The 70,249-nt window shown below is 43.3% G+C and overlaps 6 protein-coding genes across 16 annotated transcripts in view; 4 read left to right on the top strand and 2 right to left on the bottom strand.

The window, feature by feature from the left end:
• The first annotated feature begins 1,027 nt into the window (after positions 1-1,027).
• Positions 1,028-6,175, top strand: LOC121986763 (protein enabled homolog). Its single transcript, XM_042540704.1, has 2 exons — positions 1,028-1,445; positions 5,187-6,175. The coding sequence occupies exons 1-2, from the start codon at positions 1,028-1,030 to the stop codon at positions 6,173-6,175; spliced, it is 1,407 nt and encodes a 468-aa protein (XP_042396638.1).
• Positions 6,176-19,719: 13,544 nt separating this feature from the next.
• Positions 19,720-21,637, bottom strand: LOC121987517 (zinc transporter 5-like). The gene is made up of 3 exons (XM_042541282.1): positions 20,983-21,637; positions 20,745-20,894; positions 19,720-20,097 (listed from the first exon to the last, which is right to left on the bottom strand). The coding sequence occupies exons 1-3, from the start codon at positions 21,619-21,621 to the stop codon at positions 19,792-19,794; spliced, it is 1,095 nt and encodes a 364-aa protein (XP_042397216.1). The 5' UTR covers positions 21,622-21,637; the 3' UTR covers positions 19,720-19,791.
• Positions 21,638-22,060: 423 nt separating this feature from the next.
• Positions 22,061-23,912, bottom strand: LOC121984622 (protein trichome birefringence-like 28). Its single transcript, XM_042537655.1, has 5 exons — positions 23,397-23,912; positions 23,142-23,313; positions 22,861-23,060; positions 22,606-22,761; positions 22,061-22,526 (listed from the first exon to the last, which is right to left on the bottom strand). The coding sequence occupies exons 1-5, from the start codon at positions 23,858-23,860 to the stop codon at positions 22,169-22,171; spliced, it is 1,350 nt and encodes a 449-aa protein (XP_042393589.1). The 5' UTR covers positions 23,861-23,912; the 3' UTR covers positions 22,061-22,168.
• A 17,860-nt stretch (positions 23,913-41,772) lies between these two features.
• Positions 41,773-44,823, top strand: LOC121984623 (ISWI chromatin-remodeling complex ATPase CHR11-like). 6 transcript variants are annotated; one of them, XR_006112957.1, is made up of 8 exons: positions 41,773-41,995; positions 42,069-43,009; positions 43,298-43,372; positions 43,454-43,527; positions 43,856-44,076; positions 44,164-44,240; positions 44,313-44,406; positions 44,503-44,823. XR_006112957.1 is itself a non-coding variant. In XM_042537658.1 (8 exons), the coding sequence occupies exons 4-7, from the start codon at positions 43,459-43,461 to the stop codon at positions 44,388-44,390; spliced, it is 456 nt and encodes a 151-aa protein (XP_042393592.1). In that variant the 5' UTR covers positions 41,776-42,233; positions 42,781-43,009; positions 43,298-43,372; positions 43,454-43,458; the 3' UTR covers positions 44,391-44,406; positions 44,503-44,823. The 6 variants fall into 6 exon arrangements, 4 of the variants coding, with proteins under 4 accessions (XP_042393592.1, XP_042393593.1, XP_042393590.1 ...); XM_042537658.1 differs by having other exon boundaries at positions 41,776-42,233; positions 42,781-43,009; positions 44,153-44,240; XM_042537659.1 differs by having other exon boundaries at positions 41,776-41,995; positions 42,781-43,009; positions 44,153-44,240.
• Positions 44,824-52,726: 7,903 nt separating this feature from the next.
• LOC121984625 (monothiol glutaredoxin-S12, chloroplastic-like) lies at positions 52,727-57,797 on the top strand. The gene is made up of 2 exons (XM_042537660.1): positions 52,727-53,230; positions 57,058-57,797. Exons 1-2 carry the CDS (start codon positions 52,799-52,801, stop codon positions 57,562-57,564), a joined length of 939 nt encoding a protein of 312 aa, XP_042393594.1. The 5' UTR covers positions 52,727-52,798; the 3' UTR covers positions 57,565-57,797.
• Positions 57,798-62,288: 4,491 nt separating this feature from the next.
• Positions 62,289-70,249, top strand: part of LOC121984626 (probable serine/threonine-protein kinase dyrk2) — a 14,079-nt gene continuing 6,118 nt past the window's right edge. For 4 of the 6 annotated variants that reach the window (XM_042537662.1, XM_042537666.1, XM_042537661.1 and 1 more), the window contains exons 1-2: positions 62,289-62,636; positions 62,893-63,522. In XM_042537662.1, the coding sequence (XP_042393596.1) occupies positions 62,372-62,636; positions 62,893-63,522 (895 nt within the window). In that variant the 5' untranslated portion in view covers positions 62,289-62,371. The remainder of the gene's footprint in view (positions 62,637-62,892; positions 63,523-70,249) is intronic. The other 2 variants (XM_042537664.1, XM_042537667.1) reach the window with 2 other exon arrangements.

Consider the following 70,249-nt stretch of genomic DNA (forward strand, 5'->3'; position numbering starts at 1 on the left):
ATCCTTGACTGACAATTGTGATTCTCCGACTCCTGCATGGCTTAGCTTATCCGATCTATTGTGGCCTGCCTCTGCCTCGCATCCTCCGATAAGACCCAGCCTCTAAGCGTCACCTACCAGTCGGGCTAACTCTGAACAGCTCTGTCGATCCTGGTCTGTACCCTGCGCTTTGTGTTTCCTGGCCCTCGATCGTAGGCCTGTAAATCGAGCTGTCTCTAAACAGCTCTGCAGATCCCGACCTGTGATTTGTACTTCCTGGCATTCGAATCGCAGGCCTGTAGATCGAGCTGTCTCTAAACAGCTCTGCCGATCCCGACCTGTGGTTTGTACTTCCTGGCCTTCGAATCGCAGGCCTGTAGATCGAGCTGTCTCTAAACAGCTCTGCCGCTCCCGACCTATGATCTGTACTTCGCCTGTTGTCTCCCTTCGTCTTTCTACTACTTTGCCCCTTCGATCGACAAGTCTGCCTAGCCTCTGACTATCCCATATGCTTGACTCTGACTGCCCCGTCAGCTTGACTATTGACTGTCAAGTCACCTTAACTATTGACTGCCAAGTCACCTTGACTATTGACTGCTATATGGCCTTGACCCTTCTCATCCTTTCCTTTTGGGCCCCTCCATTGCCAGCCGTATCACAAGCCTCCCCCACAAGTCTAGTCGAAGGAGGACGACAGTCTGACTAACTAGACTTCAGCACATCTCCAAGATCTCAGCATATCTTTAGGACCTCAGCATATCTCTGGGACCTCAGCATATCTCTGTGTTCTACCGTACCTCTACACCCTCTGCTTTCTGCCTCACGTACCAACCTTTGACCGTTGTGCCCCGTCGGTTGGGATACCATGCCTCCTTAATTACTTTACCAGTCGCTTGGGGCACAGTGCTTACATAATTGCTTTGACTTGAAGGCAAGCTCCCCTTTTTAAAGAACCTTCCAGCCGCTTCCTTGTCATTTTGTCCTTCTTCTTTCACGCTTTCCTACTTCCTTTTGATAACCTGCGTTCCACCAATTTCTTTCCCTCGTGATGCATTCCCCCATTTCTGATGAGGTTGATCAACCCCCCTCCCAAATGCGGATAGATCAACTCACCTCACAACTTGCCGAGAAAGAACGCGAACTGGAGCTCATGTCCAGGGATCGAGCTCGTCAGCTGGCTGCCTTGCAGGACATGGACTCCCTGTATCGTCTTGCAAAATCTCGCGTGCATGCGGAAAAGGTGATGAAGGAAGAATACCAGTCTGATCTGCAATACCAACTTAGCCGCCTAGAACATTTGCAACGAGAGCATGAGACGGAGCTATCTCTTCTCCGCACGTGCCTTAACGTCAAGCAAGACACAATCGCTCAGCAACAAGCAGTGATCGACTCCTTACACGCGGAGCTGGCTCGAGCTTTGAACGCCCCAGAGGCTCCTGAGTCCCTCGACATTTCTTCACGTGGCAGTGCTCATGCTCCCTGACCAATTCTTTCCCCGAGTTAAAGCTAGTCCGGGTTTTAGTTGTCTCAGTGGCTCCTGACCCATGAGACGTTCCTTCTTGTAGCCTCAGCTGTATCACCCACTTATCGAGCTGTGCTGCTATACTTGTACATTTGTCCTTTTCCTGCATAGTCTTTCTTGTTCAATTTTCATCTAGCAAGCATTCTTAGAAACTAGCCCGTATGTAAGAGACAAGAGTTGCGTCGTGCCTCATTTTTATGAAGTTTAGATAATCAAACCAGTATAATGCTTGAAAATTAAAACTGTAATGAACGGGCAAAACCTGATTTCGCCGTTAATATTGATGCTTTATGGGTGTGATGGATGACCTCCCGTATTTAGTACCTCGCATGTTTGCTGCATATTCGCAATTTGCATAAAGAAGCTAAAATAAAATCAGATGTAGTTGACCTGATTATTTGAAGACGCTCTGCTCAGCGTGAGGCATATCAGTCTGAAAGCTCGTTAGGCATGGGTGACGGATTCACTTTTGATTCTCGCATGGGAGCTGATTTTTGATCCCCGCATGAGAGTCGACCTGGAAGGTCGTTGGGCGTGAGAACAGAGCTCACTTTTGATTCTCGCATGGGAGCCGACCTAAAAGGTCGTTGGGCGTGAGAACAGAGCTCACTTATAACTCGCACTGAGGCGAGAGTCTGGGACAACCGACCTAAAAGGTCATTGGGCGTGAGCACAGGGCTCACTTTTGATTCTCGTATGGGAGCCGACCTGAAAGGTCGTTGGGCGTGAGAACAGAGCTCACTTATAACTTGCACTGGGGCGATAGTCTGGGACAACCGACCCAAAAGGTCGATGGCGTGAGCACAGGGCTCACTTTTGATTCTCACATGGGAGCCGACCTGAATGGTCGTTAAGCGTGAAAACAGAGCTCACTTATAACTCGCACTAAGGCGAGAGTCTGGGACAACCGACCTAAAAGGTCGTTGGGCGTGAGCACAGGACTCACTTTTGATTCTCGCATGGGAGCCGACCTGAAAGGTCGTTGGGCGTGAGCAGAGCTCACTTATAACTTGCGCCGGGGCGAGTGTGGGACAACCGACCTAAAGGTCGTTGGGCGTGAGCAGGGGCTCACTTTGATTCTCGCATGGGAGCCGGCCCGAAGGTCGTTGGGCGTGAGCACGGGGCTCACTTTTATTTTGGGAGCCGACCAGAAGGTCGTTGGGCGTGAGCAGAGCTCACTTATAACTCGCTTGGAGAGTGCAGGACAACCGACCTAAAAGGTGGTTGGGCGTGAGCAGGGCTCACTTTGATTCTCGCATGGGAGCCGACATGAAGGTCGTTGGGCGTGAGCAGAGCTCACTTATAACTCGACCTGAGAGGTCAGGGACCCGACCTAAAAGGTCATTGGGCGTGAGCACGGGGCTCACTTGATTCTCGCATGGGAGCCGACCGAAGGTTGGGCGTGAGAGCAGGCTCACTTATAACTGCACTGAGGGAGTGTGGGACAACCGACCTAAAAGGTGGTTGGGCGTGAGCAGGGCTCACTTTGATTCTCGTATGGGAGCCGACCGAAGGTCGTTGGGCGTGAGCACAGGGCTCACTTTGATTCTCATTGGACCGACCACGAAGGTCGTTGGGCGTGAGCAGGCTCACTTATAACTCGCACTAGGGCGAGTGCTGGAGACCGACCTGAAAGGTCGTTGGGCGTGAGCACAGGGCTCACTTTTGATTCTCGTATGGGAGCCGACCTGAAAGGTCGTTGGGCGTGAGAACAGAGCTCACTTATAACTCGCACTGAGGCGAGAGTCTGGGACAACCGACCCAAAAGGTCGTTGGGCGTGAGCACAGGGCTCACTTTTGATTCTCGCATGGGAGCCGACCTGAAAGGTCGTTGGGCGTGAGAACAGAGCTCACTTATAACTCGCACTGAGGCGAGAGTCTGGGATACTCCGGTCCGAGACCGGTGGCGGTGGCGCTGGTCTAAAACCAGTAATGATACTCCGGTCCGAGACCTGTGGCGATGGCGCTGGTCTAAAACTAGTAATGATACTCCGGTCCGAGACCGGTGGTGATGGTGCTGGTCCGAGACCAGTAATGATACTCCGGTCCGAGACCGGTGGCGATGGCGCTGGTCTAAAACCAGTTGGACCTCAAACGGCAAAGGCACAGATGAATTGCTCTTTTCCGCTTTCATTCATCTTGCCTATGCCGACCTAATTGCTTTTGTCAATCTGGTCGTTATTACTAACCTTGGGCTTACTCCTCCGCACCACTTTTCTCCCTGCAATCGCACTATGTATGGCATAGGATTAAGAATAAAGAAAGGGGCACATAAACCTTACTGGACCCTTGAGCCATAATGCTCTCGTAGTTTGTGATGATCCCGTAGCTCTCGCGACGCGCTTGGCTAGATGATCTGATCAGGAGATACTTACGCAGAACTGCTTACTCGGATGATCTGAGCAAGCAACACCCCCCTAGGACTGCTCGCTACTTCTCTGATCTGACCCTCACTCCTGCTGACCCGCCCTGTCTCATTCTCGGCCCTTTTGAATTGCCTGGATTTTGCGGCTTTGTGAAACTTCCCGCTTAGTCTTGGGCCTTTCATGAAAAGTGCATCTTTCTTAGGCCACGCCCCTTCATGATTGCCTTGCCATGTCAATCCTTAATGCACTTCTTCTCGGGATGACACCTGTCCGACGCCTTTATTGCTCACGCCTCCTGATGCCAGCTTCTGACCCTTTTCCGCACCCTTCGGCGCTTACTTCCTATCAGACGACGCTGGGGCGTATTACCCAAAAAGATACTTGGCTCGACTCTCGATGTTTCCTAGGAATGAATGGGCTTTATAAACCCTAAAGGCAGTTCGCCGTCTTCACTTTGACGCTTCGCTATCCTCTTCCTTTCGCTCGTGGCCACTTCTGGTAGTGCAACTTTTCGTCTTCCTGCTTGCGCCCGACCTGTGACCCCTCTTCTCTTCAACCTCCTCACTTGCTTACTCCTTGTAATCATGGATGGTAAGGAAATCTTCTGGTATTCATGCTACATCTCTGATTTAGACCATCATGACCTATCTTCACTTCAATCCAACTTGGGGCTAGACGCCGCATATGAGTTTTGTCTTCCTTTGCCAGATGAACATCCTTCTTCTCCCCCCGAAGGGTTTATCACTGTCTTTAGGGATCAAGTCTTAGGCGGTCTTCGCTTTCCCTTACATCCTTTCCTCTCCGAGTTGAGTCAATATTGCGGTGTTGGTATCTCTCAGTTTGCCCCCAATGTATTCCGAGCCGTCTGCGGAATCATTATCTTGTGCCGCATTTATCAAATTCCCTTGACCGCTCAACTATTCCATCATTTCTATTCCTTCAGGTGGGCTGAGCCGGGGGTGTTCAACGTACAGGCCAAGCCGGGCTATAAATTTTTTGATGACTTACCTTCTTCCAACAAAGGCTGGAAATCTCGCTTTTTCTTTCTTAAGCCCCCGCCCCCTTAGCTGGGCCTTCCCAATGGCGTTCCATCCTTCCTTCGGACTTCCCTTCACACGTTCATGAATCTGCCTGCTCCACAGCTTCGGACAAGCTGACCGGTGTTGTTGTTCACTTGTCCGTGCTGATGCTAGAAGGCATTCTGTACGCTTTTGGTCTTAGCCCTGTTTCAACAGAAATCGGAGCTCCTTTTGGTAAGTTTCTATTTTTCATATGCCGCTCTTCGCTAACTGAGGTGTTTTTTCCTCTTATTTTTGCAGTGGCTGCCATTCTCCGTTCTTTTGCCAGCCAAGAAAAACCCTCCGTGGTCGTTCTGCAAGCTCTGAATGAAGAGCTAACACAAGGCCTATCTTCTGATCCCGCTGCTTCCGTCGGTCTGCCGCCTTCGGAATCCCAAACTTCTGATGCGGTGGTCACCTCGACACTTATTGAACCACCTGCTCCCAGCCCTGCAGACTCATCCCTACTCCGAGTCTCTGATCGACCTGCAACTGGACCATCGCCAGCAGGACAAGTGCCCTCTCCTCTTCCTACTATAAAGTTGTGTCTTGCACGCAAGGGCAAGAGAGTAGCACCGGTCACCGCAACTTCTCCGCCACCCCCTCGCCGCCAGCGTGTAGTTGGCATCTCTTCTCCTTCCAGGTCCTCGGATACAAGCTTGGCCCAGGAGAAGGCCTCTGATATGGAAATTGCAGACCCGTCCTTGGACCTGACAGCTCCGGTGCCGGTCCAGAGCTTATTACCTGCCCCGCCTTCGCCCTCTGGCGAACAGCCCCAGGGCTCGATGACTCCCCCAGCCTCTTCTCTTCTTCTGCCTACAAGCTCAGCCTCACCGGCCCATGAACTGCCTTCCACGGAGCTAGCTTTCGAGGCTTCCTGGAGACTTCCCTCCGAGACCGATCCGGCTTATGCACCTGCTGCCGCCCTATCTTCTATCCTTGGTAGGGTTGACTTCTATGGGGACTTGGCTACCTCCTGGCAATTAGCAAATCGTCAGTTCTGGGAGAGCAGTTCCCCTTTGGAGGGGTTTGATCAAATCGCCCATTCCTTGGTAGCGGTAAGCTCCTTTTCTTCTCCTGGGCATTCATACATTTATGTAACCCCCTTTCTCTTCCGATGGCCGTTTGCAGACCTGTTCCGCGAGTTTGAGCGCCGTTCAACAAGCGGCCGAGCTTTAGCGAGAGAATGCGGTACTCAAGGCCCGTCTTCGGGAACTAGAGCCCCCTGTGGCTTCCTCGGCTCCTCCTGAGCCTTCACTGGGAAACTTGGATGCATATCTGCGTGCCGCTGGGGAATCCGAGGCCTCTGCCCGAGCTATGTCCCATGCCGCCTTCGATAAGCTACAAAAGTTGGAGGCGGCCTTAAAGGCGAGTGAATCCTCGTTGGCTTCTGAAGCGGAGCGCCATCGCGTGGCAGTTTCTGACCTGCAAAATAAAGAGGCAGAGCTGCTTTCCCGATCAGCTGAGTTGACACTGTTACGGCAGAGTCAGGAGCTCTTGCAAATGGGACTGGCTGATGCCCAGGCTCTGGCTCTTGCTCCCGCTGCCCGGGAGGCAGTCATGCAAACTCAATGGGAAACGTGTCAAGCCACCCTTCAATCTTTGCAAGCAGATCTCTTGAAGGCCCAGGAAGCAGCATCTCAGGGCCAGAGCGATTTATCCATGGCCCGCGCTGAGGCCGCCGAGAACAAGAACAGCTTGGAAGTGTACCAGGCCAGCAAACCAGAGCGGCTGAAAACCTACAGACTGCCCTATGTCCGCTCTTCCTTATTCCTCCGAAAGATGGGGAACTGGATGATCTTGCTGCTATGTTACGGGGCCGCTGGCGGGGTCAGACAGGCATTCGAGCAAGGCTTTCTGCGCTTGGCACCCCTGCCACTTTTCTGGATACAGCTCGCTTATCTAGGGAGTTGCCGCAAGAAACTTTTCCTTCTTTTGAAGTGGACGATGGACTCTTCCTTCTGGAGGCTCCCCCCTTGCGGCTGACCAGACTTCCGTTGATATTTCTGCCCAAGCCCTTCCTGCTACCGCTCCTGGAGCGTCTGCCGATCTTGCGTCCTCCTCCACCGTGCTGGCCGAACCCGTGCTCCTTCCGTTGGCACCCAATGACCCTGCACCCTCTTCTCCTGATGTCGTGTAACCGAAAACATGCCTTAATGTTAATATTTATGCACTGATGTTGAATCTTCTATAACTGTATTTGTCTGTGTGGTTATGCTGAACTTTTGATGACTATACTCAGCTTGCCCATGCTTATTTTGCTTTGCTACGTCGTTCTTCTTCTGATAATTGCTTTCATACCGAGCCCGGCGAGAGCTAGATTTTACTTTTTATTTCTGCTGCATGTCTATGAAGCCCGCTAATCTGATGGCCCTTCCGTACACCTTTGTCCTTACTAGGCGATCACCTATTCGGCGAAAAGCTGGCTGAACTGAGTGTGTCCTTTTCCCCTCTTTTTTCTTTTTCCTCTTTTTACGTACCTTATGAGACGCCTCGTATCTCGACCCCCTGCCTTTCCTATAATGCCCCCTGGTTATATTCTCGAGGATCATCATAAGGCGTTCCCTGCCTATCTCCGCCCCTGTATCAACCGTCCGTTGTCGACTTACGAAAATATCCTTCCTCCGCAATACCTATAAGTATCTTCTTACTCTCGTCCTTCTGTTACGATTCGCCATCACCACGGAGCACTCAAACGTCGCCGCTGCAGACTAACTTCTCCTTAGACTTTGCCGAGATCCTTCCTTTTCTCCAGGCTTCTTCTTTTCGTTTGTTCTTTCTCCTTCCAGAGGTAATCTCTTTTGCAATGACCTCTTCTTCTTGGTTCTCCCTGTTAGCGGAGCACTTCCCGGGTGCTTCGACTTTTGCCGAGTTGGATTGGGATGACCTAAAGTATACTTATGAAATCCCTACTAGCTTTCGCCCCATCATCCCTACTGGTGTGAACCTATACTTCGATTCTCCGCCTGGTTCTTATACTTTCTTCACTGAACAATTTGTATCTGGCCTTCATCTACCCCCTCATCCTTTTTTATCTGGAGTGTGCCGCTACTTCAAGGTCCCCCTAGGCCAATTGACTCCCAATTCCATAAAGATTTTGTGTGGCTTCGTAATACTCTGCGAAGTTTGTGAAGTTTCCTGGTCAGCTCCTCTTTTTCACTGCATCTTCACTCTTGCTCGGCACGCTGACGGTCTTTTTTATGTCCAAGCTCGTAGTCACACTGCTTTCTTCTCTCTTCTTCCTCCTCCCAGCGTTGACTGGAGGAAAAAGTTCTTTTTTCTCCGGTTTCCAGAGGAAGTAGATTGGCCTCTGCGATGGCAATCTGAGCTACCTCTGACTCCGGCGTTGGAAGACTTCCATATGAACCTTCCTTATACTGTGGCTGCGACCCGCATGGAGGATTGGCGCTTGAATCTGACGAGACTGTTGTCCGGCGACCTACTTTCTTATTTCAGGCTGAGCCCCCCTTCTCCTGAAACACCGCACTCCTTAGGTAAGTTCGCGCTGAGCTTCCCCTTTCGCTCATTTTCGCTGTTAGAATGACCATTCGTGTTGGTGCCTACAGCTGAGGTTTTGCATCGTGCATCAGAGGTTCTGCCTTTGCCCCTCAGTGATCTGTAAATACTGCGACGCGGTCAGTCAATCTTGGAGAGGAGGCTACTCCCTCATTTTGGATCCACCTCATTTGGGGCAGCGCCTCAGCCTACTTCCAACCCCGCCTCACACAACGCTTCTCCTTTACCTGTCGCCCCGAGCCGAGGTCGGGGTCGCGCTCAAGCCGGCCGTCTGGCTAGACGCGTCTTCCGAGGAGCCCCCCGGGCCTCTAGACGTGCTCGCGGAGCCCTTCATCGTGTAGGTCGAGGCTCATCCGGTCGGGGTGCCACAGACAGGGCTGCTTCAGCCTCTCCACAGGGTCAGCCCTGCTCTGATAATTCTGACTCTGACAACCAGCCCCTGCTTCACAGACGACGTCGGAGACCAGGTCTGACTTCACAAATGCTTGATCCCGTTCCTTTTACTAACATATCGCTCCCAGTTACCACCGTGGTTGGCTCCAACACCACTCCCCTCCTCATTCTTGTTTTATTTATCTGGCAGCCTCTCCCAACCCCTACAGGGGAAGACCAGCGGCATCCCGCTCTGCCCCTACCCCTGCTGAGGAAACCAGCTCAGGCGAGCGTCATGACACAGCACCAACTGAGCACATTCCCTGGCCACCTCCTGCTCCTCCTGGTTCTGCCGCCGGCCCTTCTCAACCTCCTCCTCCGCCCGCTATCGTTACAAAACCACTATCCCTTCTGAAGCTGCTTTAGTTCGGCGACATGACGTCCCCACGAGCCTTCTGATGATGAAAGGCTGTCTTGGCAGCTTGTGGGCAGAGAGCATGAGTCAAATGAATAGCGCGCCGCCATTAGCCCAGATGGATAGATTCTCGAAGTCCTGGGCTAAAGTAAGTACCCCTTACCTTACACTTGTTATTAATTTGCCTTAACTGAAGCATATATCTTCCATCCAGACTCATGCAGAATCTTTAGTTCTGAACCAATCTTTCCACAACCTCCATCATCAAAGAAAAGAACTCCGAGAGAGAGTCTCTGAATTAGAGCTGCAACTGAATGACCCAGCCCAAGCTAGTTATGTATTGCGAGCAAAAATCCAAGCCTTAACCAATCAGACCAACTAGCAGAAAGGGTCCCTGGTATAGGTTAGAGATGAGCTCCAAGCTTTGAAGGAGGGGAGAGCTGCATCTGAGGCAGGGTATCAGCAACAACTAGCCCACCAGGCTCAGGAAATACAGTCCAAGGATACCCTTCTGCAGGAGAGGAACAAGAAATTGGAGGTTCAGGCCGCTCAATTGGAAACTCAAGCAGCTGAACTGAGGGCTCTGAAAGCAGAACTATCCCAGTCTCGAGCGGCTTTGACGGGAGTATCCACTGCCTTGGCGATCTATCGGGAAGGAGAGAGTGATCGTTGTCTTCAAAGTCGACTGTTCTATCTGAGCTCTCCTGAATTTTTATCCCAGGCTGGGGCACGCTTTTCTGCAACCGTACCCTACACGGCGGCTGGAGTTATCCGACAACTTCACGCACAGAGCTTCTTGAACTCCATTCCTCCCGCAGACTTCTTGGATCAAGACAAGATCATTCAAGGCTTTCCGGATGAGATTTTTGCTCCTTTTAAATGATCTGTACCAACTGCTCGAACTGATGAGAATTTTACATGTACATTCGTATCTTTGAGTTTTTACTTGACTATCCTACTGTATCCAGGCCCTTCGCCTGACCTGGCTCCCTCCAACAGAGTTAGCACCTCTCAGACTCGATAGGGCCGTAGGTAGGTAGCACTCCAAGGTCGATCTAGCTTCCTTCCTTGAGCATCCTGCAAATAATAGGCCCCCGATGCCAATTTCTTGATAACTTTGTATGGTCCGTCCCATTGAGGCACCAACTTTGTCACTTCCCCTAAGGGCTTCACCTGCTTCCAGACTAGGTCTCCTTCTCCGAAGAATCGAGGGATTACCCTTCTATTATAGTTCTGTCTCATCCTTTGTCTATAGGCTTCCAGCCTGGCAGCTGTTTGTTCGCGAATTTCGCTGATGAAATCTAGTTCGGCCAGTCGTCGCTCTGTGTTTCCTTCATCGTACATCATTCTTCTGACGGATGGTATCCCGACCTCCAGAGGTACTACTGCTTCATTGCCATATACCAAATGGAAAGGTGTGAGACCTGTACTTTCTCGGGGTGTCGTACGATAAGCCCACAAAATGCTCGGCAGCTCGTCCACCCAATTGCCTCCCATGTGATCCAGCTTGATTTTGAGCCCTCGCACTATTTCTCGATTGACCACCTCTGTCTAACCATTGCTCTGAGGATGAGCCACTCAAGTAAAGGTCTGAGTTATGCCAAACCCCTTGCACCAATTTTGTATCTTGCGTCCCTGAAATTGCCTGCCATTGTCCAACACTAACTTATGAGGTAAGCCGAATCTGCAAAAGATATTCTTCCACAAGAACTGGATCACCGCATCTTCAGTAATTCTGGCCAGAGCTTCCGCCTCTACCCACTTGGAGAAGTAATCTACTGCTACCAACAAAAAGCGTCTTTGCCCTGTAGCCATCGGGAAAGGTCCTACAATATCCATACCCCATTGGTCAAAGGGACAAGACACTATAGAAGTTCTCAGCAGTTCTGTGGGTCGGTGCGTCAAGTTCTGATACTTCTGGCATGATAAACAAGTATTCACCAGCTTCTGTGCATCCCTTTGCAGGGTAGGCCAGAAATACCCGGCGAGTAGTACTTTCCGAGCCAGCGTTCTTCCGCCTGCATGATTGCCACAGCACCCCAAATGTATCTCCCGCAAGGCCTGCTCTGCTTCTTCCATATTCAAGCACTTGAGCAGAGGTCTGGAGAAAGACCTTTTGTACAGTTGATCTCCAATCATAACATAAGAATGGGTCTGTCTCCTGAGCATACGCGCCTCTTCTAAGTTGGTTGGTACAATTCCTTGCTGGAGGAAATTTATGATGGGTGCCTTCCAAACAATTACTCCTCCCAGGTTATTTTATAGATCTATCTGAGCTATAAAGAAGGTCTGTGCTATAGATCTGTCAAGTACCCAAGTGGTCAGGGAGCTGGCCATTTTAGCTAATTCATCCGCTCTTTCATTTTCGGCCCTGGGAATCTTAGTGACTGTGACCTCTTTAAAATCTTTCCTCATCTTCTCATAGGCTTCCTTGTAAACTTACATTTTTTCGTTGTTTACCTCAAAATGTCCGGTCACCTGCTGAGTTACTAGCTGCGAATCTGAATATATTATGACTCGGCTTGCCCCCACATGCCGAGCTGCTTGCAGACCTGCTAATAGGGCTTCATATTCTGCCTCATTGTTGGTAGCTCTGAAATTTAGCCGTACAGCCAGCTACATAATGTCTCCCTGCGGAGATATTAGAAGTGCACCTACACCACTTCCATGATGGGTAGCCGACCCATCTACATAGACTTTCCAAACCTCCTCTGAATCCGCTTGATAAACCTCTGTCAAGAAATCTGCCAGAGCCTGTGCCTTGATCGCGGTTCGAGGCTGATACTGTATATCATATTCCCCTAGCTCGGTTGCCCATTTGATAAGCCGACCTGCTACCTCCACCTTCGTGAGAGCTCGACCCATCGTACTGTTTGTCAGGACAGTAATAGGATGCGCTAAAAAATACGGTCGGAGGCGCCGAGCCATGAGAACAAGTCCGTAAACCAACTTCTCCAGGGATGTGTACCGAGACTCAGCCCCCTTCAATAGATGGCTGAAAAAATACACTGACCGTTGTACATTATCCTGCTCTTTAACTAGCATGGCCCCCACGGCCTCGGGGGTGGCTGATAAATAGACCCAAAGGGGTTCTCCAACAACAGGTTTGAACAGCGATGGTAAAGATTCCAGGTATTACTTCAGCTCCTCAAAGGCCTGTGTGCACTCTTCCGTCCACTGAAACTTAACTACTTTCCTAAGCACTTTGAAGAAAGGCGCGGCTCGATCTGCAGATCTGGATATGAATCTGGACAGCGCCGTTATCCTGCCTACTAACTTCTGCGTTTCCTTCAGATTCTGAGGGATCTGCATGTTTCGGAGTGCTTGAACCTTCTCAGGATTGGCTTCTATCCCTCATTCAGTCACCAGATATCCCAAAAACTTCCCTCCTTTAGCCCCGAACAGACATTTTAAAGGATTCAGCTTTACACCATATTGTCTTAAAGTCCCATAGGTTTCTTCTACATCTTTTATTAGATTGGACGCCAGGGGGGACTTGATTAGGATGTCATCAACATAGACTTCAACGTTCCACCTGATCTGACTCCGAAAGATTTTCTCCATCATCCTTTGGTAGGTGGTTCCAGCATTCCTGAGCCCAAACAGCATGACAGTATAGCAGAAAGTACCATCAGCTGTTACGAAACTAACCTTCTCCTGATCCTCCTTAGCCAGGGGTATCTGATGGTATCCCTGGTAAGCATCCATCATGCATATCCTCTCGCAGCCAGCAGTTGAATCTACCATCTGATCGATCCGAGGGAGAGGATAACAGTCTTTGGGGGTGGCTTTGTTGAGATCGCGGAAGTCTATGCAAACCCTCCACTTGTTGTTAGGCTTCTTTACCAATATGACATTAGATAGCCAGGACGTGAATTGTACCTCCCGAACATGTCCTGCTTTCTTGAGCTGATCCACCTCGGCTCGGATAATTTTATTTTGGTCAGCAGAGAAATTTCTCTTCTTCTGCTTGACTGGCTTGGCTTCAGGTATTAGATGCAGCTTGTGTTCAGCTATCTCTGGTTTGATTCCGGGCAGTTCTTTCGGGGACCAAGCAAAAACGTCTCTATTACGGATCAGACACTGTATCAGCTCCGACTTAAGCTCCGGTGGTAAGTCACTGGCTATGCGAGTGATGCTCTCTGCTCTGTCAGTGTGCAGCTGAATCTCTTCCCAAGGGATAGGCTCCTCGGCCATAGGCAGAGGCTCCTCTTGGATAGCGTGCACACCACCATCTTGAGTCTTCCTGCTCTTGCGTGCCTCCACCCGGACCATATCAATGTAGCAGCTTCGGGACACCTTCTGCTCTCCCTTGACTTCTCCAACCCGCTCGCAGACCGGAAACTTAATCTTCTGGTGGAAAGTGGAGACAGCAGCCCTGAACTCATGCAGAGCCGGCCTTCCTAGGATGACATTATAGGAGGAAGGAGAATCTACCACTATAAAGGTGCTCCTCCTGGTGCGCACCAGTGGCTCCGTGCCCATGGATATGGCCAGCTTAATCTGACCCATGGGCTTGACTTCGTTACCTGTGAACCCGTATAAAGAAGTGGTTACAGGTTGGAGCTCAGCAGCATCAATCTGTATCTCCTCGAACGCAGCTCTAAACAAAATATTGACCGAGCTCCCGGTATCCACAAAGACCCGAGCCACTCGGCTGTTAGCAATAACGGCTTTGATTATGAGGGCATCTTCGTGGGGTAGTTCCAGACCCTCTAAGTCTTGTGGCCCAAAGCTAATAACAGGGTCAGACGCCTGCTCGTGGCTGCACCCCACAGCTCCCACATATAACCGCCGACTGTGTGACTTACGGGCTCGGCCTGAGTCCCCGTCAGTGGGTCTTCCTGAAATCATGCCGATCTCTCGTACAGCGGCGTTACCCCGATTTTCCAGCTCCCCGATATCTCTTCGGTCTTCCACGGGACCAGCTTGGTTAGAAGGACCGGCTAGGTTGGGCCGGGTCTGACGAGCACGTCCCGCTGCGGCCCGTTCTTCCTCCATTCTCTGTATTTGGGGCGCTAACTCCGGGGGAGGCAAGCCCTGCTCTGCAGCTCGCCTGGAGTCACGGGCGAATTGGAAGCAGTTACTGAGATCGTGCGTCCTGGACCGATGATATGTGCAATATGGTGCTCCCCTTGGCCCAGGCCTGGGCGCGTGTACGGCAGCAACTCGCGGAGCTGGTCTGACTCCTTGAGCGGGCTGAGGGGCAGGCCTGGGTTGAACGCGCTGAAGAGGCTGAGCTGGCTGTGGTGCTCTCCTCTCAGGTCGGTTGCTAGGAGCCACTGTCTTTTCGGCCTTCCTCCTAGCTGCCTGAGCTTCCTCCACTTTGATGTAACAAGAAGCTTTCTCCACCATGTCATCAAAACTTCGGGCGGGGTTCTTGATGAGATCCCGGAAGAATTCCCCTTCTAGCAATCCGTGGGAGAAGGCGCTCATCAGTATTTCTGAGGTGGCGGAGGGGACATCATTGGCCACCTGACTGAACCGATTGCTATAGCTTCGCAGAGGCTCGGTCGGACCCTGTTTAAGAGCGAAAAGACAATGGTCAGTTTTTTGATACTTACGACTGCTGGCGAAACGGCGTAAGAAGGCCGTTTTGAAATCCAAGAAGCGATTGATGGACTTTGGGGGCAATCCATCGAACCACTTCTGCGCCAAACCCGACAGGGTATGTAGGAATACTCGACACTTGACAACATCGTTGTATTGATACAACATAGCCGCGTTCTTGAACTTTCGCAGATGCTCTTCCGGATCCTTGCTTCCATCGTATTCTCCGATGTTCGGGGCTCGATAACCTCTTGGTAGGTTCTCCCTCAAGATCTGAGCCGAGAAGGGTACCTTGTCATCCGGATCTTCGGGCAGCTCTTTGGCAGAGATTATAGCTTTTCCCTTTCCTGACTCCCGGGGCGGATGCAGAGAGCTTTCCACCACCGATGCCTGCGGCTCTTCTTTCTTCGGACTATGCTCGCGAGGTCCAGGTTGATGATAGTTGCGGCGAGGCTCTCGGAATGAAGTACGAGGGGGTTCTTCCTGCTGCTTCCTCTTTGAGCCCCTATCGGAGACAGGAGCTGGTTCTTTGGACGCTTCAGGCACTAGGCGAGGTCGTGAAACTGTTCCTTGTTTTTCAGAGGCGGCTTGCTTTCTGACCTCCTTGAAAAGCTGTACTCCCCCGCAGTCATGGTAACATTAATCCTCCTGCTGGAACTTCGACCAGAGTCCTCCATCTTCACGCTTCGGATCAGGCTGTTGTGCTTCCCACAGACGGCGCCAAATTTGATCCTGTCCGAAAGTTGAGTCGGACGGAGGCTGGTCGCGACGGCCTGGTTGTTGACGGAAAGTCGTGGGTAATCTGGCTCCCACGGGCGGCTGACGATGCTGCAGGCCCCTGCACACACTCAGACGATCTGCCCCCCCCCCCTCACGTTAGAGACCAGAACCCAGGGAAAAAGTCCCCGGATCAGACCCTCCGACGCTCAAGTCAAGTACTTTTTCCCCAGAAAACGCAAAGAGCAGAAAGAAACTGACTGAAAGTGAAAAGTTGTGGAAAAATAAAGTGATGAGAGAGCGTACCCGCGTCTGAAGAAGCCTCCACCTTTTATGCATCGCCCCGCTTCTAGAACCTGCAAGCCTATCAGAAAGCGTTAGACGCTAGACTTTGTCGTGTAGTCCCCGACACCTGTTGTGCTGCTATTGGTTGTGAAAGCATCTTCTTGTTTAGGAACCTCCGCCTTTACACATAGGTTTTGTCTTGTAATGAAGGATATCTGGTAGGCTGCTATTGGTTATGAGGGCATCTTTTCATTTGGAAACCTCCGCCTTCGCACATATCGCCAGTATGTAATGATTATTGATCCTTGACTGACAATTGTGATTCTCCGACTCCTGCATGGCTTAGCTTATCCGATTTATTGTGGCTTGCCTCTGCCTCGCATCCTCCGATAAGACCCAGCCTCTAAGCATCACCTACCAGTCGGGCTGACTCTGAACAGCTCTGTCGATCCTGGTCTGTACCCTGCGCTTTGTGTTTCCTGGCCCTTGACCGTAGGCCTGTAAATCGAGTTGTCTCTAAACATCTCTGCAGATCCCGACCTGTGATTTGTACTTCCTGGCCTTCGAATCGCAGGCCTGTAGATCGAGCTGTCTCTAAACAGCTCTGCCGATCCCGACCTGTGGTTTGTACTTCCTGGCCTTCGAATCGCAGGCCTATAGATCGAGCTGTCTCTAAACAGCTCTGCCGCTCCCGACCTGTGATCTGTACTTCGCCTGTTGTCTCCCTTCGTCTTTCTACTACTTTGCCCCTTCGATCGACAAGTCTGCCTGGCCTCTGACTATCCCATATGCTTGACTCTGACTGCCCCGTCAGCTTGACTATTGACTGCCAAGTCACCTTGACTATTGACTGCCAAGTCACCTTGACTATTGACTGCTATATGGCCTTGACCCTTCTCATCCTTTCCTTTTGGGCCCCTCCATTGCCAGCCGTATCACCTGGCATCCCCTTTTTATACCTTTTCGGGCGACTTTCTATATTCTCCTATTTAATGTTATTGATTACCGACAAAAGATATTTTTGTCTTATATTCATTCCATTTAATGATAAATAGATTGTTTTATTTGGTTTTCTCCTCCCATTAATTATTCGTTATTTCCTCTCCTATCATTTTATCGATTCATTATATATAATGTCAACGCCTTTCTTCAGAGTTGGACAGGTGCCCCGCTCGTCTCGGGCTCCCGACCCACTTATCTTATTTTCCTGCTGACCGGTTAACTGTACTCGCTTACTCAGATGGCCGATCAGACAAGGGAACTTCCGATCGACTGATGAACCACTTCCCCGATACAGCTGAGCTTCGCTCAAGTCCTGGTATTGACCGCCTTGACTCTGACCTACACCGTGATGATTAACTCATGCCAGGTAGGCTCTTATCACCGTATCATAAGGGCTTAATTTAGGGTTAAAGACCAAGTAAATAACATGATATTAGGGTTAAGACCAACTCTTTATCTAAAAAATAATTAATTAATTAACATTGAATCTGAGATGAATATGATTCTATAAAAAAAAATTCACAGACAATATAAATAAATAAATAAAAATATACATAAAAATATCATGACTGTCAAAATTATAAATAAGCCAACTCATTATCTAGAATTAACGGCACAAAACACATAAAGTCAAAACAATGTCGACATATTAATGCTATTCCTCTTTTATTAATATTTTACTCGTCACCTAACTTTTATCAATTACCAAAAACAGGTATATCACTAAGGGTACATTTTATCAATTACCAAAAACAGGTATATCACTAAGGGTACATTTTATCAATTACCAAAAACAGGTATATCACTAAGGGTACATTTGATTTAAGTTTTAATACATTTGATTTAAGTTATCATGTATAATTTTAATTATGTGATTATTAAATAATCATATAATCAAAATTATAGAGAATAAAACATAATCAAATATTATTTGGTTCAACATAGGTGATGCAACAAAAACTTATTTGTTTGAAGATTTTAATGAATAACCTAATTTAATATTTTACTATATTATCCTTAGTTACAAAACTAACTATATATATATTATTATTTTTATTTTTATTTATTTTTATTATTATTATTATTTAAACTTTATATTTTTTATTTTTTTCATGCTTTTCTTTATTTTTATGTTTTTTTTTATTTTTTATTTTTTTTATTTTTTTCCATTTTTTATTTTTTTAAAAAAAAATACTTTTTATTTTATTTTTTTACTTTTTTTATTTTTATGTTTTTTTATTTTTTTCCTAGTTTTTATGTTTTTTATTTTTTTTGTATTTTTTTATATATTTTTTTACATTTTTTTTTAAAAAAAAATTTACATTTTTTTCTATTTTTTATGTTTTTTCTCATTTTTTTTTTTACGTTTTTTTCCTAATGCAACAAAAACTTATTTGTTTGAAGATTTTTGATGAATAACCTAGTTTAATATTTTAATATATTATCCTTAGTTACAAAACCAACTATATATATATTATTATTATTATTATTCTTTATTATTATTATTATTATTATTTAAACTTTATGTTTTTTGTTTTTTGTTTTTTATGTTTTTCTTTATTTTTATGTTTTTTTTTTTTTTATTTCTTTTCATTTTTTTATTTTTTTAAAAAATTATTTTTTTATTTTATTTTATTATTATTTAAACTTTATGTTTTTTGTTTTTTTATTTTTTATGTTTTTCTTTATTTTTATGTTTTTTTTATTTTTTTATTTCTTTTCGTTTTTTTATTTTTTTAATTTTATTTTTTTTATGTTTTTTTTATTTTTATGTTTTATTTTATTTTTTTCCTATTTTTTATGTTTTATATTTTTTCTATTTTTTTCATTTTTTAAAAAAAATTTACATTTTTTCTATTTTTTATGTTTTTTTCTCATTTTTTAACGTTTTTTTTCCTATTTTTAATTTTTTTTTATTTTTTTAAAGTTTTTTATTTTATTTTTTATATTTCCCTTTTTTCCTTTACATTTTTATTTTTATCACATTTTTCTCTTATTCGAGGGCATTTTGCGTACAAAAATTTCATTAACCCCGGAATTAAGAAAAACCTCAATTTCTCAATTTTTCGAGGTTTTCTGATTCTGGGTTACATGCCCCTTTTGCTGAGAATGATCGATTATATAGCAGGGTTTTGTTGATAACCTTGGATAGATAATTAAGATTATCAAGAATAATCCTGAACCAAACGTACACTAAAAGTAAAGCCCTAAACTTTTTTTTATAGCACCAGCCATATATAGATTTTCTTGGTTTTTTTTATAAATTAATTAGTTAAATTAATATATTAATATTGTTCTATTAGGATAAAAAACAAAATTACACTTTTAATTTAAAAAAAATATTCAAAAATATGCTCTAAAGGATCTTAACTCATCACAATGTTCACTTTATTCCATCCTTATATAATAACTGTTTAAAAAAATATAAATCCAGTTAATCCTAGGTGATTACGATTTTATATAATTTTTTCATCAATAATCAGAATAAATCAAGAAGTACTCACAGTGGACAATAGATGATTAAGTAGTTCAACATCTATTAATTATACACCCTTTTAAAGAAAAAATTGAGAGTAGCTTGTTTATAGAGAAAAAATTGAGAGTAGCTTGTTTACAATATCCCTTAATTGGTGTAGTGGTCGACTAATTATATCCCAGAAGTAAAAATGGATCCTAATCACCCAACGTCACCACACTAGTTCAAACTTTGAAGGAAAAAATAATAATTTAAATAGTGAAATTTTTAATACTACTACTTGCTGAGATATTATACTTTATTGGGTGCAATCAAGCTACGAGGCTTTTCGCAATCACTAATCTCCATCGACGTTGGCAGTGATGCTTTTACCAATTCAATCAATTAATCGATGAAGGCAATTGAACTTAATAACAAATTAAAAGAGATAATGGATCGTAAAACTCTTTGTTAAAGGGCAAAGTATGCAACGCCATACATAATTCACGTCACAACATCTCCACTAACCAAACTGCTAAAATTAGGAAGAGTCTCTAAGCCCACTTGGCAAGAAGTGACATCAATCCTGCTCCCAGTAGCAAGGCAAAATTGATCATGACCTGAAGTTTTACGTTACTCTGCACTTTAGGGTTCATAAAATCAGCAGCAAGGAGATCGACAAGCGCCATGTAGATCAAAATTCCAGCAGCTACAGAATCTAGTATTCCTTGAGTGATCAGGGACGAGGGACTATTCTCATTGTAAACGGACGATATTCCAATGCCTATCACGACCCCGGCCGGCGTTGTGAGAGAAAAGAAGAGTCCCATTGTTAGCATTGATCTCACCTTGAACCTTGCCTGTGTATATATATGATGAAATACAGTGTGGATTAATGTTGTCACCTTAAAATTATAATAGAAAAAAATGAAACACAAACAAAAGTAGTATACTTATTGCATGATTCAATCAAACATTGATACTTGTAAATAATTGCTCTCTTATAACATTTGATTGAACCAGCCAATTTACCACTTTTTAACTCAAAAATTATAATGGGTTGAACTAGTTTGAGCCAATATAATCCCTTCTGGGTTCGAAAACATTAGAACTCAAAGCCAACAACTAGATGATAAATCATAATGGTAAGTAGGCATGCTATTATTAATTCATTACTATTTTTATACACTATGAATTTTAATAGTAAACTTGCAAACAAACATAATGCATAAACAATTATTGCATCTACCAATCATAGAAATATCTACCAATCATAGAAATGAATAAAAGCATTCACTATGAGTTTAATTCTTTTCAACAAAAGTCAAGAACTAGATGTCAGGCCATAATGTGTAGGCTCACTATGTATTTCATGGTACGATTGATTGGTCATCATATTTAAGCTATGGAGTTTAATGGTAAATTCAACTTTTAAATGAATTATAAGGAAAATAAATAAATTGATTGCACAGGTAACTAAATATTCATAGCTGAGAACAATGTGTACCTGAGCAATGCATCCTCCGAGTCCCATGCCCTCAAGGAACTGGTGAAAAATTAGGGCAACCAAGAGAGGTTTTAGGGTTGACGGAGAGTTAGATACACCCAATGAAATTCCTATGATCACGGAATGTACTAGAATTCCCAACTCCAGAACCTGTCCATTAGTTTTTTTTAAAAAAAAAATAATCAAATTATTAAGCAAGATATGGAAATAATATAATTTTGAAAAACGAATGTTTCACCTGAGCGATAATTCGATGGCGAATTAGTTGAGTGTTCGATGATGAATCATCCGCCGTACCCACGGCATGCGAATGCCCATGCGTCATATGATACATCATCCCTTCCACATCCACCACATCGATATCGGTGGCCCCTTTCTCCGCCTCGCCCGCGGCGATCGATTCCGCCACCGCCGCTGCTCGCCCCTGGGTGTGCACTCGGGTGAAGTACCCGGTGGCGATCGTATCAATCATCAGCGTCCCGATGGCAGCCATCATCGCGGCGAACCCGGCGAAGGGAAAGCTCTGCCAGGGGATCGGATCGAGGCAGGGCGACGAGAGGCCCTCGAAGGCATCGGGGAGGATGTGGATGAAGGCGGTGGCGAGGATGACGCCGGCGGCGAAGGACTTGACGACGAAGAACGGGCTGTTCTCGGGGCGGATAGCCGGGATCCACTTGCCGAGCGAGGGAATGAGTACGCCTGCCGCGCTGCAGACAAGGATGGAGAAAGCAGCGGCGATCTTGAGCGGAAGGGCCGCCTTCTTGTCAAGGGCCCCCTCTTCTTCGCCGTAGTCGCATTCGCCAGAGGAGAACAGAGGGAGGAGAAGAAGAAAGTGGAGGAACAGGCAGAGACGCCACCGGTGGCCGGAAACCGTCATCTCTCCGCTTGCTTCGTCAAAGAACAATAGAAATTAATTTACTTACATATGTGAAGCATAGGTCGTATTTATAGTGGGAACAAATTATATATATATATATATATTTTAAAAAATATGAAAAAAAAAAGTTTTTTTAAAAAAATATGGCAATAAGCTATAATTTTAGTAATAACAAAATATGTAAAAAAAAAATGGCATTTGGATGTCGACATAATTGCCATATTTGGATAAAGTTATAGCGAGAGAGTTTCCCATAATAACAACACGAGCAGATTATGGGCTTAATTTGGGGTTAAGGACCAGTAATAGTAATATGTCGACATCTCCAACTCTACTCAGCCAATTGGAATTCCCTAATTAATTGCACATGCCTTCGTAAAGTCAGCTAGATGTCGACATGTTGACGTTAATCCTCGATAATTGCGCAAGTTAACAGATATTGATTCAATTTTAGATTGATTTAATCTCGATTTAATTTTTCAGTAATAATATAAGAATTGGTAATCAGTGAAAGAACTATGGTTATGAATTAAAAATTGTGTTAGAGTCAGTGACGGGCGGCGAGGAGGTGGGCGGCGAGGACTTGGTTCCAGGCATCGGGGAGGCCGGGGAGGCACCAGTGGATGCAGTCGGCGAACTCGCCCGGGCGCGCCTGCTGCTCCGGCGTCAGCAGCCGGCCGCCCTGCCGCACCGTGAACACGGAGGTGTGCGCGTCCTTGCGCCGCTCCGACATGGCCGTGACGTCGACGAAGCCCACCGGCACGCGCCGCCCCGGCGAGCCGAGCACCCTCTTGGCCACCTCGAACATCTTCATGTCCGTGCCCGACACGACGCCGGCCATGTCCGTGATCGGCAGCGTCTCCTTGGCGCACTTGATTCCCGCCGCGTTGCCCCAGAACGAGCTCCTGCGTCGGCGATTAAAAATGGCGCCTTGGCATCAAACAATCCTCATCGTGAAATCGTGCTAATCTCTCAATTACTTACTCGAAGTGAATCGGAGACATGCTCATGAAGAAGACGGACGCCTTGATGGGATCGACGTTGCGATCCAGCCAATTCCTCAACGTCCCCAGCACTCTCTCGTAAGCTTCGTACCTCAGAATCGGATCGTGGTCCGTCCAATTCTTCGCCCCTGGTCGGCTGCTTTCGATCGATGAAGCGAGAAATCAATGTTTCCGATCCAAATTTACAGTCGAAAGAAGGATCGACGGCGAGCGATTGGTTAGAAGTGGTACTCACAGGACACGCATCTCGAGGGTGTTCATCCACCATATGTAGGTATCGAAGACCAGCACGTCCGCCCCCTTCCAGTGGACTGCGTGCTTCTCGATGGCATCGGCGTCGATGATCCGCACGGCGATGCTGTGGAAGTTGGGATTGTCGGAGTTGGACTCCACCAGGAACGGCGCCCAGTAGAACTCAATCGACGCGTCGTAGTCCTGGATCGGTTTCAGATTTCGCCCAAATCAGCTAGGTCATCGATTTGGTCGATCGGTCGGTGAGGAGGAAAATTGTGGTACCTTTGCGGTGAAGATGATTCGGGATCCGTCGACCCGGCGGCTCCTCCCCTCCGGCGGCACCACGGCCTGGATCAGGCAAACGAGGGACTCCCACTGGTTTCGATTGATGGAGTCGCCGACGAACAGCATACGCTTCCCCCGGAGCCGCTCCAGCAGTAGCCTCGCGTCGAATCTGGTGAATCGAACCGAAATAAATCAAACCACGCATTTTGGAGAGAAAAAAAAACTGAGCCGGTCGGGGATCGATAAGAGTACTTGGGCAAGGAGCAACCGGCGGGCTGCCACCGCCACTTCTGGTACGCCGCTTCCCGCCGGCCGTTCTGCAAGCACGACATCTGCCGAGAGAGGTACTGGCACTCCTCCTCCTGATAAAGCGGGTACTCTACGTCGTCGAACACCCACTCGCCGTGCGCCAGATCGCACGTCTCCGGCACGACGCCCACCGCCTCCGCCGTCAAGTTCGCGCCGGCGATTTCCGACGGCTGTTGGGTGAGGCCGGCGTCAGAGATTTCCTGGGGTTTTCTCTGCCACGGCGAGAGGCGGGCCATGGTCTTGATGTCGCCGACGTAGGTGATGAGGCCGAAGAGGGAGATGGTGAGAGCGACGGCGTAGATGGAAAAGTTGCTGCCTTTCTTCGTGTACGAACAGAGGAGCTTTGCCACCGGCAGCGTCGGGTCCGGAGGTAGCCCGAATAGAAGTTTCCGGCGAGGGGTGTGCATGGCGACAGTGAAGGAGTTGGCCTGAGGGCGAGCCGGAGAGGCGATTCTGCTCGTTCCCTTCCTCTGTGGCCGTGCGTCTGTAAATAGCGAGGGAACGAATCTCTTGGTCAACGATCGTCATATGGTCAATGGCCTTTAAATTTGAGAAAAATAACACTTTACTCCCTAAAGTTTAAATACTACTTAAAAAATTAAAATGTACTAAATTTTTATTACATATTAAAATAAAATCATGAGTTGCCTGATCATATTATTGAGTGAGATATTAATACTAATAGCAGGGGTAAAATGATAAAAGTTTTTTTAAAAAATTCTAAATACAATTTTCATTTAAAATTTAATTATTTGAATTTATAGAAAAAATTGTGGAATAGAAAAAAAAACGTACTCAATTTTCTAGATTTTTGAAAGGGAGTATTTATTTCCTATTTTACCCCTCTCATTAATCATTATGATATTAAATTTAAAAAATTATACCGTTGTGAAACAACACCACTGCCGTGTGTGTTAAATTTTAAAACACTACTATGTTACTGGATTTTAAAGAATAATATCACTTTAGTGCTAAATGAATTCTAAAATTTTATTATTTTGGTGTTTTATTTTGAAAATCAGTACCACTATAATGCTATTCTTTAAAATATAATGAGTCACCCTTAGAGTATAACTCAGACAGTAGGGACATGACTTCTCTGACTTAATGATCAGGGATTGATCTCAGTTCTTAATGATCTAAAATTTAGTCTATCATGCGCTTAACGTCTATGTAACTATATTTACCTCCCTTTATATCAGTAGGGTAAACACTAGAGGAGTCGTTAAGATGACGAATCTACCTTTTTAAAAAAATACAATGAATCTCATAAGTAAATCAAGTTATACAATATGTGAACGACACATCCGAGTTTCAATCAACTTGTTCAAGACAATTAGGGTAAAAAAAACAACTGGCACAGCTCAGTATAAGCTCAAGCAGAAACTTACATTGCTTAAGAGAGAATTTTAGCAATTCAATCGCCAAAACTATTAATACATCCAAGAGAGGTAAAAAAAGGTGCAACTACATCTAGAGGAAATACAACCAAGAGGTTTAACCCAAGGATATATGGATGAGGAATATTAGAAGGCAAGAAAAGCAGCAAATTTACTCACACAAGCCCAATATCTCTTCTACCAACAACGTTTTGTTGGCATAGCGGAGGTTGGCAAGAAAAAGTGAATTGCCTAAAATCAGAGTTAGAAAAATCTTTTGTTTTTGTTTAGCAAGGATACATAATTAAATTAAGCAAATATAAACAATTAACATTAAAGAAAAATAACTTAAAAAGAGTAGGTAAAAAATGTCAAAGTTTACTTGATTACAACGTAAGTAGTAGTTAATCTAAGGCATTGAAAAAGTCACTAAAAACTCCTTCGTTGAAGGTAGAGAAACCTTTTACACACGTTGACAGCTCAGAAAATACTATAAAAGTTAATACAGAAGTTCTTCTTCAAGTTGTGTTTAATTCCTAGCTCCGGGGTGTAGGACCCTTGGCAGCCAACTAGAAGAGAAGTGAATAGCCCTGCAAAGGAAAATGAACCTTCCTCGAACTTTATAGCTTTATAAGAATCAACATTTGCATAAAAGAAATAAGAGATTAAATAAAAAAATAAAGAGACACAAAATGTTTACTTGGTTACAACCGGGGAGGCTGTTAATCCAAGGAAGATGCAAAAGCTCACTAATGTCTCCTTCAGGCGGAGAAGCCTCTTTACAGTAGTTGAAGCACTCAAAATGCAAAGTTAAACTCAAATGAAATTAATTACAAGTGTTGTTTTAAGCTTTTAAGACCAGGACTGCATTTATAGCTCTGGTTAGGGCGCTTGGAAGGGTTCCAGGTGCGTGGAGAGGATAGACTTTTATCCCCGTTGCATTTCAGATAAAATTCAACTCTAGGGGCCTAGACTAGGTCTGGGTGCGTCGACCCAAAAAGTCAATATTTTGTTGACTTTTCAGTCCCGATTTTCTGCTCCAATTTCACTTGCATTGGCCCGAGTCTTCTGTTCCGGTTTCGCTCACATTGGTTCGGGTCTTCCACTTCGGCTTCGCTCGCTTGGGTGATTTCGTCCATCCGAAATAGGGCTCACCCAAACCCATTTTGCATCCTTCGAGCAGTCTTCCGCTCCGGCTTCTCGTCTCTCGAAAACGTCGTGCACCTCCTTCTCATCCGCCCGCGTACTTTTCCACAGCACATCGTCCCTCGGATGCACCGAGCCCATCGGCTCTCATCCGTGTCGTTCTTTTTGCTAGCTGCGTCTTTCGTTCGATTTCTTGTGCTCCTAAGTTCTTGCATACTTAGACACAGGGGTTAAATATCAACAGGACCTAACCTGACTTAGTTGATCACATCAAAATTATCTTAAGATACTAACATAGGGGACTTTTTATAGCCTACTAGGATGATGTTACTATTGGTTTTCATCGCTCGGAGACACCTCGAAGGAGGTCAAAGGCGCCTCCAGGAAGATGAGCTTTATCCACTGAAGATAAAGTTTTATCTTCATCTAATGCCAGCCTAATGATATTGAAGGCACGTCCAACAAGCTTGAGGATGTCTTCCATGAAGACTTGAAGGCACCTCCAGAAAGGTTGGAGACGTCTTCTATACAAAAGGCGTGAGAGCACCTCCAACCTTGTTAGAGGCTCCTTCCACAAAGCATATCAGCCTCCAAGCTGATTTTCTTCGCATAGATGATGCTCTAGTTATCCGGAGTTAAGCTCACTTGAACCCAATTTTGATCTTCTTCTCGAGCAGACTTCCTCCCTAGTTTCTCGTCCCTCGGATACACCGTGCGCGTTCTTCTCCTTTGCCGGTGTACTCTTCCGCAGCTTCTCATCCCTTGAATGCATCTAGCCTGTCAACTTGCTTCCCGTGCCATCCTTCTCATCCGTCTTCCACCTGACTTTTTTTCTGCTCGTCTTCTTGTGTTCCTAAATTCATGTACACTTAGATACAAGGATTAAACCCAACATGACATAACTTAACTAGGTTGACCATATTAAAACCAACCTAGGGTATTATAATCTCTCTATTTTTTATGTGCATCAACCAAAGTTAAGTTAGGGTTAAAGCAACATAAAATAATTTGACTAATTAAATAAAAATTATAATAAAAAAATTGGCAATTAAGTACAAAGGAAAATTGGGAAAAAATTATCCTACCTCCCCCTTAACTTAATCATGTCTCTCCCCTTTTGATCACATTAAAAAATTAGAAAAAAATGAAAAATTAGTTAGAAAATGTTTGAAAAGTTTCTAGGGGATTGATCCTGTCCGAATGCTAAATCAACGGACGCTGGGCACGGGGCACTCTCCGGCTGTCGACGTGGATCTTCGACTGGTAACACACAGCTCCGGCGAACCTGCACAGAAGTCGGGCCGGGAAGGGGTTCCCGGCGGCGACCCTCCGACGCTCAAGTCAGGCGAAGCTCAAGAGAGAAAAAGTGGCTCCAGAACTCGTAGAAAGCGTACCTCCGGCGAAGAATGAGGGCCTTTATATAGGGCAGTGAAGAAGTGAGTGTACACCTACCGAGGTGTACACGTGTCCATGGCCCATACCCCAGTAAGGGCTTGCCAGTGAGCTTCCCTAACCCATACTGCTACAGTCTCAGCATGTCCTCGATGGGACATCGGAATCCCCTGTCACAAGATTTGGAGCATGACCTACACGTGAAACATACCTGCTGTCAGAAAAAGACCTCCTTTGTCCTTTTCCCCTTTGCTCCAAATCTAACGTCCGGGCGGACAGCTCCCTCAACATCCGGCCGGACATATGCGGTGGTTTACTTGGGGAGGTTCCCCACCACGTGCTTTGTGGAGACTATTAGCAGTGTTACCTTATGGCTTTGGTCGAGCGTACAGTCCGCTCGGCCCTGCAACCTTTTCCAATGAGCGCCGGAACCCTAATTTCGATAGGGCGCCTTTAACCATCAGCCGAACATCGTCCGGTCGGCCAGCCGATCGGACCCATCCCTCCGGACGTTCGATTCCACCGGACGGCCGGTCGGACGTCCGGTCGGGCCCGGCCCTTTCCGGATGGACAACTGCCGCTTTGACTTCCACGTGGCGTTGACTCCACAGGGCTGGGTCCCCTGTTCTCACTACCGGATCACTTGCCCCCTCTTCAAGTCTAGTCGAAGGAGACAAATAGTCCGACTGACTGGACTACGAATCTGGCCGAACGGCTCCTCCATGCTAGCACCTCCCGCTCGGCCAGCCATAGAGACAGCCTTAAGCGAGTCAACGATGGCATTCACCGGATCTCCTCGTGTTCTGCGCCAATCTTCGACATTAAGGTTGATTATGCTTTCATTAAATGCTCCGAATGATTGAATGCCACGTGGAGCAATGCCATCGGCGCACGACAGCGGTGGCATGGTATTTTGATGTGATCGAAGCGATTCGAAATGGACGGCTCGATGCATGCTTTGATTCCCGTGACCTGGATCCAACGGTGGAGGCCGCCCGGCCCTCACCCTATAAATTCTTCGTTTTTCCTTCTCTTCCTCATTTGCCTCCGCGATTCCAACCATTGCCCCCTGCGCTTTGGAGCTCCGGCGATCCTGTTTCTGCTCTCCGACGCTCTCCGGCGCCTTTTTCGCGATCCCTTTCCCCGCAGTAAGGTTTTATAGCTTTCCTTCCTCCTTTCCGGTGTTTCCTCCGCATTTCTTCCTCAGTTTCGATCCTTGAAACCTCCTTTCGTTTGCTGTTGTTTTTCTCCTGCCTTTTTGCCTTTTGATTCATTCCGATCGGCCCATGGCTAGTTCTTCCAATCCCGCAGATCAGTCGCTCGGCCCATGGTACACCACCATGCAGTCTCGATTCGAACAGCGGGACTTCGATATTTTGACAGACAATTTTGAAATCCCAGAGGATTTCGAAATTCGTTTAGCTGGTCCTTCCGCTCGGCCTCACAGGCCGCCGCGCGGAGCTTTCTGTGTCTTCCGAGACCAGTTTACCGCCGGTCTTCGTTTTCCAGTACATCCTTTCATCATAGATGTCTGTAATTTTTTCGGTGTGCCGCTCGGTAGTTTAGTACCCAATACCTTCCGTCTCCTTTGCGGTGTTGTCGTTTTGTTTAAGATTCACAACATCCCCCTCCGACCGGAGGTCTTCTTTTATTTCTATTACCCCAAGCAAGCCGAGCCGGGCACCTTCATGTTCCAAGCTCAACCCGGCCTAGTCTTCTTCAACAAGTTGCCTACTTCCAATAAACATTGGAAGGATTATTTTTTCTACATCTGTATGCCCAATCAGGCAAACTTCCCGACCCAGTGGCAGGTCAGTCTACCCCCCACTCCCGAGCTGAAGAAATTCAAGACCCGACCGGACTATCTCCACGCCGCAAATATGCTATCCGGTCTGCGATTTGACATCAACAAGCTCCTTCACGAAGGAGTGATGTACATCTTCGGCTTGAGTCCTATACGGACTCCTCTTTCGACCGACTTCAGTAAGAACTTTACTTGGGCATTTGCTTTGATCGCTAACTAATTTCTTTTCTTTCTTTTGCAGCGGACATCATCATGGATTCGGTGATGGCCGGCGTTTTGAAGAGAAGGGCGGCAGCGTTAGAAGCCGCGGCCGCCAAAGAAATGGAAGCACTGGGTATCCAGCCGGTCGGATCCCATGAAGGAGAGAGCGGGACTCAGGCTGAGTCGGTCGCTCAAGCTTCCCAACAAAATGTGGCTAGCGGTGCCACCCCCTCAAGAGAACGAACTGCCCCCGAGGAAGGTTCCGCTCGAGAGGAGGAGCAGCCCTTACAAAAGAGGCGTCGAGTGGAGACTCCCCTACGCTCGGCTACCTCAGCTGTTCAGCCCCCCGAGCGGGCCACTGCCACCGCTCGAGGCAAGGCGCCAGAGGTCGAAGCCATTTCGTCCGACCGGACGCCTTCTGAATGGGACGAGCCGGCCGCGCCAATCGAAGCTGTTCCGGTCAGCACCCTTCCGCCCGTTCGCCAACCAGTCCAACGCTCGACCATTCATTCGCAGTTTTCTACGCCGGCTTCTGATCCCCTCCCGACAGCCGGTCGGACGACCCCCAGTCATGGTCGTACCATTCGGGTCACTCTTCATCTCCCGACTGAAGAGCTGCTGCCAGAGGCCGATCAACCGACTGCGCCCGAGCACACTATCACCCTGAAGGGGCCTCTCGCTGAAATGTGGGCCGACGCTCGGGCACGCGTCGCCCTGATCCCCATCGGGAATTTGGCTAACAGCCATATGCAGCAGGCCACGGGGGTAAGTTTATAATCTACCAAGTTGTCTTCCTTCCTCCCGATCGGCCGCTAACAACTATAATTTTCTGTTGCCAGAGATGGGTGGAGGAAATTGCGGTTTCCAACCGCTTAGCCTTGGTGGATGAAGAGCTACGACAACTGAAGGCCGTAGTTGGTCCGTCCGGCCTTCAGGGCCCTTCATATTCCGATCTGCAGAAGGAGCTAAAGAAGGCCCAAGATATGCTGGCTGCCGAGCAGAAGAAGACAGCCGACCAGGCCCATGCCTTAGCTGAGTCCGAGCGACAAGTCAAGTCGCTCGACACTAAAGTAACTTTGGCCACCACTCGGAAAAATACAGCTATCTCCGATCTGGAGAAGAAGAACGTGGAGGCTCGGGGTATGGAGCTGAAGATAAAAGAGTTGACAGAGCAGCTCGACAAGGAGAAGGCGGACCGCTCGGCTGACGCGGACAATATTCAGCATCTGAATGAGGCCCTTGCTGGTTCCCAGGCGGCTTTCAAAGAATACCAAGATGCCGAGCCGAGCCGGATCGCTGCCTTAAGACAGAGCTACATCCACTCGCCTAAATTCTCAGAGAAGGTCTGCGAGCGGATGTACACGGCCTTCGACCTGGCTATGACCGCCACCACCAAGTATCTAAAGTCGAAGGGGCATCTTCTCGAGTCCGCGGTTATCTCGGCCGCAGATCAAATGGCGCTTCTGAATGACATTCCCAGGGACCTCTATGATTATATTAAGTAGTTCTCTGTAATTCGGCCACTCGCCAGGATATTATCCTTTTTTGTAATTGGGTCGCTCGGCTCAAAGCTTTACCTTTAATGCAATGTTTTCTTTATATTTGCTGTCTTTTTACATAACCAAAATATGTGTTCATCCGCTCTCCCATTATCACCCTTCTAGTATTCGAAAGGGATTTTTACCAAGTGCCTGGCATTGCCCTACCGTTCGGCTAAACAAGTAATACTTCGCCTACTTAATTTTCCGCTATGATAGCAGAGGTCCGTCGCTATGTACCGAGCAAGTACCTTTTGGCGCTGGGCCGAGCGGAACATGGAGACAATGATATTGAGGGCGAGTTTCTAGGGCAACTGTATTCTCTTTATTGGCATTCCCCGCTCGGACGTTTATAGACGCCGGCTCGTCTCTCGATATTTAACGTCGGAGCTCGACGGTATTCCGCTCGGAGGGTTTATAGACGCCGGCTCGTCTCTCGATATTTAACGTCGGAGCTCGACGGTCTTCCGCTCGGAGGGTTTATAGACGCCGGCTCGTCTCTCGATATTTAACGTCGGAGCTCGACGGTCTTCCGCTCGGAGGGTTTATAGACGCCGGCTCGTCTCCCGATATTTAACGTTGGAGCTCGACGGTCTTCCGCTCGTAGGGTTTATAGACGCCGGCTCGTCTCTCGATATTTAACGTCGGAGCTCGACGGTCTTCCGCTCGGAGGGTTTATAGACGTCGGCTCGTCTCGATATTTAACGCCGGAGCTCGACGGTCTTCCGCCGGAGGGTTTATAGACGCCGTCCCTCGATATTTAACGCCGGAGCTCGACGGTCTTCCGCCGGAGGGTTTATAGACGCCGGCTCGTCTCGATATTTAACGTCGGAGCTCGACGGTCTTCCGCCGGAGGGTTTATAGACGCCGCTCGTCTCTCGATTTAACGTCCGAGCTCGGCGGACTTCCGGCCGGAGGGTTTATAGACGCCGGCTCGTCTCTCGATATTTAACGTCGGAGCTCGACGGTCTTCCGCTCGGAGGGTTTATAGACGCCGGCTCGTCTCTCGATATTTAACGTCGGAGCTCGACGGTCTTCCGCTCGGAGGGTTTATAGACGCCGGCTCATCTCTCGATATTTAACGTCGGAGCTCGACGGTCTTCCCGGCTAACTTCGATACTGCCGATCAGCGGAACCCTTGGCCATCCTTTGAATTAATTTCGCTTCCTGCATTACAAGGACACGGGCGACTAGCATATACACAAAAATGAGTTACATTCATGCACCTTTCATCCAGCTCGATAAGGCTGGAGATGATTTGCACTCCACGGTCGATCCAGCTGCCGCCCGTCTTCATGCTCCAAATAATATGCGCCCAAGCGGAGCTTTTCAATCACCTTAAAGGGGCCCGCCCACGGTGCCTCCAGTTTGCCAACGTCGCCGACCGGCTTGACTTTCTTCTAGACAAGATCCCCGACCTGGAATGATCTGGGGATCACGCGGCGGTTGTAATTTTGCTTCATCCGTTGTCGGTACGCCATCAGCCGGACGGACGCCTTGGCTCTTTCTTCTTCGACTAGATCCAGCTCCATGTTCCTCCGCTTGGCGTTGCCCTCATCATAGCTTTGGATCTGAGCGGATTCGACTCCAACTTCAACAGGAATGACCGCTTCGCCGCCATACACCAGGTGGAAAGGCGTGACGCCCGTCCCTTCCTTTGGAGCCGTTCGGATGGCTCATAAGACGTCCGGCACTTCATCTACCCAACTCCCTCCCAAATGGTCGAGCCGAGTGCGTAGAATGCGAAGAATTTCCCGATTGGCTACTTCGGCTTGACCGTTGCTCTGGGGATAAGCCACGGACGTGAAATGTTGCTCGATGCCGTAGCTTTTGCACCAATCCTCTAGCATCTTCCCTGTGAACTGCCGCCCGTTGTTGGAAACCAATCGGCGAGGGATGCCGAACCGACAGATGATGTTTTGCCAGATAAATTTTTTGACCATCTGTTTGGTGATCTTGGCTAGCGGCTCGGCCTCCACCCACTTGGAAAAATAATCAACCGCCACTAGCAAAAATTTCCGCTGCCCGGTCGCCATCGGAAATGGACCAATAATATCCATTCCCCATTGATCGAACGGACATGAAACTGTTGATGTCTTCATTTCCTCTGCCGGTCGGTGGTTGAAATTATGGTACTTCTGGCATGAAAGGCACGTCGACACGGTCCGAGCGGCGTCTTCTTGTAAAGTCGGCCAAAAGTATCCAGCTAGCAGGATCTTCTTAGCTAGTGCTCGTTCGCTCGGATGTCCTCCGCACGATCCTTGATGTACTTCTTGGAGGATGTAAGCCGAGTCCTCCGAGCTCACGCATTTCAACAACGGGCGTGAGAAAGCCTTTTTGTAAAGCTGATCGCCGATGAGTGTGAACCGACCGGCTCTCCTCCTTAGCAGCTGGGCTTCATACTCCTTGGATGGTGTGGCGCCCGAGCGGAGGAACTCTATGATGGGTGTCCGTCAATCGCTTGGAAATGTGAGGCCTTCCATCCGGTCGACGTGCGCTACCAACAGTACTTTTTCAATTGGCTACAGAATGGCGACCGGCGTTATTGAGCTCGTGAGTTTGGCTAACTCATCAGCTGCTTGATTCTCTGCTCTGGGTATCTTCTGGACAATAACTTCTCTAAAATCGGCTTTGAGCTTCTCGAATGCTTCAGCGTAGAGCTTGAGCCGAGCACTATTGATTTCGAAGGTACCAGAGAGCTGCTGAGCGGCCAGCTGCGAATCCGAGTGGAGCTTCACCCGACCGGCGCCCACATGCCGGGCAGCCTGCAAGCCAGCTATGAGGGCCTCATACTCTGCTTCATTGTTGGTAGCTTTATACTCCAGCCGGACGGACAAGTGCATCTTTTCTTCTTGAGGGGAGAGCAACAATATTCCAATCCCGCTTCCGAGCCGAGTGGACGACCCATCCACATATATTCTCCATATAGCTTCCGGCTCCGGCCTTTGCACCTCAGTCATAAAATCGGCCAAGGATTGCGCTTTGATCGCCGAGCGGGGATGGTATTGGATGTCGAACTCACTTAAATCTGTCGTCCACTTGATGAGCCGCCCGGACGCTTCTGGGTTTAGTAACACACGACCGAGCGGGCTATTTGTTTTGACAATGATGGTATGCACCAGGAAGTATAGACGAAGGCATCGAGCTGCAAGGACCTGAGCGAAAGCCAGCTTCTCGAGCCCAGTGTAGCGAGATTCAGCATCTTTTAAAATGTGACTAATGAAATACACAGGCTCTTCTCCGCTCGCCTTCACTAAAGCCGAGCCGATTGCATGCTCGGTTGAAGACAAGTACATATAAAGTGGCTCACCCGCAGTCGGCTTGGCCAATACCGGGAGAGAGTTCAGATATGCCTTCAAGTCTTCGAACGCCCGATCGCATTCTTCATCCCAGTGAAACTTAGTGGCCTTGCGCAAGATTTTGAAAAAAGGGAGGCTCCGGTCGGCAGTTTTGGAGATGAATCTAGACAAAGCAGTTATCCGACCGGTCAAACGCTGCACTTCCCTTGTATTCCTTGGAGGCGGCATGTCTTGGAGAGTTTTCACCTTGCTGAGATTTGCTTCGATTCCCCGCTCGGTCACTATGTACCCCAGAAAACGCCCTCCTTTCGCTCCGAACAAGCACTTCTGAGGATTTAGCTTGACTCCATATTTGCGCAGTGTTAGGAAGGTTTCCTCTATGTCTTTGAAGAGATTGGTCGCTCAGACGGATTTGATGAGAATGTCATCCACATACACTTCCAGATTTCGCCCAATCTGCTCTCTGAATACTTTATTCATCAAGCGCTGATATGTGGCTCCCGCATTCTTCAATCCGAACGGCATCACATTATAGCAATAGGTGTCATCGGTCGTGACGAAGCTGACTTTTTCTTGATCTTCATGGGCGAGCGGCATTTGATGATAGCCTTGGTAAGCGTCGAGCATACATATTAATTCGCAGCCGGTCGTAGAGTCCACCAGCTGATCTATCCGGGGCAGGGGATAAAAGTCTTTCGGGCAAGCTTTGTTGAGATCCCTGAAATCTATGCATACTCTCCATTTGTTGTCCGGCTTGGAGACTAATACTACGTTCGCCAGCCAGCTCGGGAATTGCACTTCGCGTATATGGCCGGCTTCCAGAAGCTTCTCCACCTCCGCCCGGATGATGGCATTCTGCTCGGCGCTGAAATCTCTTTTTCTCTGCTTTACCGGCCGAGCGTCCGGTCGGACATGCAACTCGTGCTGCGCTATGCTCGGCGAAATTCCGGGCAGCTCATGTGTCGACCAGACGAAGACATCATGATTCCTTCGGAGGCATTGGATCAGCTCCTCTTTCTGCTTCTCCTCTAGATCGGACACAATAAAAGTCGTGGCCTCCGATCGGGTTGGGTGAATCTGCACTTCCTCTTTTTCTTCATAAATTAAAGAGGGTGGCTTTTCAGTGATGGCGTTTACCTCGATCCGGGGCGCCTTCCAAGCGGAATTGGCTTCGGCTCGGACCATCTCGATGTAGCATCGCCGAGCTGCTAGCTGATCTCCCCGTACTTCTCCCACTTTGTCCTCCACGGGGAACTTGATCTTCTGATGGAAGGTTGAGACGACCGCTCGGAATTCGCTGAGCGCCGGTCGTCCCAAAATGACGTTGTAGGACGAGGGAGAGTCGACCACCACGAAGTTTATTGTCCTTGTCCTCCTGAGCGGCTCTTCTCCCAGCGAGGTAGCCAGCCGGATCTGTCCGACCGGCTGAACTTCGTTACCCGTAAACCCGTAGAGCGGAGTTGTCATGGGTAACAACTCGGCTCGATCAATTTGCAGCTGATCGAACGCCTTCTTGAATATGATGTTGACTGAGCTCCCTGTGTCAACAAATACGCGGTGAATAGTGTAATTGGCTATTACCGCTTTGATGAGCAGAGCATCGTCGTGGGATACTTCAACTCCTTCCAAGTCCCCGGGCCCGAAACTAATTTCGGGTCCTTCCGCTCGTTCTCGGCTACAACCGACTGCATGAATCTGGAGCTGCCGGACGCTCGCCTTTCTAGCTCGGTTGGAGTCTCCTCCGGTCGGCCCGCCAGCAATAACATTAATCTCGCCTCGGGAAGTATTGCTTCTATTTTCCTCTTCCCGAGCGGACGGTCGGGACCGTTCTCTAGACGCTCAGCGATTCTCCTGCCTTGGAGAACGGTGCCGATCGGGAGTCTGTTGCTGCTGTGGCCTATCAGCTCGCGTCCGATCGGCTTCATGAGTTCTCTGTCGCCTGTCGACTGAGGGAGACCGTCGTCCGGCATTCCGGGGCACAGGATGAGTCACGAAGGGAAGACTTCTACAATCCCTTGTGTTGTGCGTATCCGTCCGGTGGAAGGAGCAGAACATCGGGGTCCATCTCTTCTTTAGCTTGGGCCGGGCGGCAGCTACCTCTTGCACATGGGACCTGGCGTGGGGGGATCGGATTGCTTCGGCCCTTGGTCCTCTAGGAGGCTGATGAGCGGCGTGCTGTTTCCGCTCGGCAGGGGGAGCCCGCTCGGTTGGAGTTTCTTTTCTCCTGGCCGCTTGCGCTTCTTCCACGTTGATGTATTCGTTCGCCCGGTGTAGCATGTGATCATAGTCTCGGGGCGGCTTTCGGATGAGTGATCGGAAGAAATCCCCATCCACTAGGCCTTGTGTGAAGGCATTCATCATGGTTTCCGAGGTGGCCGTTGGAATGTCCATCGCCACTTTGTTGAACCGCTGGATGTAAGCTCGGAGTGATTCACGGGCTTTTTGCTTGATGGCGAACAGGCTCACGCTTGTTTTCTGGTAGCGTCGACTGCTCGCAAAATGGTGGAGGAAGGCCGTTCGGAACTCCTTGAAGCTCGTGATGGATCCGTCCGGCAACCTCTGAAACCACCGTTGAGCCGATCCCGAGAGAGTGGTAAGAAAAACTCGGCATTTTACTCCATCTGTGTATTGATGGAGCGTAGCTGTGTTATCAAACTTACCCAGATGATCATCTGGGTCAGTTGTTCCATTATACTCGCCGATCGTCGGAGCCACGTAGTGCTTCGGCAGAGGATCTCGTAGAATAGCCTCCGAAAATTGGCGATTGATCCTCTCGGGCGATGCTTCCGCTCGGGGGGCTTTCCCTTTTCTGGCATCTCGTCTAGGCATTTCGTCCGAAGAAGATCCCCGATCTCTATGAGCTGCTGCGGCTTCTGGACTGCGGAATAGGGCTCGATGAAATGCAACGGTGGCTTGAGGTGCTTCCGCTCGGCCACCAGAAGCAGACGTTGCTTGCTGCTCCGGTCGCTCGGCTGTGGCTTTCTGTTTTTGCTCCACAAGCTTGGCGGCCCTTATCTCGATCAGAGAGTCTAGTTCCTCCGTCGAGAGCGTCACCGTGTGTTGTCGTCCAGCCTCGTCCATTGTTCCCGTTCGGATGCAGGAGCGTTCCCACAGACGGCGCCAAATTGATCTTGTCCGAATGCTGAATCAACGGACGTTGGGCACGGGGCGCTCTCCGGCTGTCGACGTGGATCTTCGACTGGTAACACACAGCTCCGGCGACCCTGCACAGAAGTCGGGCCGGGAAGGGTTCCCGGCGGCGACCCTCCGACGCTCAAGTCAGGCGAAGCTCAAGAGAGAAAAAGTGGCTCCAGAACTCGTAGAAAGCGTACCTCCGGCGAAGAATGAGGGCCTTTATATAAGGCAGTGAAGAAGTGAGTGTACACCTACCGAGGTGTACACGTGTCCATGGCCCATACCCTAGTAAGGGCTTGCCAGTGAGCTTCCCTAACCCATACTGCTACAGTCTCAGCATGTCCTCGATGGGACATCGGAATCCCCTGTCACGAGATTTGGAGCATGACCTACACGTGAAACATACCTGCTGTCAGAAAAAGGCCTCCTTTGTCCTTTTCCCCTTTGCTCCAAATCTAGCGTCCGGGCGGACAGCTCCCCCAACATCCGGCCGGACATATGCGGTGGTTTACTTGGGGAGGTTCCCCACCACGTGCTTTGTGGAGACTATTAGCAGTGTTACATTATGGCTTTGGTCGAGCGTACAGTCCGCTCGGCCCTGCGACCTTTTCCAATGAGCGCCGGAACCCTAATTTCGATAGGGCGCCTTTAACCATCAGTCGAACATCGTCCGGTCGGCCAGCCGATCGGAGCCATCCATCCGGACGTTCGATTCCACCGGACGGCCGGTCGGACGTCCGGTCGGGCCCGGCCCTTTCCGGATGGACAACTGCCGCTTTGACTTCCACGTGGCGTTGACTCCACAGGGCTGGGTCCCCTGTTCTCACTACCGGATCAGGGATTATGAATAGAATTAATAGTAATCTAAAATTTTTCAAATATAATTTTCACAAATATTCAAATTTTACTAATTAATTCTCTATTGATAAAAAATAATTTAAAATTAATTTTTATAATTAAAAAATTCATGAAAATTGTGGCAAAGCCAAACAGAAGTAGTTAGATTAATAAAAAAAAATTACGAATTTTTATTTTATTTTAATAGAAATAAACTATTTTATTACAGAACCTTATTTTTAGAAAAATAAATATTAACAATTGATTTTGATCTAGAAAAATCCTGATAATTTTTCTTAGTATATAAAATCGAATAGACATTTGTAAAAAAAAAATTAAAATTCAATTTTAGACAATTTTCAATATTAAAAATTATTTTTTTGGTAACTAATTCACAGGAAATTAATTATTAATTAGAAAATTCTAAAAAAAAAATAATCTAATGGATAATCTACTATTCTATCATTATTCAAAATTTGAATAGAAAACTCTAACAAAAGAATTAGAAAAAATGTTTTGCTAAGTTAAGAAATTCTATCCTAATAAATCATTTAAAAAAATAAAAATTCAGTTTCAACATGTTTTTGGAACCCAATAATGGTTCATATCTACTGGATTTATCAGGAATTTTGGTGGAACAAAATTTTTAAGAATTTTTTTAATTTGACCCCTATGATTCCTGATATACCAACCAAGCCCTTCATATTTTTTAAATTTTGAATTTTGAGAAATGTTTGTATTTAAGCATGTATAGTCATTTTTCAATTTTTCTAGTTGATCTTTTATCTTTTCATTTTCCTCCTTTAGATTATCATACATTTCTAATGGACATATTTGTGCTAAAGTTAATTTTAAACCTTTATTCTCTTTCTCTAATTTTCATATATTTCTAGATAATATTTTAATAGACTCAAATTACTTTTCAAGAGATCGTGAATGTACTTTACTTACTGTAATGATTTCGTTATTCGATGCTCCTCATTCGTCGCTATTTTCTTCTAAAGACTCTCTCCTTTTGTCGATGCTCATTTATGAGGTACTTTCTCTGTCCCTCTAATGGTTCGCTATTAGTGTCAGTCTGACATATACTTCGATTTTAGACTTAGAGGATGACGATTCATTCTATGTAGCTTTTAAGTTTTTCTGCTTTGTTCATCTTAGCCCTTTTTCTTTATCTTTATCTTTCCTCTTTAGTTTAGGACAGTCGTCCCTGATGTGCCTTCTTCTTGGCAATTGTAGCATCGTACCTTTCTTTTGCTTCAAAGATGTTTCTTTATGAAATTTGTTAGATTTAAGAAATTTACTAAAGTTTCTTATCATGAGGTTGCTTCGTCTTCGTCGATAGAAGCTTCGGAGTCCGGTTTATCCATTTTTACCTTTAGGGCAATGTTTTGATTCAGCTCATTCCTTAGTTTTGCACATCTAGATTCGTGAATTTCTAAAGTAGAAAATAAATTTTCTAACAAACTTACCTATAGATTTTTGGAGATATAATATGAGTCGATTATAAACATCCACTCGAGCTTCTTGGGTGGCTAGATGCTTGGTCCGACCATCATTTTGGTACTTCAATCGACGGTTAGTCCTTTTGAGACTATTGGGCTCTGATACCAATTGTTGGCGTAGCGGGGTCAACAAGAGGGGATGAATTACCTGAAATTAGAGTTAGAAAAATCTTTTTTTTTTTTTTTTTGCTTAGTAAGGATGCACAATTAAATTAAGCAAATATAAACAATTAATTTTAAAGAAATATAACTTAAAAATAGTAGGTAAAATATGTCAGAGTTTATTTGGTTACAACCTAGATGATTTTTAATCTAAGACTTTGAAAAACTCACTAAAAACTCATTCATTGAAGGTAGAGAAGCCTTTTACACATGTTGACAACTCAGAAAAACCTAGGAAAGGTAATACAGAAGTTATTTTTCAAGTTGTGTTTAATTCCTAGCTCTAGGGGGTTTTTATAGCATCTTGGGATGATGTTATCGTTGGTTTTCATCGCTCGGAGGCACTCCCAAGGAAGTCCAAGGCGTCTCCAGGAAGATAAGTTTTATCCACTAATGATAAAATTTTATCTTCTTCCAACGGCTATTGAAGGTGCCTCCAACAAACTTAAGGGCGCCTTCTATGAAGGCTTGAGGGGGTCTCCAGAAAGGTTGGAGGAGCCTTCTATACAAAAGGTGTGAGGGAGCCTCTAACAAGGTTGGAGGCACCTTCCACATGGCATATCAGCCTCCAAGATGATCTTCTTCGCATGGGTGATGCTTCGATTATCCGAAGTTAAGTTCACCCGAACTCAACTTCGATCTTCTTCTCGATCAGACCTCCTCCCCAGCTTCTCATTCCTAAGATATGTCGTACACATCCTTCTCGTTCATCGGTGTACTCTTCGGCAGCTTCTCATCCTTCTGACGCACCGAGCTCGTCGAGTCACTTCCCACGCCATCCTTCTCGTCTGCTGCATCTTCCACTCAACTTCTTGTGTTTCTAAGTTTCTGCATACTTAGACACAATGATTAAACCCAAAGGACCTTACTTAACCCAGTTGACCACATCAAAACCAACCTGGAATACTTACACGTTCCTTCTTCCATTCCTTAGTGAAGAGAAACAACAAGAGAACAAAGATAGTGATTATAGAAAATAGTAATGGGGAGACTACCACTAAGCTTGTGAAAGTGGTGCAAAAATTCATGACACATTTTCAGACACAACTTTGGGTTCAGGTGGACAAATCCCCATTCCAGGTAAACTATATGCAATTTAGCCAAGCTCTCTCAATTAATCGGTAGGCTTAATTAATCAGAACTCTAACTAAAGAGGAATCAAGAGAGCTCTATTTGGCATAGATGATCTTAAGACACATGACCGGATGAATACAATTCCAAATTTTGTAAGCAGGCATGCGATAAAGTCAAACCTGATTTCCTCATAGCTATTTTAGAGTTCTTCTTAAGTGGTCAACTACTCAAATCTTGAAATCATATGTTGATTGCTCTAGTACCTAAAATGACACATCCAAGCAAAGTGCAAGGTTATAGACCTATTTTATGCTGCACAATTTTTATAAGGTCATTTCCAAGCTCCTTATAAGTAGATTGGCAGATGTAATAGACTAATTGCTACATCCTGCCCAGACAGCTTTTGTCAAAAGTCGTCTCATCACAGATAATATACATTTAGCACAAGAGCCATTGTGCAACTACATTAGGAAGATAATTTCATCAAGATGTATATTGAAAGTGGATCTTTATAAAACCGTCACTACAAGAAAATTGGGATTCTACAACACTTAATCGACAACGCTTTTTATAAAAAGCGTTGTCTATTTTTTTTTAACAACGCTTTTAGTGAAAAGCGTTGTCTATTTCATTATTTTCTTATTAATAGACAACGCTTTTCTAAAAACCGTTGTCTATTGGTGATTTTTACGGATCAAAGACAACGCTTCGTAAAAAGCGTTGTCTATTAGACTTTGTTTTAGTGTCTACGACAACGTTTTTTAAAAAGTGTTGTCTATTGTTGAGTTCTCATTTAAATCTTGATTAATACAAACCGTTGGATCTAAGTAAGGAGTAGAAAACCCGAACCCTTCTCCCAACTCCTATCTTCCGATCGTTTTTGATCCCGAACCCTTCTCCCAACTCCTCATCTCACGCGGCCTTCTCCATCCAACTCCTCTCCGGCGAACCACTCCTCCGAACTCCTCTCCGTCAAGACCACACCTTCGTCAAGCGGCAGATCCCGGTGCTGAGGCGATCAACCACGACAGATCGACCCCCTCTCTTCATCTCCTTCGCCCCCGACGAAGGTATGTTGCTACCGCTGTTTTTCTTGGGGCCTAAAATCGAAGTCTCGTTAGGGGAATTCGGATCCTTCGGCAGCCTCTCTTCCCTCCGGCGAACGTTCACTGCGCTTAGGGTAGAGCAGGCGCATCAACTCTCTTCTTCATCTGCATCGCCAAGCTACCCTTTGCTTAGCCAATTCCCTTGCTATTGGGTTCACCTGCAAGTAATCCTCGCGCGCTGATCTCTTCTCGCTATCAGAAGGTCCTTTCTTAGGTTCTTCTCCACTGATTATCTTCTCTTGTCGTTCTTTGTTTACTCGGTAATGTTGAACTTGAGCTCTTGGGGATCTTAGTTAATGGTTGCCTGTGGGTGGGAAAGTTGCTCTTTTTTTGTCTTCTTGTTGTAGTGTTTTAGGGCTTTGTTTCTGAGGTGATGGTTCTTGGTGTTAGGGATTCTTGGTGATCTATTTTCTCCCTTGTGATCGGCAGTTTTGATGGATATACATTGTTTCTTTAATTCTTTCAGGTGTTAGTTAAACTTCGAATTGTAGAGCAAGTTTTCCTTTTAATTCTGTCTATTGTTGGTTCAGGATAGATTCTAAACATGAGCCGTGTCTTTCTAGAGAAGAATGTAAGTGATCAATATAATTGTTCGGATAGATGGGTGAAATTATTTCATCTGCTGTATGATTTTAGATGAGAATGATGGTGGATTTAAGATCAGTAACCCTCTTCTTTTGGTCAGAGAATCTCCTGGAATTTGATTTCTAGGGTTTCTTTAGATTGTAAAATGTTACTTCTGTTTACAGACTGCGATTGAATTGTGATGCCTTATCTGAGAAAGGTCAAGGTGAGCGTCATAAAGAAAACGTGTAAATGTTAACCACAGAGTAAACACCTTGACTCTCCCAACCACACGCGATCTGCTTGTCAAGTATGCACTGAGGATGGCAATCACTTCCTACTCTAGGAAGAATATGAAACATAGAAAAGGGGGAAAAACTTTGTCCCAAGAAACAAAGGTAGCAGTGATCAAAGGTATGCTCTACTGAAGCCCTCATCAACTCGACTTTTTGATTTCTATGGTTTCTTTAGATTACAAAATGTTTCTTCTGTTTACTGAGTACTACAAACCACAATTTATCATATTATAGTTGATTCTCTAGCAAAGTTTCACATTTTGAACTCGTTTATTTTGATTTGAAATGTCTAAAACTTTTACTAATGTTTGATGGTAAAATTTGGTGTTTGGTTCTTTATGCAACTTTTTATTGTTTGCTATGATAACTTTTACTGAGTACTGCAATCATCCATATCTATTACAAGGTGTAGAACTTGGGCCACCTTATACAACTGGAGAAAATCTTATTACAAATGCAAGTAACTCCAAATTCTTTTGAGGTATTTTTACCTCAGTTAAAGTATGATAATTTTACTATAGTGATAATTCCTTGTTTTCTGAACATATAGTTGTTTTTGCAGGAAAAATGGTCCTGTTAGATAAGCTGTTGCCTAAACTGAAGGAACGAGATTCCAGAGTTCTAATATTTTCACAGGTCTATATCAATTGGGTCTTCAGTTTATCATTTGGAATTACATGCAAAGCCTGCTATTTTCACTTTTAATCTATTTGAAACTTGTGATATTTAATCTTTGTTGTTTACATATCTTGTTTGTCATAATCAAACTATTTTTGTTCCAACTTGTTTCACATATAGCTGCCCAGTATTTGCTTCTAATGCTTGTTATTTACATATCTTGTTTCTCATAATCAGATTTTTCCCTCTAAATTGTTTCATACATATCTGCCCAGTCTTACTTGCAGTAGAAGGTAACATATTAGTGTTTTATTGATTTAACACAACTGTTTGTGTTGTAATTTAGATGACTAGACTTCTGGACATACTGGAAGATTACTTGCTATATCGTGGTTACCAATATTGCCGGATTGATGGGAATACTGGGGGAGAAGAACGGGATGCTTCCATTGAAACATTTAATCAACCTGGAAGCCAAAAGTTCATTTTCTTACTTTCTACAAGAGCTGGTGGATTGGGAATTAATCTTGCTACAGCAGATGTTGTCATTCTCTATGATAGTGACTGGTATTCCTCTTCCATTATGTCAATCCTGTTGCTACATTTATGCTCATCACTAAATTGTTATGGATACCTCTACTTGGAATCCACAAGTTGATTTGCAAGCACAGGATCGTGCTCATAGAATTGGGCAAAAGAAAGAAGTTCAAGTGTTCCGTTTCTGTACTGAGGTATCATAATATTTCAGTTTAGTTTAACAATTTAACGATGTTTTTGAATCATTTGACATATCTAAAATGCAGTTTGCAATTGAGGAGAAAGTGATAGAGAGAGCATATAAGAAGCTTGCACTTGATGCCTTGGTTATTCAACAAGGATGATTAGCAGAATAGAAAAGTATGATTTTTTCAAAGAGCTTACTAATGTGGTTCAAGCAATTTATCCATTATCTATCAGTTTTTTTGTTTCTAATCAATAACTTCCTCGATGCAGCTGTTAATAAAGATGAACTTCTACAAATGGTTAGATTTGGTGCTGAAATGGTTTTTAGCTCCAAGGACAGTACAATAACTGATGAGAAAATCAATCGTATCATAGCTAAAGGAGAAGAAGCGACTGCTGAACTTGATGTGAAAATGAAAAAGTTTACAGAGGATGCGATAAAGTTTAAGATGGATGATAGTATGCTGACTCCTTTCTGATAGCAATTCCTAGATATTTCCTTGGATGACTTATGTAATTTCTGTTTTTTGTTACAGCTGCTGACTTGTTACGCGATCTGAATTCTATTATTTTGGTATGAGTTTGAAATCATTAGCTGAGTTGATTATATATAAAATTCGAATCTAACATAGTAAAAGAAAAATAATAGTTTCGTAAATATAAAAATAATGATTTTTAAATAAATTTTTTTAATTTTTTTTTCTTTAAAACGACAACGCTTTTAAAGCGTTGCAAAAAGTGTTGTCTTTGTAAAAAAAACAACAACGCTTTTAAAACGTTGTAATAGTGTTGTCTTTGCAAAACATGACTACGCTTTTAAAGCATTGTAAAAGCGTTGTCTTTGCTACAAACGACAACGCTTTAAAAGCGTTGTCGTTGAGCAGACTTTTAACAACAGTGCCTTTAACAACGCTTTTTCTGGCACAAAGACAACGCATTAAAAGCGTTGTTTATTAGCTTTTTTCTTGTAGTGCATTGACTCAGTTCACTCAGGGTTCTTTCAAGATGTTCTCTCAGTATTATAGCTTCTAGCCATTTTCATTGCATAGATCAGAGATTGCATTACCACCATGACGTTTTCTGTCGTAATAAATAACATCATGTATGATTTTTTCAAGGGTGGTGGAGGACTTTGGCAGGGAGACACTTTCCCCGTACCTATTTGGGCTATGTACAGAGTATCTCTCTCTTTCCCTAACATGATGCACTATTAGGTCAAATTTTTATTTCCATCCAAAATGTGAGCATCTGCGAATAATACATTTGGTATATGCAAATGATCTAATGCTTTTGTCTCGTGAGATGTGTCTTCAATTATGTAGCTGGTTGACTGCATTCACAATTTGCTTAGATGGTCGATCTCATAACCAACCTAGCTAAATCCAACATTTACATAACAGGGATAAATATTAAGACTCAAGAATTACTGCTTGCTATTACCGGATTCCAAGTAGGGAATATGCCTTTCAGATATTTGGAAATCCCCGTAGCCTCTTAAAACCTGAAGATCTTTAACTATAGCACATTGATGGACTCTCTCACTATGAGGATTAATTCATGACCAAAAAACACTCTATCTTATCTTGAGAAAGCCAAACTCATATTATCAGTATTCCAGTGTGTGGAATGCTATTGGATATCCACACTCCTCATCTTGATGGTATTATAGAGCATATCTACAATATCTATAAATCATAATGATTCATGTGGACTATCAAGAATCCCCCTATAACATGGTCAGAGTAATGTCGACTAAATAAAAAAGATGGCCTTGACTTGAGAGACTTGAAGGCATGGAACCTTACTCTTCTGGCTAAGGTTCTATAGCATATACAAGACAAGTAAGATGCACTATGGATAAGATCAGTGTGTCATTCATACTTACAGCATGTGGGGGTATGAGAGTGACAAGTCAGATACACAGACTTCCCACTCATTAAGAAGGTGTTGCACATCAAAGACATTATCCTTACAGCTGCACATAGTCTAGAGATTGTAGCGCAAACCCTAACTATATGGTTCAACCAACAAAAGGGGGGCATTCAAAGGGCTTATGACAACTTCAGAGATGTGAGACCCAAGAAGCCATGGGGAAAGATAGTTTAGCAGAAGTATCTTTAGCAGAGTCATAGTTTTACCTTGTGGCTGTTGGCACATGGACGATATCCTGCACGTGCCCGACAAGAGTACTCAGATCTAGGATAGGTAGTGCACTTTCCACCGACATGAGGAGGAGACACTAGATCATGTGTTCTTTAGATGTGGTCTTATCTACCATCTTTGGGGGAGTGTCAAAGCTTGGCTACAGATGTGTCCAGAGATGGCCACGTATCGACGTATGATGCGGATATTCAGACTTTAGTACCGAAGGCCTCCACTCTAACCAGGACACCTCACCTCGCCATGTCAGCATTGATACATCATGTTTGGAGGGAGAAACTACAACATGTTTGAAGGGATGCAGTTTGATGGGGAGTTGGTATTCAGTAAGATACAGATGCATGTTTATAAGACGCTTGATGTCTACTCTGATCAGACTGCTACACATTTGCAAAGATGGATTGCGATATGTCTAGCGAGGTATACTCCTATTCAGACACAGTCAAACCCAAATGCTTTAGATACATGTAGACCGCTTCAAAGACAATAAAGATGAACACTAGAAGCTGGAGTAGACATATAGATGGACATCTAGAGTGGAGGACTATCTTGGAGGGAGCACGGTTCGAGAAGCATGCCATCAACTCAGATGGAGAGTTAGTAGATATTTGTTCTATGAGAGTGTATAGTGTGAGGCCACATGAGAGGGAGAGTATACAAAGCGATGAGGAGGAAGGCAACATGAGAGAGAGAGTATACTATGTGGAGTGCGAGTTACGTTATATATGAGAAAGAGTCCTGATGATGAGGATGTATAGGTGAATAGATCCACCTTAAAATGATATATCTATTTTGTAGTAAACGACTTGCGATAAAGACGTTCTAAATATATTTATGACTAACGCTTTACTAAAAAGCCTAAGAGAGTGAATGAATCCATCAAAAAGATCTATATAGTTCATAGTAAACGGCTCATAGTAAAGTCACATCAAATTCATTAACAATCGATCACTTGCTAAAAGTGATTAGTGGGTGGTCGTTGCAACGAGAGATACCATATGCTAAGACTAAGGACATTGGACCCGTGGCATGAGTTGTTGTAATCGGAGCGCAGGGGAATACATATACTTAATCATGAATCTTTTCTTGGTATATATAGTTTTATATAAAATAACATAAAATATACCTCAAGTCCTCGATAGACGTGAATAATATCACAGACAGATAAGAGTCTCACGTGTAACTCCTCTAGTGATATCCAGACGCACTAGATCACGAACTTTACACGATCCACTAGGTGCTAGCCTCTTGGATTGACAAAGCCTTGGAAGCACTAGCGATCTCTTTCGATGGAAGAAAGCGAAGAAGATTTCGAGGAAGAAATAGAGAGAAAAAGTTCGTCACTTGAATCTTTCCAAGGATGGCTACTTATAGCCTCCAAGGAATATGAAGAGGTATGACTCTTCATATGTTTCATTAATCATCATTATGATGACTCTTTGAATTTTCTATTAATCATCATTATGATGACTCTTCGAATTCTTCATTAATTATCATTATGATGACTCTTTGAATTCTTCATTAATCATTATGATTATGGCTATTTGAAGTCTCTCTTCTTTTGATCAAATAAATCCATATTTGATCTTGATTTCTACTATCTTTTGATATTTCAAAATTAATTAATAATCTAATTAATTCTAATTCAAAAATAGTAATATTGATTCATTTTAATATCCACTCAAATAATCAATCATAGATAATGTTCATGTCTACGTGCTATACGTGTGACCCTCTAGGTTTTATACAAGAAGGCAATGTAAAGTCATACACAGACTAAGGTAATCGTCTAACAACAATTTTTAATCACCAAACGCGATAAAGTTAATATCAGTCATAAATTATAAGTCACCATAAACCGATTACTGTGTAATTCAATCTTTTCATCTAAGCCTACATCCCAATTAATTCGGTATATTATGCATCATTACCAAATTCATTGTTATTTGATTTCCAATATATAATAGACTTCTCTTGAATGGTAAATCATTCCTCCCATGATCATGGATTTCGAGTCACTAATATCTCTATCAAGCGATCAGGATGTTAATTCCTAATCCAAGAGAGCGATGAATCCTCTATTGACTCAATATTATTTTCTCTAAGGTTTGCTATATATCCAACTACCATATTAATCATAATCCGATTAAAGACTGCTTTTTAACGATATCAAAGTACATAACTCCACGCATAGAATAAATGAAGATCTCAAGTCAAAAAATCAGTTACATTTGTTCATAAGTAGAAAGACCAATGATGTTTAATATGTAGTCTCCTCTTAATTGGGTCATGTCGAGTGTACCTCTAAGCTAAGGCACCCGTAAGTATAACTTGGATATTCATCCCTTGGTCTATCTTGACCTAGTCATACTCAGCGTTGATCTATATATCCATAGATATTTATCCGATCAAGGACTATTTTCATATTAATATACCCATTAATCTATGAGACTTTATGATTAATCATATATGTAAAGAAAAATAAATAATGAACGATAAATACTTATTTTTATGAAATAATTATCTATAAAATATATAAAGATGATTTGTCACATATATACACACACTAACACGAGCATACTCACGCACGTCTTCAGCTTATCGAAGGATACCAGAGGACCCATACCACCGCTAGATGACGGAGAACAAATATTGAGGATGCTTAATGGAGGATAGACACTGAGGATGTTTTGGATGCATGCAGAGTTGAGACACCACCAGATGGTGTCTATTTTGAATTTGTTTTTGACAACGATGACAGAGACCGATTGATGTTTAATCCCTTGTGGTCATACGGAGGATGGGTAATCGATCAGAATACTTCTGAGACAGATTACATAGAAAGTAAAAGTGAAGATATACATGTCAGCACTTGTATGCGAATAGATGGATGGATTTTATATGTTTGTGCTTTTTCTTTAATGATATATATTTATTTTTTATTAAAAAAAAAATAAAATGTAATGTTGTAGTAATACTATTTTTTGGATGCATCACCGTAGTGACATATGGAAGTGATAAAATAAAAATTAAATGTGCCTTTTGAAAATATAAAAGTTAAATTTCTATTTTAAATTTCATAATTTTATCAATTGAGATAGAAATGTACTTGGACTAAAATATAAATTAGTTCCGTGGAGCCTAAACCTTACGGGAAAGGAGTTGACAATATGAAAAACAAGTCAACATTTCGCTCTTCTTTTCAAGAAAGTCAACTCTAATGACTTTAAAAGTCAAATTGTTTGTAATATCACAAAGATAGTGTCACGTGAGCAAGGCCCACTAAGGAGAAAAGCTCCGTTGACCATTTTGTCAGTTGAAATCGTGTATATATTCCTTCAAACGATAATTAAAGTCATTTTCTTCACGTTTTGCCCTATGACTGATAAGACGAGATGGTCAGTTGATTTAGACTAATCGAACTAGAAAGTTAATTAAATTAATTGTTAACCTAATAAACTATACGAGTTAAATATTAATAAATATTTTTTCAATATTATATCAAAAACATAAAAGACTAATTTATTCTGATTTAAAAATCTTAAAAACATATTGTTTTTTATAAAAAATATATATATTTGTTAGCAAACAAACGTAAATGTAACTATGAATTTAAATATTCTGTTTCATTCCAATAAAATCTAAGGAAATAAAAAAAAATGCAGAAGTTGGAGTTTCAACCAACTTCAGTAAAAAGGAATCAAACACGCAAAAAAAGTCGGCGCTGGGGTCCATCACAGTGTACATCAACCCAACAAAGTGGCCGCTCACCTCTGGAATGGTTCCATTGCCTTTGGACCGGCTACACTACTAAAAGTGATGTCAATCATCAATCATAGTTGACTTTCATTAAAATTCATCGTAATTGTTACTTTTATATTTTGGATATTGTCTGATTTAAAAAGCAGTACCATATAACATTTATATTTAGAAAAAATGGACAAAAATAAAGAAGGCTTTATTTTTTATTTTTCCAAATCATGCTTCCAGGGCATCCTATTTTACTCTCTCTGTTTTTGGTAAGACCACTCTTTCCCACTATTAAACCTTGTCTTTTAATATTATTTTTATTATTATCTCTCGTCTAAATTTTGAATTGATCAGATGAATAAATTAAGTAAATGTTAGGTGAGTAGATCAAATAGACATTGTAAAAGTTATGAAATTGTAACTAGTTTTTATGATTTTACTATAATCTGAATGGTAGATGAACAAGATTAAATACATGTAATAATTATAGAATTATAACTGCTACGCACGATCAAGGCCGACCCTAGATTTTAAAGAGTTCGATGAAAAAAAATTAAATCTTTTGTATTTATATAAAAATAATAATAAAATCGATATTATAAAAATAATTTTATTAATAGAATAAGGGTTTTACCATAATAAAAAGAGATCAAACAAACTAATTGACTAATATAAAATTATTTTTCATTTAATTATGCACCAAGCTAAATCAACGTGGATTAAATAAGAAAACTCTACTTAAATTGAAATCTCAAAGGGTCTAAGTACATGTGTAGTGTTAGTAGACATCAGTGGTGATGCAAGAATGTAACAACGACGACATTGAAAATCATAGTGTGAGAATTAGGAAGGTGTCTGTCGATGGCTATCAAAGTGAGCGAAAGTGAAGAGTTTGAGTGTGAGACATAGAACAAAAGTGAATTTAGGGTTTAGGAAGAAATAAAAAAATAGAGGAAGAAAAGATATGATCGAGCTCCCTCCCATGGGTATTTTTCTCTTTTATTATTAACACTTTTACAAAAAAAAAAAAAAAAAAATATACAATCATTTTAAATTTTATAATTAGATCTTTAGATATTTTTAAATTATTTTTTTATTCAATAAATACTAATATTTTTTTATTAATAGAAATGGGAACATCCCACCTTAACCACACTAGAGTCAATCCTGGACGTGACAAAATTATAACTAGTTCAGTAGACTCGACTGATTCATAATTTAGATAAGACATATTAATGAAAATAACACCAGAGGATATGAAGATAAAAGAGTGTCTTTTTATTAAAAAGTAATGTGTAGCCTCCCTTTAATAATTTGGAGAAAAAAATATGATCCTTTTCAACTTTTGTCTTAGAAAAAATGATAATTTTGACGTTTAAGTTTTGGTTGATTAATTTGAAAATAGACGATTTTCTCTTTTGATTGAGTAAATTTAGAGAGTGTTTGTGAAAGCTTTTGTTTATTTAAAAATAATTCTTATAGTGTAGTGATTATTTTGAAGTCAGTGAGAAGCTAAAGTAAGTAGTGTTTGGAAATAGAAGTAAAAAATTAATATAAAGTAAAGTTTAAATGTTTGATGAATAATTACTTAATAACTTAATTTTTAATTAAATAATAATAACATTCTTAAACTATATAAATTAATCTTTTTTAATTATCTAAATATAATTTTGATACACCATCACTAATATATTTATATATTTATTATTATACTTTGAATATTGTATCAAAATTATTTTTTTATAACATAAATGTTTGAAAAAAATATAAAATTAATAAAAATAAAAATCTAAAAAATGACAAGATTTATACAAATACATAAAAAATGTATAAATTTTTTTTTAGAAATGTGAATTATATAAAAATATAAAATATTATTTAAAAAATAAATGCTTATAATAAAATATAATTAAAAATTTATAAATGACTTAGAAAGTGACGTGAATGAGAAGAGAAATTAGGTCAAAATATAGTGATAACTATTAATGATAAATTTAATGTTAACTTTTAATTTTAGATCCTAAATAAAAAAATAGAAGTAAGTAAAAAATATTAAATTATTACTTTGGAGTAAAAGTCATAGAAACTGAAACAAAATTTGACATTTATAAATACTTAAAAATATTTTCATGTAGTTAGAATTTAAGAAGTGCTTAGTAAAAAAATTTACCAAACACTCCCTTAAAGCCCCAAGTGCTTTTATTTATCCTAAAAAATACTTCCATATTTCTTTTATTTATACCTCTAAGGGAGCGGCTCGGTTATACCTCAACCCAACGGCCCAACCCATTCACGGTCCCAAATGTCGCCCAATTCGAGTATTTAAAAAGAAAAAAAGGATGATTATTTTATTTATTTATTTATTTTTAAAATGTGGGCTTAAGCTGGATTAGTCCACCACAGAGTGGATTGGACTCAACCGGTATATTAAAGAAACAGGCTAACCGGGCCTGACATAGTTCCGGTCCGATTTGACATCTTTAGGCCTGAGGAACCGGTAATACGACCCAATAATCCGATGGACCGGATTCATGAATTTGGAACCTCACCCGACCCGATCCGTTCCGTTGGGTTACTATCTCGTTCAGTCTCACCGCCTTCCTCTAGGAAGAGGAGAGTAGGGCAGTAGGCGTAGAGCTCGCCTCCCTTACCAACCATGGCGTCTTCTTCCTCTTTCCACTTTGTCTCCGCGCCTCAATCCCTAGCATCCCATCCTTCTCCCTCTTCCCGATTTCCCAAACCCATATCTTTCGCGTTCTCTTCTTCTCGCTCTCCCCTTTCCGCTTCAATTTCTTTGATTTATTGTCCGTCGTACGTGAGATCTGCTTTCGCCCCTCCGGATGGCGGGAGAGGAGGTCCCCTTCGCTTTCCTTTCGTTTGCGCCGCGCTCGGGAAGCTCTCGGAGGCGGAGCTCGTCGTAGTTCCCAAAGAACCTGGAGAATTGGACGGCAAATTCCCATCTGGCGCTGGCGTGTACGGGATCTACGATACGGATGGGGAGCTACAGTTTGTAGGTATTTCCCGCAACGTCGCGAGCAGCATCGCCAGCCACTCCAAGTTTGTCCCTGATCTCTGCCATTCGGTCAAGGTATTCTCTTGTTGCGTGAACTAAGCTAATTGCTTGGCCCCAGAAATTGTATTAATTGTAAACCGGTTTTCATTTTTTTTTTTTTTTTTTTGCCAAGTTCTGATTTTTAGTGTAATAGGGAAGGTTAGGGTTAATAATTCATAAGTAGTCTGCTAGTCTTCTCTACCTAAATTTATTATTCACCTACGCACAATAAATCTCTTATATTTATGATATTCACATAGAGTTCTCTACCATTCCCCTTCAACTAGTTCAAAAATATTATGAAAACCCAACCTATTACATATATATTTATTCTAATATTATCAAAGACCTAGAAATTCCTCTAATTGGTTATTGGAGATGATAAATGGTTAGGGTTGTAAAGAAGCCGAGCCGAACTTTGGGGTGTTCAAGCTTGTTTGATAAGGTAACCAAGCCGAGCCGAGTTTAAAATGAACCAAGCTTTTGAAATGAGTGTTCAAGCTTGACTTGGTTTATTTTTTATGAGCTTGAGCTTGGTTCGTTTAAATATTATCAAGCTCTCAATTCAAGCTTGGCTTGAGCTTGGTTCGGGCTTGGTTTGAGTTTGGTTCGTTTAGATGTTATCAAGCTCTCCATTCAAGCTTGTTTGATTGTTTGAAACTTTTAGTTGTTTGATTGGTTATTGAGTTTGATAATTTAAATTTATTTATTTATTTTATTATTTATTTAGCATATTGAAAAGAGTTTTATTAATAAATATAGTTCGTGAACATTGTTCATGAACGTTGTTCACGAACATTGTTCACGAACGTTAACGAGCTGAACACATATGTGTTCAAGTTTGTTTGTTTAGCTTAACGAGTTGTTCAAGCTTGTTTGTTTAATTAACCTTATGTATATTGAATGAACATAAACAAGCTCTTATCAAACCGAACACCAAACTTGTTCAAGAACGCTTGGTTCATTTACAACCCTATAAATGGTTATTGGATTGCACCTTTTCTTTTCTCTAATAAAGTGACAATTAAGCTTGATGTATTTTATTTTTTTATAGAACACTAGATTAGAAGTTATGCACGCTAAAGCTTGGTTTTCATAGTACAATTTTATTCTCATTAGGAGCACACTCAACTTGGTTGTCAATTTTTTAATCCAGATAAATTCACATGTAACTAAGATAATAATCCTATATCTTATTTCTACACTTAACATAGCTATGACAGATTGCTTCTTCCTCTTATAAGAAATCTCAAATTACCAAATACAGGGGATACATTCCAGTGTGGATATCTTATCCATATAAGCACATAATTGAATGAATTATTTAGCCACCAGTTGAGCTTTCTATCAACTCACAATGTTTGTGATGTTATTTTCATTGTAATACCCATTTTCAACGTACTGTGGAATTACTAGGAGGAAGGGATACCGCTTCCATGCAAACATTAAAATGTAATGCTTAGATCTTCTTCCTGACCATATAGTCTGTTCCCACCTTGAATGTGAGAGCACCTTGAAATAGCCTTGGGAAGTGTGATGCCAAATAAGAAGTATAGGGAGACTAGCTAGGTGACAATGTAACATAAGATAGGAAATAAGAAATGTGATTAGAAATAGAACAACTATATAAGTGCTGTTGGAAGATCAATAAAAAGTTCAGAATTTGAGGTTGATTCTGGAATAAAAGTTGATGCTAGGTGGTTGTCTGTTGTAGGTGGGGACAGGAACATTGTTCTATGTTCATGTGCCAATCGGGATTTCAAGGCGTCATTCACAGATCGCAAGTGGATGCAGATAGAGTGATGGGATCAGGACTGTAGGTGGGAGAAGCGGTTGGACATGGTCCTCAGAGAAGGCTGATGGAGAAATTGGTGTTTGCCACATGGGAGGAAGGAGTACGAAGATCTCGCGTTTGAGGAGAAGTCAGTTGATGGGCAATATGGCTTGGCTCTGATACAACAAATTGGGAAAATTAGGGTTAATAGTACTTAGGTTGTCTCCTCTATTTATTATTCGATATTTTAGATATATCAATCGGGTAAATTTCGAATCAATTTCATTTGTTGTTCCTTTTGATGAATCTTCTAAAATCTACTTTAAGTAACAAATATTTTTTTTTCTGTCTAACCACAAAAGGGTATCATAGATCTTATAATAAACCTCATATTTACAATATTCAGATAGATAGAGGTCCCTAACAATTAGCAATAAGATCTAAAAAGATCATTTGACCTTTTGTCTGTTCTTCAGGTTTTTTGTTAGTTTATAGAATGCATTTAACCTGTGTGGAATTTTATGAATCTGAAGTCATAAGAGGAATAAATTGTCACCTAAGACATTTGAATGAGTTTATGGTAGTTATATGACTGGAATCAGTATGGATTTTCCCATCTTTTGTGTTTCTGTTTGATCTTCAGTTTAGTATACGATATTAAGATTGTTGGATGTTGGCACTTGGCAGTAGTATTTTGGATGATTAATATATTTCTAGTATCTGTTTGTGTTTACTGAAATTTGATTGTTACTGTGAGGGCATTGTCCACTTTGGGTTCTTGAATTCGAGTTGCTATGGATCAACTAACTAAATTTTGTAAAAGGTCAATGGAAGAGGATCAGGTGTATATATATATATATATTCTTTGTGTAGGTTAGGCTTACTAGTTTGAAGTTTCTATATTTTTTTGAGCTATTCCTTTGTTTGGAACGACGAGACTTTTAGAATTAGAATTCCATTTACTGAAAAATTTGGGATTTGCCAATCCAATCAACAGGGGTAGGCTTCCTAACCTCACTTGATTTGACTATAGATTATTTTCAGTTAGTTCCAGTTAATTAAGAGAAGGGGAGCCTTGGCGCAACGGTAAAGTTGTTGCTTTGTGACCAAAAGGTCACGGGTTCGAATCCTAGAAACAGCCTCTTGCAAAAAATAGGGTAAGGCTACGTACAATGGATCCTTCCCCGGGACCCCGCATGGCTAGAGCTTTGTGCACCGGGCTGCTCTTTTTAGTTCTAGTTAATTAAGAAACACTTCCAAAGGAAAGACCCAAGCATACTCAGTAAACCACCATTACAAATGGGATTCGTTTTAACTTCTGAGAAAAAAGAAGAATTGTTTATATTATTGAAATTTCTTTTCACTTTAATGGGAATTCTTTTCCATGATAATTGGCTCCAAATAAGCTGGAAATTTTCAATATAGCAACTCCCTAAATTATTATGCTAGCTTAAAGTTTCAGCTATCACAATGATCAAGTGCACAGTATAGGATTGAACCCTTAACCTTTGTCAAATAGCATAGCATTGAGTGTCTATACTGCCATTATGATAGTTATCATCAAATTTGCTTATTCTTCCTAACCACTCTTAACTGATTCAACTATTATACTAACAACTTGATTAGTTTATAATACTTCCTAAATTGTCATTAACTCATTATTTGCATTCTATTTGCCAACATTATGTTTGTCTATCTTGATCAAAGAGATTGATCTTTGCTGTATGATTCAAACTTCATGATCTTCACCTTATGCAGCATTTTTGTTATAGGGACAGATAACATGGTTGTAGCCTCTTGTACCTTTTAGTGGCTCATGTTGTAATCTCTTGTACCTTTTAGTGCTATTTGATCGATACAAGCTATCATATTATCTAGTAATGCAGAGCTGTGGCTAAGCATGTCCACATATGTTATAGTGCAATGCTAAACAATCAGACCTAGCACCATGTTAGTTTTGGATTAGAGCCATTGGGCTTTGTTACAAACGTTACCCAGTAGAACATGGCACAAGTAAAAGATTCTCAAACTTCCTTTCGCCAAGGATAGTGAAGTTATCCCATAATTTAACTTCTGTGCCTTGTTGCAGATAGGTCTAATAGACGAGTCTGAGCCCGACCGAAAAGTTTTAACCAGTGCATGGAAATCATGGTTAGAGGAGCATATTGCAGCCTCTGGGAAAGTCCCACCTGGGAACCAATCTGGAAACAACACATGGGTAAGGCGACCACAAAAGAAGCCTGATCTGCGCCTAACACCCGGTCGCAATGTTCAACTGACCGTCCCTCTAGAGCAGCTCCTCGACCTGCTTGTGAAGGAGAAAAAGGTGGTCGCATTCATCAAAGGGTCTCGAAGTGCTCCTCTTTGTGGTTTCTCACAGAAGGTGATCGGCATACTGGAGTCTCATGGCATTGATTTCGAATCAGTTGATGTGCTAGACGAGGAGTACAACAATGGGCTGCGGGAAACTCTCAAGAGCTACAGCAACTGGCCAACGTTCCCGCAGGTCTTTGTCAACGGGGAGCTGGTCGGAGGATGCGACATCATCTCTTCCATGGCTGAGAAGGGGGAGCTGGCTGCACTTCTGCAAAAATAGCATCACTGGCATCAGCTCTACATGGTTCAGTAACTTTCCTCACTCTGGATGCAAGATTATCGATAATTCTTCAAACATCATTACATATCAAGGTACTAGAACTTACACTAGTGCATTTATCGAACGATTTAAATGCTCGGGTTTGAGTTTGTACTGTTTAATTATTGTATGATTGTAATGACAATACAATAACCTTGTTAATCAGTGATAACATGACGATAGATATATATAAATGCGAGAAAACTATGAGAAAAGGGCCGTTCTTGAGCTCATTTAGTTGATAGTCAAAGGCAGGACATCATACCGAATAAGCTCAAAAGAACTCCTTTATCTTAAACAATAAGCGAGGAAAATTTTTTTTTTGGGGTAAACTTATTCAACCATTCGGCGTACTAATGTTTGGTAAATCGGGAAGCATATGTAGCGAGATAATTGAGCATTCTTATTGCTGTACCAACAGCTCATCCAGTTTCTAGAAAACGTTCTTCTGTGCCCTTTGCGCTGTCTTTGAACTTCTTGCTCGCCCGGGCTAAATTTTGAACAGTTCTCCCAGAGTTTACATATTCCCTTAAGTGGGGATATGACTATTCAATAGGCGGCATATTTTATGCTTCTATGTATGCTTATAGGGGTGATCTCTCTGTAGGCAGTTGATCTGGTTAAGCGGAGGTTAGGATCTTTGGGTTCTAATCTCTACCTTAGTCAGGTTAATACCCTAGGGAACTCAACAAATAAAGACTTTTGACGGCTAAACTACCAAGGAGTCATTCAATCTACTTCGAGTGGAGAGGAAGGAAAGAGCTCACTTTTAATGTTGGGATAGGAAGTCAGAAAGTAAATCGAAAATCGGAATCCACTCATATAATATAATAGAAGAAGAGAGGGTTTTTCTATTATATTAGTGTTTAGGGTTTAGGGTTTAGGGTAAATATGTGATAAAAAAAGTGATTCGTTCGTCCCTAATATTTTCGTCAATCCGTCCTTAGGTTAATATGGAGGAGGTAAATCACGGGTGGTTATTAACCATTAGTACAAGTGGCAAGACATGGAGAATGCATGTTCGGACATATTGAGTTTCGATCCCAAGACCTTATGTGATAATACTTTATGTCTTAACCACCACACCACCCCGAAGAGATAGGTCATAGGGTAAATATGGTGGTAAAAGGCGAATACGCTCGCTCCGAGTGCCCCTGCTAACCCGTCCCGGGCCAACACGGAGGAGGTAAATCACGGACGGTTACTAGCATTGGGAATAATGACTAGCATATAAGGGAGACATTTACCTCGATTATGTCGAGATTTGAACCCCAGACCTTATGGTGATAACACCTCATGTACTAGCTACTAGACCATCCCAAGGGGACATGTCATAGGGTAAATATGGTGGTAAAAGGCGAATACGCTCGCCCCAGCGCCCCCGCCAATCCGTCCCAAGGTTAACACAGAAGAGGTAAATTACGGGCGGCTACTAGCCTTTGGAATAATGACTAGCACATAAGAGAGACATTTTCCCTAGCTTTGTCGAGATTCGAACCTCAGACCTCATGGTGGTAACATCTCATACGTTAGCCACTAGATCGTCCCTAGGGGACAGGTCATAGGGTAAATATAAAAAAATGATTAACCAGGCTGGGTAATGTAGAGCCTGGGGTGACCGACCCGGTCTCACGGAAGTTTCTCATCGGCCACCAGGGTAAATCGGGAAGCGCTCGTAGCAGACAGCTCAAGAGTCCAATATCCTCTAGTTGCGTGCCCTATTTGGAGGAAAAATTCCTACAAATTTGTCATAGTTGAGGCTCAAACTGCGGGTGCTTAGGTGACAACCTGGATGCCTTGTCGCTGTACCATAACCTCGGGGGGAAGGCCATAGGGTAAATATAAAAAAAAATGATTAACCAAGCTCGGTAACGTCGAGCCTGGGGTGACCTACCCGGTCCCATGGAAGTTTTCCACCGGCTACTAGGATAAATCGGGAAGCGCTTGCAGCGGGCATCCTAGAAGTCCAACATCCTTTAGTTGCGTGCCCCATTTGGAGGAAAGATTCCTGTAAATTCGTCATAGTTGGGGCTCGAACCGCGGGTATCTGGATGACAACTTGGATGCCCTGCCGCTGTATCATAGCCCGACGGCTAGATCATAGGGTAAATATGTGGCAAAAAAGGCGAAATCACTCGCCCCCATCGCCTCCGCTGCACCCAACCCCAAGCCATCACGAGGGAGGTAAATCACGGCAGTCGAGGGGGCAAGTGGTGGTGGAGTGAGTTGCACAGGATCCCGGGATTTACGCCTCGACAGTCCTACGGTTCGATCCCGCGACCTCATGTGGCAAGCATGCCACCACTTACCATTTCGGATGACTCGTGGGGTCAAATCATAGGGTAAATATGGTGGCAGTAAGTATAGATCATAGGGTAAATATTATGGCAAAAGACGAATACGCTCGCCCCCAGCGCCCCCGCCTACCCGTCCCAGGGCTAACACGGAGGAGGTAAGATCATAGGGTAAATATGATGACAAAAGACGAATACGCTCGCCCTCAGCACCCCGTCAACCCGTACCAGGGTTAGCACGGAGGAGGTAAATCACGGGCGGCTACTAGCCTTTGAAATAGTGACTAGCACATAAGAGAGACATTTACCTCGGCTTTGTCGAGATTCGAACCCCAGACCTCATGATGACAACACCTTATGCGCTAACCACTAGATCCATCCGAGGAGACAAGATCATAGGGGAAATATGGTGGCAAAAGGCGAATACGCTCGCCCCTAGCGCCCCCGTCAACCCGTCTCAAGATTACAGGGTAAATATGATGGCAAAAAAGTGAATACGCTCGCCCCCGAGATCACAGGGTAAATATGGTGGCAAAAGGTGAATACGTTTGCCTCCAGCGCCCCCTCCAACCCGTCTCAAGGCCAACACGGAGGAGGTAAATCACGGGCGGCTACTAGCATTTGGAATAGTGACTAGCAGATAAGGGAGGTATTTACCTCGGCTTTGCCGAGATTCGAATCCCAGACTGCAGGGTAGATCACAGGGTAAATATTGTTGCATAAAAGGCGAATACGCTCGCTCCCAGCGCCCCGTCAACTCGTCCCAAGACCAACATGAAGGAGGTAAATTACAAGATCACAGGATAAATATTGTGGCAAAAGGCGAATATACTCGCTCCCAGCGCCCTCGCCAACCCGTCCCAAGGTCAACATGGAGAAGGTAAATCACGAGCAGCTACTAGCCTTTGGAATAGTGACTAGCACATAAGAGATGCATTTACCTTGACTTTGCCGAGATTCGAATCTCATATCTCATTATGACAACACCTCATATGCTAATCACTAGACTCATCCGAGGGAAGATCAGAGGGTAAATATTGTGGCAAAAGGTGAATACACTCGCCCCCAACGCCCCCGCCAACCCGTCCCAAGGTCAACACGGAGGAGGTAAATCACGGGCGGCTACTAGTCTTTGGAACAGTGACTAGCACATAAGGGAAGTATTTATCTCGACTTTGTCGAGATTTGAATCTCATATCTCATGATGGCAATACTTTATGCGCTAGCGACTAGATCCATCTGAGGGGATAGATCACAGGGTAAATAATATTGTGACAATACAGTAGATGGCCAACATTCTAAATTTACCGCGGAAGAAAATGCTTTACAATGTGTTATCAATTATGGATGCCTGCGAGATTCCACGTGCATTGCTGCTGTTCTATTGGCCGGGGGCAGGTATTAGTTATTGAATTATGATCTATTATGCGTTGCTGCTATTCTATTATGCATTGCTGCTATTCTATTATGCGTTGCTTTTAATTGATGTTGAATTATTTGACCTTTTGCTGGTGAAATGTAACATCCACTTTAGAATAAATTTGAGTAGCAAATTTTAAAATAGAAGCACAAAAGGATTTAAAGCTCCAAATTTGAATTCGTAGAAAACATATTGTCGTTAATATTAAACATTATCCAATGATACGATAGAATTCTAGTTAAATTAAATATTTCTTCAAAATTCACTCACTTTTATATTTTCACCTTCGAATTTTAATAACTTACAGTCTATCTTTTAGTTTTGACAAAAGACACCAATTGTAGATTGTGATCTGGATCAAACAATGGGGTAGATTAAGTTGAGCTTCTAATTTATGATATTTGTGGGGTTGAATGTAAAAGATAGCTAAATTATCTTTCTCTGTGTCCGCATACTTTTATCCTGCGTTGGGCGGTGAGCTTACCGTGTGGGGACGAGACAGACAGTTGAGCGCGGATCCGACAGAAAGCGATGCGTCAGCCTCCGACACGATACTGCGATTGCCACTAAATTCACACGAGTCACATATACCTTAATGTACACCCAGAAAACTTACCCGCTTAGTTATTTGTTCATAACGTGGGGTTGCATATGAGGTTCCCGACCATTCTCTCAGGCGACAAATTCGGGTTGACATCAGTGTCGTGCTGGTAATTTCTCATCTTAGTCATTTTAGGAAAAGTGGACAGAAAAACCCATCCGCCGCACCGCCCGCTCCAACCGCGCCGGCGGGGGCCACCAAAGAAAATCACGTGATCCTCTACAGCTCGTAGTGCAGATAAAATTTATTGGTGGACACGTGTCTATTACAAGTGGAGTGTGATTTAGCGGAGAGTTTTGTAAGCCGTGCGATCAAGATTCCCACGCGGCTCGGAACTATGTAGAGTGCATTTGATCTCCAGATCATGGACTCGCTCTTCCTCTTCCTCCTCTCTGCAGTCGCTTCGAAGCTGTAAGCATTTAGCATGCGGCTTGGAGACTCGTGCGCCCTCGAATGGCGGCGCCGAGGGTGGAGGAAGTGATCGACTTCTTGTTTGCGCGCGGCTTCTCTGCCGCAGCCGACGCCCTCCGCGACGACGTACTCTCCCGCTGTCCCACGAGCCAGGCGGCGGAGCTCGACCTCGACGTCGGCATCGCTCTCCCGCCTCTGAAACTTTCGACGCCATCCCTTGGCGGCGAAGGCGGCGGCGATACTGCGCGCACCAGTGCGGACTCCAGCTCTTCAGACACGTTCGTCAGCCTCGGTTCTTCGCCATTCGGTACGTTGGTTTTTTGACTCGGTTATTTGTTTGATCTCGTCGCTCATTGTATCACTTTGCTGTTTTCTGTGCGAATTTGACTTTCTTCCACCAATCTCGGCTCTCTGATGCTTTGTTGTCGCCTATTCGAGAGCCAATCTTTCAAAAAGACCTTTCTTTTTGTGTGCTTATTTCTCATTTAAAGATCAATTGCAAACGATCTTGTAATGAATCTGAGTAACTTAACCTTTTCAATTACTTTGATTTCATGGAACAGAACTTTTGAATCCCTATGGAGTCTGGTCACCTGCTCGGTCTAGATCGGATGAGGAATCAACTGATCGGCAATCAGACTTTGGGACAGCCAGAGGGTATAATAACTATTGGTATGATGATCAGATTGGAGAATATTGTGATATGTTCATCCAAACAGATTCTGGTCAATTGCACAGCGAAGACAAGTTCATCATGTCTGCAGAGGAAAAGGATCAGTTTGAGAAACAAGAAATGTTTGATTTTGGAGAAGACGGACATAGGCATAAGCATGATCATGTTGGTTGTAAGGGATCTGTTGATATGTACAATTGTCCTTTCCCAATTCGTGATTGCTGCAGTGGATCAAAGATTGATGAAAATGAGGAAGTTGCTGAAATGATTAGAAGCTCAAGCTTTGCTGTTTATGGCCGCTATCAGATCTTGGATGATCAGACAGAGAGGTTAGATGAATGTGGAGAGAATGAGGTTTGCTTCAAAAGGATACGTGAGCAGCCTGATACCATTATTCTAGAACACGATCTGTTTCATGATAGAAGTCGAGTTGAAGGTAAAGAATGCTCAGAATCAGATATCACAGAGGAAAAACTGCAGGCACTTGATCACAATGTGGTTAATGATAGTACGTGTGGAAGTGAGCTCTCTGCTTTTTATTTATGTTCTATTTATTTTGTTATCTGAACATATTTAATGATTTAGACCATCAATTTGTTAACAAAATGGGTTGGTTAATTTTGATGATGCAGACTAGATGTTTAAGTAAGAACTAGGATGTATTTCTTATTTTCTATTATAATTAGTTTACTTTTGGATTCTCTGAAAAACACTTTGGTAAAAGTTTGACATGCTTTTAGGAGACTGACCATTTATTGGGACTGTGAAAGAGATTCCAACCACCTTGTTCCATTCATTCCTGTTCTTGATGAGGTTTTGACTACTATGACTTTTTATTTCTTCCTAAGTCTCTAGTGCTGCATCATTTTGTTGATCTACCTTGAGCAATGTTAACTGTACAATAGGATGATGATTTAATTCAAGATTACTGGTCTATCCAAAGAGCAACATGTACTCTGGTTCATTCATTACATACATTTGTCACTTGGATACTAGCTATACTAGTAGTTTCCCTGCCATTGGTATTGAATCAGTCCATAATTTCTAATCCTTTATTTGAGCTTTGTTCTTTGCATATCTTACAGTGTGTTCAGACTCACTTATAAGATCTTGAGTTTGTGGTGTCTTTGGTTCTATTTAATAAAATGGCATGTTTGATTATCAGTGGTCAAATATTGGCATACTTAAGGGAACACTTTTTTGGTCGCTATTTGATTGCTCAATTTTCTAACTTCTCGGTTCCAATTTCACATATGACTCTGTAGTGTATAGCCTCAGTCAGGATAATTCTTCTTTTCCTTGTGTTATAACTCGTACCCATTCTGCTTTCCATCAATAAGAGAAATATTAGTACCCCTCTTACTAAGGGCTCCACGATACATCTAGATTATCCACTCTACTTCCTAACATCAAATTGCGGCAAACATGATCATTTTCTACCAAAGCGAAGTAATCGCCAAAGGAGTTTTTACTCCTCGAATTCCAAAATGACCGGAGTTAGCCCCTGGCAGCCCTCCCTCTACCCCTCTTGATTTCCCTTATCCCTCTCCTCTATTCGGTGGTCGTCGTCACTTCGTTTGCTCTTTTTCTTTTTCCATTACTCCAATGGCGGTGGTGTTCTATGCCTCTTTTCTCCCTCTAACTGAATATGAGGTGATGAAAGTTTCTTCTACGGGCAAAGAGGATCAAACACAACTGGAGCTGTGATCCTGGTTTTCTGTCTACTTCACCGGTTTTTCAGCTTTTCCGGCCTCCGGTGAGGCCCTCTGGTCAACAAAGGGGGGTAGCACATCAGTCAACGTTCACTAAAGGCAAGAAGCAAAAAGGAAAGCAAAAGGAAAGAAGCTTGATTGGCGGATTGGAGTGGCAAACCTCTACATAATTTTTTCTTTCCAATGGCAAAGAAGAAAAAAGGAAAGGTTTCTCCTAATAAATCTGACACAATGAATACCTCATCAATACCTGCATCAATTTCAAAAGGTTTCCAGGATTCTCCATTGGCCGGTCATTTGACTTTTGATTTGCAAGCAAACGAGGAAATTGATGAGGTGGCTGATGGATTAGATACTGCTCAAGTTTTGCCTCCACATCAACAAGTTGTAGGTCCCTTATGACCGATAAGAGGGGTTAAATTACCCTGCACAATAAAACAATGAATACCTTTTTCAAAATATCGGGCTTGCAAACAATTACATACTTAAAGAAATAATGATAGAATTAAAGAGGAGTACGAGACAAACAATTTACTTGTTGGCAATCAAAGGATTGCTACTCCAACGAAAATAAGCTCACTATGAAAATCTCCTTCTCGAACAAAACGTCGGAGGTGGAGAAATCTCGTATATGAAAATAAAGCTTGGAAGTGAAAAACAGAAAGAGATTCGAAGTACAAAGTGTGTTTTTCAAAATGGAGAAGCCCAGGGCTCTATTTATAGCCTAGTCGAAACTGGTTGTTTGCCGACGTGGCACGATCCGGGTGCCCGGACCCTCTCTGGGCGCCCCAGCATGGTAACTCTCATCTTCTCACAAATGGCTACGCAACAGATAAGGGATAAAATTTTATCCACTTCCGGGCGCTCGGACAATTGATCCACTCGACGAGGCACGAGGTGCCCTTGACCAAAGTGGTTCGGCCGCCCAAAGCAACTTCGGGCACCCGGACACTAGTCAACTCATAGTTGACTTTTTGTCCGGGTATTCCGCTCCGGCTTCGCTCACGTGGGTGATCTTGGTCATCTGGAATAGGGCTCACCCGAACTCATTTTTCGACCTTCTTGAGTAAGCTTCCGTTTCGGCTTCTCGTTTCTCAGAAAATGCCGCGCGCTTCCTTCTCGTCCGCCAACGTTCTCTTTCGCAGCACCTCGTCCCTCAGACGCATCGAGCCTGTCGACTCTCTCCCGTACTATCCTTTTCGCTAGCTGCATCTTTTACTCGACTTCTTGTGCTCCTAAGTTCTTGCACACTTAGACACAAGGATCAAACCACAACAGGACCTAACTTGACTTGGTTGATCACATCAAAACTACCACGGGATACTTACAATCTCCCCTTTTTGATGTGAGTAACCCAAGTTAAATTAGGATAAACCAAAACAAATAACAGTAAAATAACAGCTATATAATTTACAATTAATAACATGTAATGCAAAATCAAAAATGTACCCTCCCCTAGACTTAATCTTTAATTTTCCCTCTTTGATCACATTAAAAATAGGGTTACTAACTTAAAAAAATAGTAAAAATTCTAAGGGTAAAACATGGCAGTCAATAAAACAAACTCGTAAAAAAAATTTAGTAAAAGACTAGATTTGATAATATTAAATTTTTAAAAGTAACTTTATTTGTTGAAAAAATTTGAAAATTTTTGCCACTGTATAAGATTTTTATCCAGATCTGTGGAAAATTTTTCACAAAAAGATAAGTTTTATCAACATGATAAAAAAAATATTTTTGGCAGAAACATATATTTCTCAAAATAATTATTAAAAATAATTTTTCATTTTGAAAAATCTTAAAAATATTTCTAAGTATGGAGACCAGAATGTCTGATATTAGAAAAATTGATTTTTCAAAAATTGAATGTCAGATAATTTTTAATATTAAAAATTAATATTTTTTAAAGAATTTATAGAAAATTTAATAACGGTAAAAAAAATTTAAAAATATTTTCTTTAATAGAGAACATGATAGTTTATCACCTAAAAATAAAATTTTCAAAAATAACGTTGCAAAATAACTTTAAATTAAAAAATATGATTTTTGTAAAAAAATTCATAACAAATAATATATTGGTAAAATTTTTTTGAAAATTTTCTTACAAATAGGTAATGAAATCATCTTTCTTGAAAAAATTAAGATATAATTAATTTTGGACAGAAATTATACGAAACAATTTATTAAAAAACATTATACAATTTTAAGCAAAAAAATATTAAATCAAATTAAAAATAAAACATGCATAAAGATTTTAATCTAAGTATGATTTTGGAATCCAATATAGGTTCCTTTCTACTTGATTAGCCAAATACTTTTTAGGAATAAATTTTCGTGATAATTTTCTAATTTGGCCTTTATGATATCTAAAATACCAGTTAAACCTTCGATGATATTTGAAATTTCTTTTTGGAGCGTGTAAAAAATTTGATCATGAATTATCTTTTTCTAACATTTTAATTTTATCGTTTAATTTTGTATTTTCATCCATTAATTTCTCAAATTCTTCTTTTAGGTATGCATATTTTTTTTTTGACTTTACATACTTTGTTCTCTTATTATATAAGGATCTATTTAACATTGGCACAATTTTATATAATTGCTCTGGAGGAAGCTTACTTACCTGACTTACCATATCATATTTGTCAGTAGACGCTCCCCCTTTTTTACTGCTTTCTTCTGCAATGTCCCCCCTTTCATTGATGCTCATCTCCGAGGTGCTTTCGTTGTCTTCAAGTAGGTACTCGACAATTAGTGATGTTCCGGTAATCTCCTTGGTCCCAGACTCTTTTGAAGGCGAATCAGTATCTATAGCAGAATCAAATTCTTCTTCTTTTGATTGTTCGTAGAGCTCTAAGAACTTTTCCCAAAGTTCTTTTGCATAGTGGTAGTTGTCAATTGTGTCGAGTTCTTGAGCAGGAAGAACACTCAGAAGGTGGAACTCGGTCTTATCATTCGTTATGAATTTGTTGTGTTGCTTTTGAGTCCAAAGATACTCCTCGAGTTCTTTTCCATCTGTGCTTTTGGAGACTTCAAATTCAAATTTCATAGAAAGCGTTATATCAAAGTCAGTTCGAAAAAATCCCTCCATTCGTTTCCAGAATGCGAACTCCCCCTCGAACATTGGTGGGTAGATGCTAGCTCCGACCATCTCGTTGCTTCGGTCGGCAGTTAATCCTTCTGAAGCGTCCTTGCTCTGATACCAATTGTAGATCCCTTGCGGCCGGCAAGAGGGGGCGAATTGCCATGCACAATAAAACAATGAATACATTTCTCGAACTATTGGGCTTTCAAACAATTACACACTTAAAGAAATAATAATAGAATTAAAGAGGAGTATGAGGCAAACAATTTACTTGGTTGGCAATCAGAGGATTGCTACTCCAAGGAAGATAAACTCACTGAAGATCTTCTTCTTGAACAAAACGTCGGAGGCGAAGAAGCTTCGTACACGAAAATAAAGCTTGGAAGTGAAAAACAGAAAGAAATTCAAAGTACAAAGTGTGTTTTTTAAAATGGAGAAGATCAAGGCTCTATTTATAGCCCATTGGTGGAAACTGACCGTTTGCTAACGTGGCACGGTCCAAGTGCCCGAACCCTCTCCGGGTGCCCCCAGTGTGACAACTCTCATCTTCTCACAAATGGCTACGCAACGGATAAGGGATAAAATTTTATCCAGTTCTGGGCGCTCAGACCCGCTTTGGGCACCTGGACCGTTGATCCACTGGACGACGTACAACTCAGAGTTGACTTTTTGTCCGGGTATTCCGCTCCGGCTTCGCTCGCTTGGGTGATCTCGGCTATCCAGAATAGGGCTCACCCAAACCTATTTTCCGACCTTCTTGAGCAAGCTTTGGCTCCGGCTTCTCGTCCCTCGGAAAATGCCGCGCGCTTCCTTCTCGTCTGCCAGCATACTCTTCTGCAACACCTCATTTTTCGAACGCACTGAGCTCATCGCCCGTGCCATCCTTCTCTCTAGCTGCGTCTTTCGCTCGACTTCTTGTGCTTCTAAGTTCCTGCACACTTAGACACAAGAATCAAACCATAACAGGACCTAACTTGACTTTTTTTATTACATCAAAACTACCATAGGGTACTTACACAAGTCTCAGTTCTTGTCCACGTGGATGATGATCAAACACTAGCTATTGTGGAGGGTGATGAGGTGGCTAATAGCCCTCCAAGTCAACCTCCCTCAGCTTCAAACGGTGTTGCCAAAGGTCTGGGTACTGCTGCCGGTGGAAAGGGGGCTCAAGTTCCGGTTGCTTGCGAAATGGGGGCTCAAGGTTCGGCGAGGCATGACTCCTGGGCAAATGTTTTCAAAGACAATCGAAGAATGAACATGGCATCCCATTTGCAACAATCGCAGCCCACCAGAAAAAGATTGAGTTTCGAGTATGAAGACATTGAAATGGTTGAGGAATCGGTTGGTTTTTGTCTTGTTGGTTGCTTCATTGGGAGACATCCGGGTAGAGATGGTGTTGTTGTGGTTGCTTCTAGATGGCGTTCTGTATAAGTTTTACATGCACAAAAGCAGATCGGTATTCTATCGTTCGACACGAAGGAAGATTGGGACAAAGTTTTGTTTGCTAGTCCTTATTTTGCTTTTGGAATTCCTTTGTTCTTGAAGATTATGCTGAGGTGTTTTTTATTTAATGAAGATGGGCAGTATATCCACGCTTGCATTCCAATTCATAGCTTGCCTCTAGATTGTTGGTCATCGAAGGTTCTTGGTCTCATTGGCTCAGAGATTAGAAGGCCTTTATACACCAACAAACTGACTCGTACGTGGTAAAGATTGGCCTATGCTCGTCTCTTGGTAGATGTTTCAGTTTTCGATGAAAAGATCAAGACGGTACCAATTACATTGCCCACCGGAGCTCAACTTGATCTTGAGATAATATATGAAGTAATGCCTAACTTTTGTGATGATTGCCGTAGGCTAGGACACTGGAAGGATTCTTGTAAGAACTTTGGCCGGAACCCTCCTCAAGATGAGATACGTCACAATCGCTCCCAATCCGCAAGAGGAAGACCTCAATCGAGATATAGACGAAGGCAAACAACTCATCCATAGCCTCCAATTAAGTTGCTCATTCTCCTTATTGGCATTAACGGTTGTTGAAAAGACTATTCCCATGGCAGTGGAACCACCACCGACCCTAAAATTGGAGGTAGCAGCTCCGAGAGACACCGTTCCTCACCCTCAACTGGCTATGGAGACTTCCCTATTATCTGAGAGCTCTTCTGTGGGTTCGGGTCCTATGATGGCAGTTACGGTACAGGAAGATACTGATTGAAATGTGTCCTCTTCAGTCTCTCTAAGCACGGAGGATACGACTACCACAGCCATAGGCAGCAACACTTCAAGTTCTGCAGAGCAGGGAAGTGAACCGAATAACACAGATATGGCACCCTCTTCATCTCTGACTCTTGTGGGTTATCGACAAAGTGTGCAGAATTTACGTGTCCCAGCAGCCCGCTCACATGGACGATGAAGCTAGCCTCATGGAACATTAGGAGCTTCCATAAAAC

This window comes from Zingiber officinale, chromosome 5B (genome assembly GCF_018446385.1).
Source record: "Zingiber officinale cultivar Zhangliang chromosome 5B, Zo_v1.1, whole genome shotgun sequence".
NCBI classification, from domain to species: domain Eukaryota; kingdom Viridiplantae; phylum Streptophyta; class Magnoliopsida; order Zingiberales; family Zingiberaceae; genus Zingiber; species Zingiber officinale.

Bases quoted from the DNA above. Each gene is read 5' to 3' on its own strand.
- LOC121984622 (XM_042537655.1), bottom strand. From the start codon at position 23,860: ATGCACACCCCTCGCCGGAAACTTCTATTCGGGCTACCTCCGGACCCG. The intron at 23,314-23,396 runs GTACTCTTATCG...TCGATTCACCAG, and splicing joins GCCGGTTGCTCCTTGCCCAA to ATTCGACGCGAGGCTACTGC. The intron at 22,527-22,605 runs GTAAGTAATTGA...TCGCCGACGCAG, and splicing joins ATGTCTCCGATTCACTTCGA to GAGCTCGTTCTGGGGCAACG.
- LOC121986763 (XM_042540704.1), top strand. From the start codon at position 1,028: ATGCATTCCCCCATTTCTGATGAGGTTGATCAACCCCCCTCCCAAATG. The intron at 1,446-5,186 runs GTGCTCATGCTC...TTATTTTTGCAG, and splicing joins CGACATTTCTTCACGTGGCA to TGGCTGCCATTCTCCGTTCT.
- LOC121987517 (XM_042541282.1), bottom strand. From the start codon at position 21,621: ATGACGGTTTCCGGCCACCGGTGGCGTCTCTGCCTGTTCCTCCACTTT. The intron at 20,895-20,982 runs GTGAAACATTCG...ACTAATGGACAG, and splicing joins GCCATCGAATTATCGCTCAG to GTTCTGGAGTTGGGAATTCT. The intron at 20,098-20,744 runs GTACACATTGTT...ATATATACACAG, and splicing joins TCGGAGGATGCATTGCTCAG to GCAAGGTTCAAGGTGAGATC.
- LOC121984623 (XM_042537656.1), top strand. From the start codon at position 43,459: ATGGTCCTGTTAGATAAGCTGTTGCCTAAACTGAAGGAACGAGATTCC. The intron at 44,077-44,152 runs GTATTCCTCTTC...TACCTCTACTTG, and splicing joins ATTCTCTATGATAGTGACTG to GAATCCACAAGTTGATTTGC. The intron at 44,241-44,312 runs GTATCATAATAT...TCTAAAATGCAG, and splicing joins TGTTCCGTTTCTGTACTGAG to TTTGCAATTGAGGAGAAAGT.
- LOC121984625 (XM_042537660.1), top strand. From the start codon at position 52,799: ATGGCGTCTTCTTCCTCTTTCCACTTTGTCTCCGCGCCTCAATCCCTA. The intron at 53,231-57,057 runs GTATTCTCTTGT...GCCTTGTTGCAG, and splicing joins ATCTCTGCCATTCGGTCAAG to ATAGGTCTAATAGACGAGTC.